Genomic DNA, 72,089 nt, shown 5'->3' on the forward strand with positions numbered 1-72,089 from the left:
TCCCTCTCCATCTTCACAGCCACTGGGGGAGGGCCCATGCCTGCTCCCATGACACGCCTGAGGCAGAGGCAGGAGCTTGTCCCTGGTATCGGAAAGGAGGGGCCAGCTGGAGCTGGGCTGGTGGGTGGCTGCAGGGCCGGGGACACGTCCTCCACACCCTTCCCGGGCCTCTGGGCAGGACCCACCCTGGCCCCGACAGCACCTTCAGTGGAAGCTCACTCTCGTTCATTCTGACATGAAGGTTTTCGATATTAAAACTTGCTGAAGGAAAAGGTCTAGGTGTTGATACCTAATAGTCACCAAAGCCTAACTATGCTAAAGAAAATCTTGAGGTCGTGGAAGCAAACGTCTTTCTAAATAAAGGACACTCTCGTTCGTACACTTAAAAGAATTAAAAAGTAAAAACAAAAAAACACCCCAATTTATTTACAAAACAAGTTCTTTTGTTTTACAAAAATTACCCCAAAAAGTGACAAAAATAGAAACAGCTTCTCAGACTCTTGGGAACTGCTTCTAAGTGACGGAGGAGTCAGACCTGGAGGCTCCCTTCCGGGAGGGCCCTCAGGCCAGGGTCTGGAGCAGCAGGATCTTCTCGTTGACGCAGAACCTGTGCAGCACCAGCATCAGGCTCTCCCCGCAGCGGGACACCTGTCGCTCCATGGCCAGGCGGAAGTCCTCCTTCACGCCCTTGGTGATGCCCCGGGTGACCGTGTGGTGCCTGGCGGGGCGGCGACAGGGAGACAAACGGGCGGTTGGTTAGCACGGCCGCACAGGTCCGTGGTCCCCGGGCAGGAGAACGGCCTGCCTCAAACTAGTGGAGAGCTTTGGAAAGAAAAACGCCCTGACCAAACAGCCCCCCGCCTGGTGCTTCTTGGAAAGACTCAGAACCGGAGTGTCACCTTCCCCACTCGGGACAAGGCTGTTCTACATGCCTGAGCAGTTCCAGCCAGATGCCGGCTGCCTGCCTCTGGCTCCCGCAGCTCTGATGCTGGGCTCCCCCGACTCGCACACAGTTCAGTGACGCGGGGCTCACTGCTCAGGCCACATGGCTCTCGGGCCCAGCCAGGCCGGCCTCGGGGGGCAGGTCGCCCGAGTGGGCAGGACTGTGGCCGTGACCCCTGGCTGGGGTCTCCGCACAGCCTGGGTCACCAATACGACTCTGCTCCCCATGATGCCAGGCCTACGTGTGGGAAGTGGGCACAGCTGGGGTCCTGAGATACTGGTCTGGCATGGACACGGGAGCAGAGTCCCTGGAGGAGAGCCTCCTTGAGGTCTGGGGGGGCCCGGGAGCCCCTGGTCGGGGAAGCAAAGGCGGGTCGCTCAGGGTGCCCTGGAGGGTGTGCCTCAGAGAAGGGGGTCACAGAGGGAACCCCGGACACCAACATGAAGAAAGGAAAAGAAACACCTAGCAAAGTTCAGTGGGTTCAAGTCAGAGGAAAGGAGTTGTAACCAGCTGCTCGGTGATGGGGTGGATTCAGACCAACACAAGGCACCTCCATCCCCAGCCCTCTGCCTAACTCCCCTCAGACAGGCACAGGGATGTAAAACTAGACTGTGAGGGTACTGGCCAAAATTAAAAGGTTTGAGACCACTTGTAAAAATGTTTCTGTTTTTAAAACCTGAATCGTATCAAGTAAGAACAACAGAAGTGGAAAGTTGCAGGGTAACAGAAGGGGAAATAAACCCAGGCGTGGTTAGAGGAGCGCTGTACTACCGGCCACTCCACGTGCCCGTGGGCGGCTTACAGAACTACGCAGCGTTCGCCAGCACAGCCACGGACAAAACTCGGGTCTCCGTGGACACTTCTAGCCGGGTCCGGCTGCTGACCTTGGCAGGGAGGACACAGGGTCAGTGAGCCCCACTGGGGGCACAAGCAGCCCCTCTGTGCTGCCCTGAGATACGGCTCTTGGGGGACCCAGCCTGCAGCCCCACATGAGAGCCCGCCCTCTGACCCAGTGAAAGACACTGGTGTTGGCAGACCCTGAGTGAAGGGCATGGGAGCCTCCAACCAGAGGCTCCCCTTCATGCTGGTAATCACAAAGCGCCGTGTCCTGCTGGGCATGGGCCCAAGGCCAGACCGTTTCCACACATGAGGAGCAGTGCAACTCAATTATGTTTCTATCAGAGTTTCTTTTGCTCTGGTAAGTTTGGATGAAGAAGAGAATGAATTAGCTTCTGTGGTTTAAGACCAGGATAAACCAGTTAATAAACATGGTGTCCTGCCTACCAGTTATTTTCAATTCAGAAAGGTGAGGTCAGTGTCACGAAAATAACTCTGCTAAAGCCAGCTCATTGAGGCCGAACCCTCAACCCTGGGCACGAATTTGGAAATCCCAGGATAAAAATTCACTTCTGAGTTTTGCTATCCTTAAACATTTATCACCAAATGCCTTATGTTTTATGAAAAGAGAATCGTAGTTCAGTGCCTGATCTGATGTGTGCTTAATCTGACACACTTTCATATAATGTTCACTTATTTCCAGATCCATAATGATTTTTAAATTGAACACAAAAACACTGGCAACTTATGGAAAAAAATAAGAAATGTTAACAATATTACAACCAGATGGCTTGCCAAGGAATGCGGAACAAATTAAAAAATTAAATAAAGCATGAAAAAGGGCACCGAGGAACGAAGAGCTGAAAACCATGGGCGGTAAGACATGTCAACGAACAGCACACTATGAGCAGGCGTGTCCGCGCGGTACCTGTCGGCAGTCTGTATGCTGGGCTGAAGCACAGGGAAGAATTCCTGCTGCAGTAGCCCCATGGGAGGGCTAGAAGGCCTTTAAAAAACAGCAAACAGCGGCATTCAAACACCCACACCGACTCAGCCTGCACTTAAAAAACAACACTCCAGAGAAAACGCATGAGACGGGGGCCGGCAGCCCTGGGCCCCGCGTGGCGGCTTCGGGAGGACGGGGCCCCCTGGCTGCACGTGCGCCCAGGCCCCGGCTCAGCCCGCTGAGATCCGGTGTAGAAGGGGCGCCGGGGAAGAGGCTGGTGCGGTGCCCCGGGACGGCCACGGAGGGGCAGGGCCCCACGCCTGTCGTGACCACACCAGTCCCACAGAGCAACCTGGCGACGTTTCTGAACCATCGCTGATGGGACTGAAGCCCCACGTGGAAGAGGCCCTTCTGAGAAGACTGACAGGACTGGCGTGTTTTTGCTAAAGGCTGTTTAAAGTTCACAAGGTAGTGAGAAAAGGAACGGGAAGGGGGACGACGCGAGTCTGGGCCGCGGCTTCGTGGGGTGCTGTGACAATCGCACGTTGGCTGGGGTCACCTCTGAGAGCACGGGCCCGCGCCCAGCTCAGGGCACCCGCAGGGACGGAGCGTCTGGGTCGCTCAGCCGAGCGCCTCCAGGGCACGGCCAGCATCTGCGGGGAAGCATTTCTCTCCTTCAGATACGAGAGGGCAACCCGCAGAGTGCAGACCCAAGCTGGTCCCTCCTGCCATCAGGCCCCGGCTCCCTGGCACTCGCCCCACACCAGGATGGACAGGTGGCCTTGCCCAGGCCTGGGCTGGCCTGGAGGGGCTGGCCTCTGCTCCCCACATCTCCGCACTCAGCTGCGGGTCTGTAACGGCTGTGGGTAATTTGTTTGCGAACCACAAGGAAAAGGAATGGGATAGTTTTACCCAAGATTCTAACTGTACCTCAACTGCTCAGGTGGCCCGCTTCTCTGCAGGAGTTTCTCATCAGAAATTTGTCAGGCAGGTTTCAGGCAAACTCTGAGACTCACACAGTCAGCTCACTAAGCAGGAGCCCCTGTGCCTGCTTCCAGACTGACGGAGGAGCAGGTTTCCTAGGAAGCTGAGTGGTCTTCTACTGGGCATAGGGCGTTAGAAGAGACTAAAGGTTATACTAACCGTGGGTGGGGAGGGGGGGCACAATTAATCCTCAAAAGCCTAGAAATGCCTGCTGTGTCTCTGCCTCGCCCTGAACACCCCACAGTCAGTCACGCTGGCTGTCCAACAGCCCCGGCCTTCACCCTTGTCCGAGAGCTGGTCTGCACATCCCCGTGTCTTGAGCAGCTCAATAAAACTGGCTGAAGAAGGAAGGGTCAGTCTTGATTGTCTGACAACCCCGTCTGTCACCTTCCACAGCTGAGCATCAGCTTAGTGGTGGGAGGATTGTTAAACTTAGGTTTAACCTTAACTAAATGGAGTTGATCCAGCTGAGGCTGTCTCTCTATTATGACAGTTTGTATGGTGTGTGTTCATGGGAATTAAAGGAAAAGTTATTCAAAGTTATGTTTGTGAATCCAGCCTCAAAACCGGGCAGCCACAACACAAAACGGCTTACCTAGATTCCCATGTCAAAAAGCCATCTTTGTTCTCAAACACCGTTAAGAATATTTTGAACCAGGCAGTTATCTTCCCCAGGTTCGAGGGAAGCTAACGGAGCAGGAAGATAAGCGTGCCTGGCACACTTGCCTAAGTCAGCTAATGTGTACAGGTCTTCTGTCTGCATGTTAAATCTTCAGAATATTTAGCAACATCTGCAAGATGAAGGAGAAGCACACCCCCTCGCTGTATATTCCCATTCCTGACAGGACGCCATGTGGGCTGTGCCTGACCCTGAGATTTAGGGAATCCAGAAGGAATGCCTCTCACTTCCCTCTCCTGACATTTCTAACACCCTCCATGGATGGAACAAGATGCAAATTCCTGCTTTCAACCGGAAACTTGTCCCTCTCACGAGGCAGGAAAAGGAGCTGGTCCGAGCCTCAACAGCACTGGGCTCTCCCTCGGGTCTCGGTCTCCTGCAGAGACAGTGACCCTGCCTTGCACACGAGGACCGTGCAGGATGCGGAGGGGACCACACGTCACACCATGCGTGGCCGTCCACAGCAGGGAGGATGCACTGTCCACACCGCGATGAGGACTGGAGGGCAGAAGCGGGGGTCATGAGCTATTTAAAAATCATAAATGGTCACTGACTTCATCCAGATGTAGGGGGGCTTGGCCAGACCAAGCCCCAGCCTCGCTGCAGAGGCTGGGGGGGGCCACCTGATGTGAGCGGGCGGCTCGCTGGGGAGGGCCTGAAAGTGCAGTGTGTAAATCAGGTCTGCAGGTTTTTCCTAATCCAGCACAGCTGTGATGAAGCATGGCTTTTCTTAATGAAAAGTGTTCTAATCAGAAATTATAGGATCAGTCTGTATGTTTTAGAAAGGAAAAAGGTTCTGTGAATGAGACTTTCATCTGGTGAAAAAAGTATCAAAAGTGACAGAACTACCCCAATTTAAACACGCTTCCATCAGAAATGTAGTTAAGGGAAGGCCAAGTTCAAAAGGATCCCTGGAGTCAAACCTTCTTAAAAATACAGTTTGGATTCCTTCCTACTAAATGTCTGAAAGCTACAGATATTTACAAACATTTCCGACACGCACAGAGAGCGGGAGATGGGGGGGCTTACTTGATCAGCATTCCTTGATTGGGCAGCAGTTCCAGATGGATCTTCCCACCTTCCTGAGTTCTCAGGTAGGCGAACTCCTCCAGCATGTCGATATCTGAGGCCAGAGTCAGGGAACCACATGTGGGAGCCAGGAGCCCTGCTCTCTCGGAGGCGGACACGGGCTTGCAGCTCCTGGGTAACACCCGCGGCCACCCTACCAGCAACCCGGGCCTGCCTGAGTCCAAACCAACGATTCCTACGCCAACCAAACTCCTTCCCAAAGAGAATTACGGTTTTCATATGGGTGGTTAAACGGCCTGCATGGTCGTGAAAGCAACACCTTTGGCTTTCCTAATAAGAAATGAAAAAAAAAGGCGGGGGAGGGTGGTAGGGGTATTATTTCCACCCCTCTACCTCTACCCAAAGGTGAAGAAACACTGCTGTAGGCACCTCGCAAATGAAAACTAGCAGGTAAGAGAAGCAAGTGTGAGCACCAGACCTTGGATTCTAAGGTGGCTTCTCCCTGTTCAGCAGTACCAAGTCCAACGCTCCCCGTCATGAAAGCAGGTGTGGGTGGGGCAGCATCTCTGGTGGGTGCTCGGCACACCTGTGACACCTGCTGCTGTGACCACGGACCCGGGGCCCCTCCCCAGACGGAGCCCAGTGAACGACTACGTCCCGCGGCCCATCCGCCACCGGGGCCCTTCAGCATCCCGGGCACCTTCCAACAAGTCGCTCCAAGTGGGAAAGGGACCGGGGCTGCTGACATTCCTGGCCCCTCTCTGAGGTCTCTCCTTTCACAAGACTGACAGCCACGACCCCATCTCAGAGCTCCACTCCTCCTTTCTCCGCACATCACTGACACCACTATCTCTCCCCCAAAGGGTTCACTCATTTTTGTCCCAGCAGTTTCTTCTGCTCAGACAGGGCAAAGGATACTTGTGACGTAATTGAAGAAGTTCTCGTACTGGAAGTTCCCTTGCTGGCAGATCTTGCTGACGGCTTTCAGGAAGAGCGCCTCCCCGCGCGGCCACTCGTGCTGCAGAAGGACGATGGCGTGGCCCAGCGCCATGTCGTCCCTGCTGTCCGTGAAGGCTCTCAGCTGCGGACACGGGGCGGGGCCTGGGTCACAGGGTGACCGAGGCCGGCGGCGAGGGGCCCGGCCAGGGGACCCGGCGCCCGGGCAGCGTCCTGGTGGGAGCGGGTCACGCAGGTGGGGACGGAGGCTCTGAAGGTGGGGTGAGGCGGGAGGAAGCTGAGCACCAGAGGAAGGATCGGGGGCTGCTCTTAAGGAGCTGGGCGGGGGGTGGAGGGCGGGCCAGAGGCGCCCTTGGAGAGAAGTCTGAGGACACCCGAGGACGAGGACGGGGCAGGCGGGGAGGAGGCAGGAACGTGAAGTGAGAAATCGTCACAGGGCTTCCTGGTCAGGATCGGCACCCTGCCTAAAATCACTCCAAGCTGCTGCTGCCGCCCAGTACAGACCAAGAGCAGGGCTGGGGACGGGCGTCCCGAGGCAGAGCCGCCCGCTCAGGGGCCGTGGGGTTCAGCCTGTCCGCCCCCGGCCGCCCCAGCCCTGCGTTCCGTCAACCGTCCTGAGGCGCCGCAGCTCTGGGGGCCTCACTCTAGGATGATAAACTCACAGCCCTCTCTGAGCCCAAGAGCACCTCTGCTCCATTCTGCGGCACCTAGTATATCCTGACTTGCAGGCTAACTCATAAAACACTGGACATCACGACAGGCGAGGCTACATGCGTGTCTGCCTCACTGGTACCTGGACTAATAGGTAACATTGCGTCTCAAGGACGGAGGTTATTGCCTACTCTTCTCTGCCTAATGCAGCTAACATTTAATAAATATTTGTTTATTCCTCCCACTGCTTCCCTTGCTATACCAACATGCTGTCAAAAGACTAAACTAACGTGTGCTCAAGGCTCTCAACTTGAGTCACTCCAGATCTTCAGAACAATCCTCTGAATTAAATTCCTTTCATGCTAATCATGAAACAGTGGAAGCACTGACAGACTTTATTTTCTTGGGCTCCAAAATCACTGCAGATGGTGACTGCAGCCATGAAATTAAAAGATGCTTGCTCCTTAGAAGAAAAACCATGACAAACCTAGATAGTGTATTAAAAAGCAGAGACATCACTTTGCCATCTAAGGTCTGAAGAGTCAAAGCCGTGGTTTTTCTAGCAGTCATGTATGGACATGAGAGTTGGACCATAAAGAAAGCTGAGTGCTGAAGAACTGATGCTTTAGGACTGAGAGTCCCCTGAACTGCAAGGAGATCACAGCAATCAATCCTAGAAATCAACTGTGAATCTTCACTGGAAGGGACTGATGCTGAAGCTCCAATACTTTGGCCACGTGATGCAAAGACCCAAATGACTGGAAAAGACCCTGATGCTGGCAAAAGGAGAAGGGGCGGAGAGAATGAGATGGTTGGATGGCATCAACGACTCAATGGCGTAAGTCTGAGCAAACTTTGGGAGACAGTGGAGGACAGAGGGGCCTAGCTACTGCAGTCCATGGGGTGGCAAAGAGTCAGCCTGAGTGACTGAAGAGTAACAGTAACGAGCTGATCAACGTGAAGCTTACCTTAAAACAAGCCAACATCAAGTGCAGACAGTAGGGCATGATGGCCTTGCTGGTACACGGCAGGAGCTTCAGATCCGAACCTAAGAGAAGCCCGAGGCAGGCAAAGAAGAGAGCTTAGAGGGGCAAATGATTGAGGTGCTTTCCTTAAAACAAAAAGGGTAAGCCCCAGTCACATGGTCTCAAACACAGTTAAACCACAATTACATTTAGTGAAGGTAAAAATTGGTTTTTGAATCGTCTCTGGATTTCATGTCTCAATCTCAATTTCTAAAATTGCTTAAATACCTTTTATTATGAAACCTTTGAAATGTACAGAAAATGACAAGACAATATCACAAACACCAGTGTGCTTTATCACTCAAGTTTTATAAAATGTTGACACTGGGTTTAATTTTTAGATTTTCATACACAGCATCACAAATCCGGTCTGCCTTCTGTGAGCCCCTTCTGATCCCTGCCTCCCTCCCTGGAAAGAAAGCGAAAGTCGTGCAGTCATGTCGGACTCTTTGTGACCCCATGGACTGTGTCCATGGCATTCTCCAGACCAGAATACTTGAGTGGGTAGCCTGTCCCTTCTCCAGGGGATCTTCCCAACCCAGGAATTGAACCGGGGTCTCCTGCACTGCAGGCGGATCCTTTACCAACTGAGCTATGAGGGAAGCCCTGGAGGTAAGGGCCATGCTGAATGAGGGGCTCAGCATTCCTACATACACTGCGCGCTTGTCGGGCAAGAATCTGTATCCGTACACCTGAGAGGAACGTTCCTCGTGTTTCCAGTCTGCGGTGTAAATGGTGTCTCAGCCTGCACATCCCTCCGCTGATCGTTTGCAGTGCGACACCTGTGACTCCAGCTTGCTGGTTTTCCATGTTACATAATGTTCTATTGGTAACACAGACCACCACTGATTTATCTATTCTTTTCCGTTTAACCCTGGGGTTTCCCATTTTTCACCATTACAAACAGTGCTGAAATAAACATTCTGATATATTTCTTCATACTTGTAGAGAGCAGTGGCTGTTTTTCACACCAAGATTTTAGTCCTTTCCTTTATGGTGTGTGCTCCTTATATCCTAAATCCTTCTCTACTCCAAGGGCAAGCAACAGCAAAGAACAGAGACACTGCCTTCGTGTGGCTCCTATGCACACGCACTCACACACGTGCACACCGCTGGCCCTGGACCAGCACAAGTTTGAACTGCACGGGACCACTTGTGTGTGGACTTTTCAGTAGACAGTACCAGCGTTTTCACTTTACAGATCTCTAGATGAACTAACTGCGGGATTACAGATCACAGCATGTGCCATCAAAAGAACTAGGGTTTGAGCCCTGATTCTGCCCAAACTGTTGCAGCTTCCTGCCTGTGGGTAAGTCATTTGTCAATTCTGGGTGCTGAGGCAGAGAGAGAAAAGTACCTGGATTTTTGACTACTGCGGGGGAGAGAGGGGGTTAGAGCCCTTGGGTTAACTCCTGCATTGTTCAAGGGTCAACTGTATACCTAAAACAAAAGGTTAGTGAAATAAAATTTATCCATTTTACTGGAGGTGCATTCATTTTAGTAATATATTTACAGTCTATCTCACTAAAAAAGAAAATTTCTAGTTGAAAATCCACGACCCAGGAGGTGAGGGCCCACGTTTGGAAATCACTGATAGGTCTGCATCCAGAAGGGGCACATAGCCAGGCAGTGAGATGTGACCTGGTCTGCTAAGCTGGTCTCAGACATGGCCAGGCAGTGAGATGTGACCTGGTCTGCTAAGCTGGTCTCAGACATGGCCAGGCAGTGAGATGTGACCTGGTCTGTGAAGCTGGTCTCAGACATAGCCAGGCAGTGAGATGTGACCTGGTCTGTGAAGCTGGTCTCAGACATAGCCAGGCAGTGAGATGTGACCTGGTCTGCTAAGCTGGTCTCAGACATGGCCAGGCAGTGAGATGTGACCTGGTCTGCTAAGCTGGTCTCAGACATGGCCAGGCAGTGAGATGTGACCTGGTCTGCTAAGCTGGTCTCAGACATAGCCAGGCAGTGAGATGTGACCTGGTCTGTGAAGCTGGTCTCAGACATAGCCAGGTAGTGAGATGTGTGACCTGGTCTGCTAAGCTGGTCTACAAACCGACCGCATGAATCTGTGCCTTCAGAAGCACATGGGTGATGTGGATCTTCACGTCCTGATGGTCAGCACAGCCATCCTTTACTCTCCACATCCTGATGTAAAATGACAGCTTATTGTTTTAACCTGAATTTCCTGTACTAATGGTAGTAGTAGTTCTGGGCGATATTTCGTTGAATTTATCTCTAAGTATTTTATGGGTTTTGACGTTATTTGATCTAGAGAGTCCTCAGGCTTTGCTACATGGCCAAATATGTAGCTGTGGATAAAGACGGTTCCTTTCTGACCTTCCTTTTTCTTGCCTATCGTGCTGGCGAGAATCCCAGGATGCTGCACGGAGGAGCTGGGGGCGGACGCCAGCACCGCGGCTAGTCCTGGGGAAAGCACTCAGTATTTCATAGCTAAGAATGATGTTGGGGACGTTTTCCTCCTTTTTCTAGTTTACTGAGTTGTTTATTTGTTTTTAATTGTGAATGATAAATGCAGACATAATTAAATTCTGTCTGCATCTATTAAGACAATCTTATGATTTTTCTCCTTTAATCTGCAAATGTGATGATCTGTGCTGATCGGCTTTCCTGGGTTAAACCGCCTCTGCATTCACTCAGCTGTTATGTCTTATCTTTCTTATAAACGGCTGCATTTGCTCATATTTTGTTAAGAATTTTGGCATCTATGATCGTGACAGACCCTGGCCTTTAATGTTCTTCTCTTGTGATGCTCCTGTTTGGTTGTGCTGTTAGGGTTAATGCTGGTCTTAAAAACTGAAGGGTAAGTGTTCTCTCTTCCTCTATTTTCTCAAAAACTACATACAGGATTGAAGTTATTTCTTCCTAAATGCTTGACAGGATTCACAGTGAAGCCAACTGGACCTGGAATTTTCTTTGTGGTAAAGTTTTTGATGACAAATTTGATAGATATAAAAATGTTCTGATTTTCTATTTCATCTTGTGTCCATTCTGGTAAGCTGTGTTTTTGAAGGACTTTTTCCATTTCATCTAAATTGCTGAATTTATTGGCATAAAGTTATTTACAACCTATGCTCTTACTGCCCTGATTTCAGCAGGATCCGGGGTGATGTTCCTTCCCTCTTCCATCCCTGATACTGGTCATTTGCAATCACTGTCATTCTGGTCAGTCTTGTTAGGGGTTCATCCATTTCATTAACTTTTGGCTTTATTAGTTTCCTTCCATTTGTTTCTATTTCACTGATCTCTGGTCTTGTCTTTATCACTCCCTGTTTTCTACTGGGCTTGGGTTTGACGGTGCATCTTTTTCCACCTCTAAGACAGAACTGAGATCCGGACAGTGGGGCCCTTTTCCTTTCTTGTGAAGCATCACAGCTCAACTTATGTAATTTTTCAACAAATGAGCAATTTGGAGTGAAGCTCAAAGCAGCCTGAGATACGCTGAGCGATCCTTCTCCACTAATCATGACAAAGTTTCCTGGAATTGGTAAAGATTGGAAAAGGAGCTCTCTGATATTCTTTGAAGAGAGCACATTCAGGAAAGGAAGAGAATATCTGAAGGAGGACAGACGCACAGCTGCTTGTGAACCCAGAGCCCAGAGCAGCCTGGAGAGCACTCTGCTTCTTACACATCTTGCCAACTCTGCAGACCTCAGGGTGTCACCTTGTCAGGAACTGTAGGAACTATTTAAAAAAAAAACTCCCAGTGGTGGGTTCTAAAGCTATTTCTAGAAAATAAAACTAGGATTTGCCACTGTACCTTTTCTAAACTTGGGCTTTACTTTGGAGGGCTCCTCCTGGGACTTGCCTCCATCCTGGATGGGAAGGACCATGTAGCACATCAAATCAAGGACCTTCTCACACGTCATCTGAAGAAGATGAGACCAGAAGGAAGTAACTGTGAGTTTCTGATGGAAAGCATGCCTCAGTAACTACAGTCTCTGCAGCACACAGCGGGCCACCTGAGCACAGAGGCTGGGGAGCAGTGGTCACTGCCGCTTGCCTGACAGTGAACACGGAAAAATAACTCAGATTAAATCCATGCACTAGACCTTTCAGGGAACACGGACCCACTGTCTGCTGTTAAACAACAAAAGAACAAAACTTAAAAACTAATTGAGTATTAACTGAACTACTAAAGCGTTTGACAGCACCGTGGAGTCCAAAAGAAGTACAGCCCTGTCTTAAAGACATTTACTAGCTCACTGCGTAGAGAAATGAACAGAACGGGACAGGCGGTAAAGGAGCACAATTTAAAATGAAGCAGAAACACACACAGGGTAATAAACCAGCAGGAGGAGTTTTAGGCTGGACGGTTATCCTGATGTAAGCCTTAAAGCCGGGAGGGTTTGATATGTAGAAAAGAGAAGGAAGGGTTTTCAGAGGAGAGAAAGATGCGGGGAGGGTTATGCACTGGCCTTGGAGAGTCACCTAAGGGCGTGGTTTAGAAGACAGGTGTGAAACTGGACAGATGACGCACTAGTGGAGGAGAGGCGGCCCCCACGCCCCACTGAACACGTGGTCTCGACTCACAGAGAGCGGGGCGTCACCCTCAGTCCCCCCATCAAACTCCAGGAGTGACAGGGTCACAGAGGGAGCATTTCCTGTGTGTCAGGCACAACCCTCCTATTACCTTCATTTTACAGACGAGGACGTGCAATCTTAAATCCCTGCTTCCCAGCCTTTTTTGTATCTTGCCAAGTCCAGAAAATACTTGTAAGGCTGCTCAGAGCTGGAAGCAGATGACCCCGGGGCTCAGCTGCTCAAGCCCTAGCTAACACCTGGGCTGAGGGGCTGGCATTCCAGCACGTCCAGAACCACCCATGGCCACAGGGTCATGAGGCTCCAGCTTCGAGAGGTGGGCATCTGGGCAGTTAAAAACTTAAAACTCTGGAGGTAGACAGAGAGCCAGTTAAGCAGTGGGGCCAAGAGTGAACTCAGAATCAAATGCCACCATTCCTCAATACCCATCTCTTGACTTCAGGTGCGCGATGGAAAGTAGGAAATTAAATAAGATAGAAACGCGATGGAAAGTAGGAAATTAAATAAGACAGAAACGCAATGGAAAGTAGGAAATTAAATAAGACAGAAACGCAATGGAAAGTAGGAAATTAAATAAAATAGAATCACTGTTCTTTTTCCCCAGCAGATCAGGTAATAAAACCTAGGCAGAAAGAGCAAGTTTCAAGTAAATATGCATGGAATTAAAAAGCCACTCCAGGAAAGAGAGGAAGGCCCAGGGTCGCCGAGGGCGCCCAGGAGGGTCCCCACACCCGCCGGGCACCCAGGACTCACTTTGTAGTCCCCTAGAGCGAAGTGGCAGGTGGCCAGTTGGATGAGTGCCCTCTGATGCTCCAAGGTGCCCTGCCCCGAGATCTGTGGCTGAGGAAGTGATCCCTGGAGAGCTGCCAAGTGGTGCAAGCTGGCGATGGCCTTCTTATATTGACCCTGAGAAAGTCACAACAGCAAGAGAAACACAGCCATCAGAAAAACAACTTCCTTTTTGCTCTTAGATTCCATGTGCCTTCATAAGCTGTCCTGAGAAAGTACTCTTTTATGATATGCATCTTCGCAAACGATCTTTACATCCTTTTAAGATCAATACAAAGTAAAATAAATAAATGAATAAGAACAAGTAAATGAATACTACTAATAATAAAACCTTCCAGAGCCACTAGCAAGCGACTCCAAATCAGGTACTTCTGCTGAACCAAGTGAGAAGGGGAAGGAGACTCAGCAACAGGATCAAACCCACTTAGTTAAAGCCAGTGACGATCTGTATGGAGGTACCTTATAAACACAAAGATTTTTCTTTCTGGTCTTAATTCTTGAGAGGAAATAAAATAACACAAGCTCTCTGATTAAAGTACATTTTTGATATGCCGTTTCTTTATAAATTGGAGAAGGAAATGGCAACCCACTCCAGTACCCTAGCCTAGAAAATCCCATGGATAGAGGAGCCTGGTTGGCTACAGTCCAAGGGGTCACAAAGAGTTGGACATGACTAAGAGACTTCACTTCCTTTCTTTCCTTATAAATATTTGACTATTTCTCCTCCATGAAGGCTGGAGGCAGCAACTGGCCCATTTTCACAACGGAGGCCCGAAGCCCCTCTGTCTTGGGACTGAGTCCTCTGTCTCCTCTGGGCAGGTCCTGCTCCAGGACAGCAGAGCCGGGCGGCAGGCTCCACCAGAGCAGAGGGGGCTGAGCAGGGCCCGACTTTCATTGAAAAGTAAACTCTGACGTCTACAGACAGGTGTGACCGGACACGCCACACGTGACAGGAGACGCAGGCCTGTCGCTGGGAGCTGTTCTGAGATGACGGTGGAGCACAGTCCCCGCCAGGGAAGACAGGGTGCTGGTCTTCAGAGCGGGAGGGACACACACTCCTCCACGCTGAAGATGCGCTCAGGGGATCACAGTCTTGTCTGCACACAGGCACTTATAAACCCACGTTACCTGATAGATGACCATATCGTTGAGGAAGATTCTCAGCCAGAGCCAAGTATCCGTCTTCCAAGCCAAACAAATTCTCGTAAATTCTGAGCAAGAATTCAAAGACAAATTTATCAAAGATATGTAACATCATACCCATCAAGAGAACAACAGTCCGAGAGACAAATTATCAAGACATGGATGTAACTTTAGACTTTGATTCCTAAAACACTGGTCTGAACTTATTTTTTTTTAATTTATTTTGGTCTGGAGTTTTAATCAGAGGGTAAAGTTAGGGCAGAATCACAGTGACAGTGCCGGTCGCTCAGCCGTGTCTGACTCTGTGCCCCCATGCACTGCAGCCTGCCAGGCTCCTTTGTCCATGGGATTCTCCAGGTAAGAACAGTGGAGTAGGTAGCCATTCCCTTCTCCAGAAGATCTTCCTGACCCAGGGATGGAACCTGCATCTCCTGCATTGGCAGGTGGATTCTTTAACAACTGAGAAAGAATACTTACCAGTAATACGTAAGAAATATTATTAGGCACTGACACTCACTAAGTACATATCATGTGCTAAGAGCTGTTCAACGTGCTTTTCACACGTTACTTCGTTTATCTTTTAAGCTACTTTGCTTTCACCTAGTTAAAATAATCAACACATGACACTAAGAGTTTTATTCATTTTTTAAAAAGCCTACCTATAACTAAAGAAAAAAATCCCCTCCAAAAGTCACAAACCTGTTCACAGCTCTAGATGTGACAAGGTCACAAACCTGTTCACAACTCTAGATGTGACAAGGTCACAAACCTGTTCACAACTCTAGATGTGACAAGGACAAACTGGGCAACGCGATGTTTTCTAGAAAACACGACGACACACCAGACAAAGCATCGGGAGAGGCGCGTGACAGAAGCAGCCAGGGACCGATGCCCACTGGCCAAAAGGAAGGTCAGGGTCTTGATCCCAAAGCACAGAAAAATATGCTGGTTAGCCAAGTGCCAGTCATTTCTAAGTAACGCTGAAATACAAACTAGTGCAAATATTACACAGAGAAACTCCCTCTTATTTACATCAAAACAGGCTTCCTGCAGGGTTTGCAATTTGAGCTTTTCACGTTCAGGCAATGGAATTAATGCAGACAGAACAGCACTAACTCCTGTAACCTTAGTACGTGTGGCTGGAGGAAGATACAACACAGGGGATAGAACAACTGAAAGCCCAGAACAAACCCTGCAAGCAAAGAGAAAGTCCAGCAATATAAGTTTTAAAAGGCCAAAAACTCTCCTTGCCACTCCACCCCAACTCTGATTAAAATGATCCTAAGACGTGTGAACTACCATAATCAGTTTACTTAGCCATTAGTGACTTGACATTTCGAGTAGAAAAATGAGTCTTTTTTGGTGTGATGATTCCATATAAAAACTGAAATATCCCAACGGGACAAGTACGCCTTACCCTTGTCCAGGAATTCCAGGGAATAGAGCAGCTCCCAGCTCTCTCTGGCCAGCTTGAAGCTCTCCAACACCTCAATCGAGTTAGCAAGTTCTGCCTTGTTGATGACAATGTGACGGTTCCTTCCTTTTGCTGAACAGTCTTCGTCATCTGAACTCTGCTTAGAGAATGTGAAGAACACGATTAAAGTTACAGAAATAGTCACTGCTGCTTCTAAGTCGCGTCAGTCGTGTCCGACTCTGTGTGACCCCATGGACTGCAGCCCATCAGGCTCCACCGTCCCTGGGATTCTCCAGGCAAGAACACTGGGATGGGTTGCCATTTCCTTCTCCAGTGCATGAAAGTGAAAAGTGAAAGTGAAGTCACTCAGTCATGTCCGACTCTTAGCGACCCCATGGACTGCAGCCTACCAGGCTCCTCCGTCCATGGGATTTTCCAGGCAAGAGTACTGGAGTGGGTTGGAAATAGTCACTATTTGAACATTATTATGTTTACTGCTGATGACAACTCTGATTACTGTATGAATTTTATATCAAAGGATATGATCATGAGTATACTAAAATATTTTGAATTTAACAATTTTAAAACACAATATAATATAAAATAACAGTATTAAAAGATAATATAAAAGTTCATCCTTTCATGCATTCAATTTTTATTTTTAAAATTATGGTTTTCTCATATGATTATCTCAATAGATGCAGAGAAAGCCTTTGACAAAATTCAACACCCATTTATGATAAAAACTCTCCAGAAAGCAGGAATAGAAGGAACATACCTCAACATAATAAAAGCTATATATGACAACCCACAGCAAACATTATCCTCAATGGTGAAAAATTGAAAGCATTCCCTCTAAAGTCAGGAACAAGACAAGGGTGCCCACTTTCACCATTACTATTCAACATAGTTTTGGAAGTTCTGGCCACAGCAATCAGAGCAGAAAAAGAAATAAAAGGAATCCAAATTGGAAAAGAAGAAGTAAAACTCTCACTGTCTGCAGATGACATGATCCTCTACATAGAAAACCCTAAAGACTCCACCAGAAAATTACTAGAACTAATCAATGATTATAGTAAAGTTGCAGGATATAAAATCAACACACAGAAATCCCTTGCATTCCTATACACTAATAATGAGAAAACTGAAAGAGAAATTAAGGAAACAATTCCATTCACCATTGCAACGGAAAGAATAAAATACTTAGGAATATATCTACCTAGAGAAACTAAAGACCTATACATAGAAAACTATAAAACACTGGTGAAAGAAATCAAAGAGGACACTAATAGATGGAGAAATATACCATGTTCATGGATTGGAAGAATCAATATAGTGAAAATGAGTATACTACCCAAAGCAATTTATAGATTCAATGCAATCCCTATCAAGCTACCAATGGTATTCTTCACAGAGCTAGAACAAATAATTTCACAATTTGTATGGAAATACAAAAAACCTCGAATAGCCAAAGCTATCTTGACAAAGAAGAATGGAACTGGAGGAATCAACCTACCTGACTTCAGGCTCTACTACAAAGCCACAGTTATCAAGACAGTATGGTACTGGCACAAAGACAGAAATATAGATCAATGGAACAAAATAGAAAGCCCAGAGATAAATCCATGCACATATGGACACCTTATCTTTGACAAAGGAGGCAAGAATATACAATGGATTAAATACAATCTCTTTAACAAGTGGTGCTGGGAAATCTGGTCAACCACTTGTAAAAGAATGAAACTAGAACACTTTCTAATACCATACACAAAAATAAACTCAAAATGGATTAAAGATCTAAACGTAAGACCAGAAACTATAAAACTCCTAGAGGAGAACATAGGCAAAACACTCTCTGACATACATCACAGCAGGATCCTCTATGACCCACCTCCCAGAATATTGGAAATAAAAGCAAAAATAAACAAATGGGACCTAATTAAACTTAAAAGCTTCTGCACATCAAAGGAAACTATTAGCAAGGTGAAAAGACAGCCTTCAGAATGGGAGAAAATAATAGCAAATGAAGCAACTGACAAACAACTAATCTCAAAAATATACAAGCAACTCCTACAGCTCAACTCCAGAAAAATAAATGACCCAATCAAAAAATGGGCCAAAGAACTAAATAGACATTTCTCCAAAGAAGACATACAGATGGCTAACAAACACATGAAAAGATGCTCAACATCACTCATTATCAGAAAAATGCAAATCAAAACCACTATGAGGTACCATTTCACACCAGTCAGAATGGCTGCGATCCAAAAGTCTACAAATAATAAATGCTGGAGAGGGTGTGGAGAAAAGGGAACCCTCTTACACTGTTGGTGGGAATGCAAACTAGTACAGCCACTATGGAGAACAGTGTGGAGATTCCTTAAAAAACTGGAAATAGAACTGCCTTATGATCCAGCAATCCCACTGCTGGGCATACACACTGAGGAAACCAGAAGGGAAAGAGACACGTGTACCCCAGTGTTCATCGCAGCACTGTTTATAATAGCCAGGACATGGAAGCAACCTAGATGTCCATCAGCAGATGAATGGATAAGAAAGCAGTGGTACATATACACAATGGAGTATTACTCAGCCATTAAAAAGAATACATTTGAATCAGTTCTAATGAGGTGGATGAGACTGGAGCCTATTATACAGAGTGAAGTAAGCCAGAAAGAAAAACACCAATACAGTATACTAACGCATATATATGGAATTTAGAAAGATGCTAACAATAACCCTGTGTACGAGACAGCAAAAGAGACACTGATGTATAGAACAGTATTATGGACTCTGTGGGAGAGAGAGAGGGTGGGAAGATTTGGGAGAATGGCATTGAAACATGTATAATATCATATATGAAACGAGTTGCCAGTCTAGGTTCGATACACGGTACTGGATGCTTGGGGCTAGTGCACTGGGACGACCCAGAGGGATGATAGGGGGAAGGAGGAGGGAGGAGGGTTCAGGATGGGGAACACATGTATACCTGTGGTGGATTCATTTTGATATTTGGCAAAACTAATACAATTATGTAAAGTTTAAAAATAAAATAAAATATAAAAAAAATTAAAAAAAATAAAATTATGGTTTTCTGATGATAAAATTGTAAGGATAAAATACTAAGGTTATGGCAGCTTCAGAGTAAAGCTACATACTTATAACTTCTAATAACTTAAAAACATATTAATGCTATAAAAGCCAAAACTTACATTATTATGTTTAGGGATACAGCTTAATTAAGTAGTACCTATTTTATAGTTTACTTTTTTCCAATAGGTGACATTATTTAATTTGCTTCCAAAAAACAGTTTGTTGTGCAGTGGAATAAAAATTAAAGCCTGAGTCTTCTGAGAAATAACTGAGAGAAACTGACTTATTAAAAGTGAGCTTCTGTTCACTGCATATACCTTCTCCAACAGTCACCCAGTGCAAGGCATCTGGCTAGGAGTCCTTTTGTCTGCACTTACTCATTTTATTTAATAGTAAAGATTTGTAACTTGCTTTTCATCTCAAATAATATAATGAATAAAGAAGAGGGCCTCGGGGAAAGGCCACTATTGTAAATACCACTGAGCATGGTCAGACTTTTTGCTGAAAACAAGGTAAAACAACTCCACTTAATTTTCCTGAAAATTTCTTGAATCTTTTATTCCACCAAAGTCATTGTTATTAATTCAATGACCCAAATTAAATTCTCCCTGTAGATTTTTACCCCACTGAGATCATTAAAAAATACATAGAAATAAACATGTCTATGAAACAAAAACAGACTTGGGTTGTCGGGAGAGAGGCTGGGGGAGGGAAGGACCGGAGTGTGGGACTGACAGATGCTTGTCACATACAGGAGACAGATCAACAACAAGGTCCTGCTGTGCAGCACAGGGGACTCTATTCAATATCCTGTGATAAACCATACTGGAAAAGAATCTGAAAAAATATGTGTAACTGAGTCAACGTGCTGTACAGAAGAAATGAATCCAACACTGTAAATCAAATATGCTTCAATAAAAAAAAGTACGTATATTTCAGCTAAATATATCCAATCCTCATTTAAAAAAAAGAACAAAGCTCAGTCAGGCTCACTAAATAGAAAAAAAGAGGACCCAAATAAACAAGAAATGAAGGACGAGAAATATCAACCAGTATAGCAGAAAGACAAAAAACCTTAAGAACATACCATGAAGACATCCTGTTGGCATGAATACACACCAACAAATTGCACAACCTACAGAAATGGGCGCACATCCAGAAACATACAGCCTGTCAAAGCTGAATCAAGAACAAATGCAATTTGAACAGACTGATCACTAGAAGTGAAATAGAATTTGTAAAAAAAAAAAAAAAAAACAAACAAACAAAACCACAAAACTCCCTGAAGACGAAAGTCCAGGACCATATGACTTCACTCTGGAATTCTACCAAACATACAAAAAAGAACTTACACTTATCCTTCTCAAACTCCTCCAAAACACTGAAGAGGAGGGAACACTCCCAAAGTCATTCTAGGAAGCCAGTATCACCCTGATACCAAACCAGAGACACTCCAAAAAAAGACAATTACAAGTCAGTGTCTTTGATGAATACAGATGCAAGATCCTCAACAAAATACAAGCAAACCGAATGCAACAACACATATTAAGGATCATACACCATGACCAAGCTGGATGCATCCCAGGGTCACAGGATGATTCAACATATGCAAATCAATCAACGTAATATACACATAACAAAAGAAAAGACAAAAGCCACATGATCATCTCAACAGATGCAGAAAAAGCATGTGATAAAACTCAATGTCCATTCTTGATGAAAACTCTCACCAAAGTGGGTATAGAGGAAACATATCTCAAATGTAATAAAAGTCATTTACAACAAACCCGCAGCCAATATAATACTCAATGGTGAAAAACTGAGAGCTTTCCCACTTAAATTTGGAACAAGACCATTTGCAACATTCTCACCACACCTATTCAACACTGGAAATCCTAACTATAAAAATTAGACAAGAAAGAGAAATAAAAGGCATCCAAATTGGAATGGAAGAGGTAGAACCGTCATTGTATGCAGATGACATGATACTCAATATATAGAAAACCCTAAGGACTGCACACAAAAACTATTAATTAACAAATTCAGCGAGGTAGCAGGATACAAGATAAATAGACAGAAATCTGTTGCATTTCTTTACACTAACAATGGAATATCAGAAAAGGTAGTTAAAAAAAGAATCTCATTTAAAATCATACCAAAAACAAAAACCCCAGCAACGTAGGAATAAACCTAACAAAGGAGGTGAAATACCTGTATGTTGGGAGCTCTGATAAAGGAAAAGTGAGGATGATTCAAAGAAATGGAAAGATATCCCATGTTCTTGGAATGGAAGAATTACTATTGTTAAAATTGCCACACTACCCAAAGCTATCTACAGATTTAATGTGATCTCTATCAAATTACCTATGATATTTTTCACAGGGCTAAAACAAATGATCTTAAAATTTATATGGAACCACAAAAGACCCAGAATTGCTAAAGCAATTTCGAAGAAAAAGAATAAAGCTGAAGGCATACCCTCCCAGGCTGCAGCCAATATTACAAAGCTGTAGCACAAAACAGCCTGGTACCGGCACAGAAGCAGACATGCGGCTCAGTGAACGCGAGCGGAGAGCCCAGAAATAAACCCACACGCCTCCAGCCAGTTACCTTCAACAAAGGCGGGAAGAATATACAGTGGGGAAGAGACAATCTCCTCAGCGATGGTGTTGGGAAAACTTGACAGGTACGTGTAAATCAATGAAGTTACAACTCTCCCTTGAACCATACACAAAAATAAAGTCTAAACGGCCTAAAGACATATATAAACACATGACGCCATAAAACTCCTATAAGAGAATATAAGCAAAACATTCTCGGACATTAATCACAGTTAATATTTTCTTAGATCAGTCACCCAGGGCAAAAGAAATAAAAGCAAAAATAAACAAATGGCACCGAATCAAACTTATAAACTTTTGTGCAGCAAAGGAAACCATAAACAGAACAGACAGACCGCCAATGGCCTGGGAGAAAGTATCTGTATACAGTGGGACCGATAAGGGATTAATCTCCAAAATATACAGCTAGCTCGTATAATTCATATCAAAGAAACAGACAACCCAATCAAAAAACCGGCAGAAGACCTAAAAAGACATTTTTCCAAAGAAGACATACAGATGGCCCACAGGCACATGAAAAGATGCTCAACAATGCTAATTATTAGAGAAATGCAAACCAAACGACAATGAGGTATCACCTCACATCAGGCAGAATGGCTATCATCAAAAAGTCTACAACAATAAATGCTGGAGAGGGTGTGGAGAGAAGGGAACCCTGCTACACTGCTGGTGGGAATGCAAATCGGTGCACCCACTATGGCAGTCAGTATGGAGGTTCCTTTAAGAGACTAAAAACAGAACTGCCGTATGATCCAGCAATCCCCCTCCTGGGCATGTATCTGGAGAAACCTCCACCTGAAAAGATGCATGCACCCCAACGCTCACTGCAACACTATTCACAACAGCCAAGACACAGAGCAACCTAAGTGTCCGTCCACAGGTGAGCAGATAAAGAAAAAGACGCGGCACACACGCACACTAGAGCGTGTGTGAATGAAGTAACGCCGCACCAACGTGGATGCACCTGCAGATCATCACACCACGTGAAGTCAAGTCAGAGAAAGACAAACACTAGAAGACATCGCCGGTACGTGGAGTCTAAAAAACGACACAAGTTATTTACAAGACAGACTCACAGACACAGAAAACTTATGGTTACCAAGGGGAAAGTGGGGGAGATGCATCAGGAGGTTGGGGTTCACACATGCATACGACTATACATAGAATAACCAACAAGGACCCACTATATTGCACAGGAAACTATATTCAGTACCGTATAAAACCTGGGATGGAACCTCTGGACTAACATAACATTGTAAATCAACTGTAGTTAAAAAGAAAAGTTCTACTCCTTAAGCGAATCTCAGAAAAAAAGGCACTCCCCTCCCACTCCCCACCTTTCTCCGCATTCCTTGACATCCAGGGACCCTCCCCGCCTCATACTCTTTAGCTTCATCTCCTTATCCCCCTCAGTGATGACACGCTCCTCAATCTCTTTCAAAACCAAAACCTATCTCTCAGGCATCCTGGCTCTCCAGGGTCGTCTCCCATTCACAGGTGGGCAATCTAGTGAGACAGAGAAACACGAGCAGTGCATTCATTGCTGTGGCAGCTCATGGAATACGTTCCTGCCTCAAAATGAGACCAGGGGTTTACAGAAGGGACCTCAGATGCAGGGGGTCGGAGCTCATGGAATACGTTCCTGCCTCAAAATGAGATCAGGGGTTTACGGAAGGGACCTCAGATGCAGGGGGTCAGTATGGAGTTCCAGATGGTCTGTAGAATTTACAGGAACACAAAAGCACATTCTGAGAGGAGACTCTGAGGCCGGAGTCCTGACCACGGGGAAAGCACACGAGCGTGTGCAGGCAGGAGGACCCTCCCCCGCCCCCACCTCCAGTCGCCTGGCCGATCACGTGAGCAGGCACTCGGGCTTCGGGCAGAACGTCCACCCCACTCCAGGGGTGGCCGCCCCCAGGGACCAGCGTCACAAGACATCAACCAGTAAAGGGACGTCCATCTGGATTGTGATGAGAAAGCGCCCAAGTTTTAGATGCTGGGTTACTAAAAAACAAACACTGAATAAAACAGACATGTGAGCTGAGCTCACGGGCCTCCAGGGCCCTTAACATATGAACATATAATCTGTGTGTTCCCTGCTGCAACGTGACAGACAGAGCTGGCTGGACCCATATCAGGTGGGGCGCACTGGGGTCTGGAGCGTGTGAGCAGAGCCTGCTGGTTCGCACACGACAGGTGAGGGCCAGGACACTCAACAGCTGTCCCAGGCCTGGACCCACCCACCCCGGGGAGGGCACAGTGGAGCCCCCTGGCACCAAAGGCCCAGGACACGGGGTGGGCAAGACAGATGCTGCTGACAGCCCCAAAGACCTTGTGCTCCGGTAAAGAGACACGGACAGCAAGGCAACCAACCAGGAAAGACTTAAGAACAGACCTCACTAAGGGCCACACAGAATTAAAATACAGGAAGAGAGAGAGAAAACGGAGGGCCATTCCTCCATTCGGAGGCAGCCTCAGCGGGGAGCACATCCAGGCTGAGCGATGAGTGGCGGGACCCAGAGGGGTGGCCGTGAGCTGGGCGGAGGCCGGGAAGGGGCCGCAGGCGGCCGGAGGGTCTGCAGCACGGGGGCCTGCTCATGCCTGCTCTGAAGCCAAAGGAGAGGGTTGGGATTTTATTCTGAGAGTGGAGGGAAGCCGTCAGTGACCGAAGAGACGTCTGGTTCACGTTACAAAAAGGGAAGACGCTGTGGGCGCCGGGGTGGGAGCAGGGAGCAGGCAGTGACCAAGGTGACCTGTTGCTAGCAAACCGTAAACATGTCATCCGCTAATAATTATATCTGAGAGAATTACCATGGGTTTTTCTCTTCCCTCGGCTAGTTTCCTCTTCTTATGTATGTGCTTACTGCGATCGATCTCGACATCACCGTACACGTTCGATACGTCCTCCAGGAGAACCAGCGGGACTTGGCTCGGGGCGTTGGGACCTGCGGATGGAGCGGAAAGATCGACACTTACAATGCGGGAGGAAGAGAGTACTTAATACCAGAGGAAACCTACTCAAGTACCGTGTGAAAATATGATCACTATCGTCTCAATTAGCTAAACAAATAAGCAAACATATACAGAAATAAAAACTGTGCAGGTATACACCCGACTGTTAATAAACGTCTCTCTCGGTGGACAAAGCAAGTTTCTTCTTTGTGTTTGTTCTTACGTTATTTACCAAGTTTTTTACAATGATCACAAAGCACAGAACTACCAACAACAGAAAAACTACAAAGATACACATATATTATTTAAATATATGATAATCTAACATATAAGATAATCTAAATGTACGAAATACTATAGGCAATATGCAAAATTGAGAGTTATGTTAGACTGGAAGCATCTTGGGTATTTCACCCTGTGATATTTCTATTTTTCACATTCTCTAGACTTGATATGCATACATATTATTTTTTAAAAATCTTTGTCTGTTGAGAATTTACTGTGAAACCTAAGTCAACACTCTGCTACATCTGCTGCTTTTTAAAAAGAGGCATTCAATATCTGCATTTAGTTTCGAATACCACGCATCCTTTGATACAGAAGTTTTTAGTGAAAACATACATAAAAACCAACAACTCATAAAAGCACTGGCAGTTACTTGGACCCAAGAACAATGTTAAGGTGAATATTTTCATCGTCTTCACCACCCTCAACGAAGCCAGTGGTCCGGGACACTCTAAAATTCTTAAACCAACCTTGGAAGAGAGACGGCTGTATGCTGTTGACATACTGGAATGCGTTCTTAAAGAAGACCAGCATCGTGGAATAAACCACTTGGTTTTTGTATTTTGCATGAGCTTCATTATCAAAGTTGTTCATGTATCTGCAGAGATCCTTCATTCTATGCAAAATGTCACCATAGCTTCTGAAAGATGAAGGACAACACAAATTATTTAATTACTCTGAGCTTGTCAGCAAAACGTCTACGAGGGAAAAGCGCGCCTAGAACCGTTACAACTACCGGATGTGGCTCTGGGTAGGTAGAATTACTCTCCACTGTCTACAGATGGAGGCAAATTCCCCTTCTGAATCAGAGCAGCATCAGGACAAGAGCTCCTGACACGAATGTGCCAAGTAGGTTCTCCTTCCTCTAAGCACCAAGGAGAGCTCAGACTCAACAGCACCTTAAGAGACCATGCTTCCCCTGGGAATCTTTTAATGAAGTAAAAAACTACACTCCTGCATAAATACTGAGAGTTACAGAACTGCCCCTGACAGAGGTATACCCACATACTATATGCTTCTAGAAAAAAGTATTTTACTTTTTTAGAGATTATGCTATCAAATGATTTGTTGTGCAGTCTTGGAAATGAACGCGTTTTTACCGTCTTCCTTTATCCATCTGCCAGTCACACCTCATTCCAACAACGTTCAAAATCTTAAACAATCTCTCCCAAGGGTCCACAATCTGGGACGATTTTTCCGTCAGCCCTTCTATTATGTACTTCTGAGAGCTACGTTTGCTCGGTGACATTAAATCAGATGTTTCCTGAGCACCTGAGATGTGAAAAAAAAAAAAGTTTACAATTAATTAATGTTACTTACTTAAAAAAAAAAAAAAAGCCTTTATTATTTATTTTTGGCCATGCCCCGCAGCATGTGGGATCTCAGTTCCCCGACCAGGGATCGAACCTTCACCCCCTGCACTGGAAGTGCCGTCTTAACCACTGGACCGCCATGGATGCCTCACTACTTACTCTTTATGTGGCTGGTACTTAATAGAGAAAAAAAAGGTCTGACTTCCCATGCAAGAGGCAAGAACACAGAACCTCAACACGCTTGTGTCCACCCCTGGGGGAGCAGGAAGGGACCTGTGAGCTGGGTCCACGTACGAAGCTAACCTTACAAGTTCAGCAGCTTCACTCTTTCAATCGAGGGGTAAAGCTGGTTCCAGAAAAGTCTTCTCTCTTAAGCGTAGTGTTTGTTTTCTAGGAACCCTCTTTTAAAAAGACTATCAAACTGGTACATATCCAGAGGAGAATAATCAAAACACTGAGGGATTTCTGAGCTGGAAATTTTACAAAATGAAAAAGGACAAAAAAATAAATTGCAAGCTATTCCCACTTACCTTGATGCTGATTCTCTATCTGAGTCGATCTAGTAACATAATTTATGTAAAACTCAGCTGCTTTGTTTAAGTACTTATACAGCAAATTGGCAGGCAGCCGAACGTCGTGGTTGTTAATTATTAGCGGAAGGACATCACACACTGTTGAGAAGGAAAAACGAGGAAAAACTGATTAAGCTGTTTGGCTGCTCTTGGGTTCTGGCAAAAACCAAGTTTAGTTTTTAGTTCACTTGGCCAAGAGTAGATAGGAAGAAAAGAACTCCCTTATGGCACAGTTATTTGAAAACTGCAATGTAGAGGGACGCTAGTGGACGGAGTCAGCAAGGAGACGAAGACGTTACATCATGAGTGACAGGTGTTTATTATTATTTCTTATTATTCACACCCCAATACATGGTTACATGTATTCTTTCAGAGGTATTAACTATCACATAACAAAAATTTAGAAGTTGTTTAAAATGCTTTCTGAACCAAAAAAATTAACAAGGATTTAAATCCCACAATATGAAGAATTCCTTTGCTTTCTACAAATGACCTTATTTCTGAAATGACACCCCCAGCACATTTTACTGAGCATAAGGAATTAATACGAGATGCAATTTTTCTTACCGAATAATTTTCTAAAGCAGTTGACAGGAGATTCTTGTTCCTCAATAGTCTCAGCCTCTAAGAGTGCCTCCCCAAGGCCAACCTGTTTCAAAACACACCTCATCATTTAAACGTGTTAAGTTTCAGATGTCCGAATTACAGGAAGAAACAGTGCATCTGATTTACTGATTTACAACATAGTTTGTATATTCAAACTTCCCTGAGAAACAAGAATTCTCAATTTAAAGGCTAGAAAACAAGAGAATCCATCAGCAACCTTGCCCGGAAGGGAATCCCACGTTCATCTGTCATCTTATTCTCCTCTGAACCAGTAAAATTAAAACACCAATCAAATGTCTAAAAAACTTAATGGAAGCACTGGAGTTAGACAGAATGATAACAGAGATGAAGAGATTTTTCTAAGAAATTCGGAAACTGACTTTATTCCCTACACCAAGATGTATTATGTAGACAAAACTTTGCACTTGCAAGAGTTGCCAGGAGTAGCCAGTCGCACAGCCTGGACTAGGTAGGACAGAGCGGTTTGGGTCTGCAGGCCACCGTCCCATTCTGACACCCTAGCCCAGTGGAGAGCTGGCTTGCACAAACCCACCAAGACCTCCACACTGTCTTCCCTGCAACCTGATGACATGGGGTGAGAGGAGGGGTTACCCTGTGAATGATTACACGAGGCCCGAAGTTAAAGTCAGGGAGGACTCTAGGTTGAACATTGCCCCCTGCAAAATTTATGTCCACTCAGAACGTCAGGATGTGATCTCGCATGTTTATCTTATAAAAAAGGTCTTCATAGAGGTAATCAGTTAAGATGAAGTCATTCGGGATCAGGGTGGGTCGTAATCCAATGACTGGTGTTTTTATAAGGTCGTGCACAGACACAGGGACAACAGGAAAAGATGGCCAGATGACAACAGGGGTGGGAACTGGATGATGAAGCCAAGAGCCAAGGAACAACAAGGATTGCTGGTGCCCCGGGAGCCAGGAAGAGGTGGGCACGAGTCCTCCCCAAGCCTTCACAGGGAGCACGGCCCTGGCCATGCCTTGATTTGGGGCTGTGAGAGAATACATTCCTGTTGTTTTAAGGCACCCAGGTTCTGGTACTTTGTTACAGCAGCCCCTTGAAACTAACACACAGAGATACAGAGAAGGTTAACCGGGGCAGCAGCCAGGAAAGTGGAGCCAGAAAGAATAAGCCAAAGGGTTTGAATTAAGAGTTAATCATCTGAAGCCCAGCTCTCCATTACAGGCGATGGGAAGTGACGAACGCAGCTGCAAAGCAGGATGCTGTCCACCTCCAGGAGCGACCGCACGCTGACTAGTGTCTGCCAACAACACTCAGTAACGACTGGACGTATGAGGAAAGGGCAGAGCAGGGAAAAAAGTGACCACACGGCACAGCCATGTGAAGAATGTGCCCGTTCACACTACCAACTATGGCGCGCCTTTAAATTCAAACACAGAGTTGAAAACTATGAAATAGATTATTTTAAAAAACTCTACTATACTTTACAAATTGAAAATAATTAGCACTTTGGCCACCTGATATGAGAGCGGACTCACTGGAAAAGACCCTGATGCTGGGAAAGATTGAAGGCAGGAGGAGGAGGGGATGATAGAGGATGAGACGGTTGGATGGCGTCACCGAGTCAGTGAACATGAGTTTGAGCGAGCTCCGGGAGATAATGGAGGAGGGAAGCCTGGGGTGTTGCAGTCCATGGGGTTCCAAGAGTCGCGCACGACTGAGCGACTGAACAAGAGCAACAACAATAAAAGCACTGTCATGCTTGGTGCTTATTTCCTTACTCTGCTAAGACAATTTCTACTGGAATTTCAGAGTCCGGTAACAGTGACATCCTTCTAGCTTTACCAACAAGGATTCCTTTGATTTGAGTTCAATCTTTCCTGGCACTCCTCGGAATGAGAATAATCTACTTTAGAATAATATACACACTCTAGCTCTTAAACACACTTGTGACTCCAGTGATCAACTTTATCTTACCCCATGTTGCACCACGGTTTCAGGGAAGCGTCTCAGAAGTAGAAGCAGCATTTCTGAACGTTCCAAAGTGTTGAAGCATTGTTCCGTAACCTTCAGTAACATTTCACACTGGATTCGCCCAGGAAGAGTTTCAAATAAACCTGTACACAATACATTTCACTTTGTGAAGTCTTTCAGAAAGAAAATGCAGAATCGAAAGAGGACAGAAGGCGTCGTCATGCACAGAATGGGATATACTGAGTGAAGAACCGCTTCTTAGTATATAAGTGAAGTATCTTTGGGATTCATTAAGTAAAAGAACTGCTACTGCGGATTTCACCCACAACCCGGAAGGCTTCCAGGTCAGGGTGTTGGGCATAAGATGTTTGTGGAATGACCGCGAAATATCTGGAGGCCGCACTGGATCTAGAAGAGAAGAATGACGTCTGGGAAGGGTCACAACAGTGCTTGCTGCCGGCTGAGATAAAAAGCATGCACATCAGCTGAAATGGCGTGAACCATCTACTTCCTTTTTCGTCCAGAATCTGAAATATTGGATTGGCTATGGCACCCAACACAGAATGAAGGTCAATGAGAAAGGTCATAAATTACTAAAAGATTCTCTCCTGTTCTGTGGAGGTCTGCATAATCTACATATGCTTTCTGATTACTGCAGAATCTGTGAAAATATATTCAGTTCCCAGGCTAATATCCACATCCATTAATAAATTTAAAGGGTTCTAAGCAAATGCTCAAGGGACCAAGTGACATCTGTAGAGGCCAAGAACAAAATACATACATGGGTACCAATACCACAGATGTGGCTTTTTTTGTGTGAAATTACTACAGACAATTTGACATTCTGGAAGTAGTAAGTTATACACTATTACGTTATCACTTTGCTCTTACTTCTTAAGAATTGGGTTTGTTTATCCTGTGAATCGTTTCTTAATGCTGAGGTAATAATGCTGATCTCTCTCCACACCACCGGCTGATCTGGGAAATTCACAAACCTATTTTTAAAAACGAATGCATTAAATTAAAATGTCAGATTCTATATAGCATCCAAAAAAGAAAGTAAAAACAGTAGCATCACAGAAAAACACATTTTTCTTTATCCCAAGTGAATACATAGATAAACCAAACCAAAATAAAGATATAAAAATAAAAACTAAGAAAAATGAGGGTCCTTACAATAGACTTAAGCTTTTATAACAAGCGAAAAGACAAATGACCATAATATGTAAAGCACTCCTGAAAAGCAAACAAGGAAAAAAAAAACCTCCCCAAAGAAAAAATCAGTTCAGTTCAGTTCAGCCGCTCAGTCCGACCCTTTGCGATCCCATGAATCGCAGCACGCCAGGCCTTCCTGTCCATCACCAACTCCCGGATTTCACCCAAACTCATGTGCATCCAGTCAGTGATGCCATTCAGCCATCTCATCCTCTGTCATCCCCTTCTACTTCTGCCCCCAATCCCTCCCAGAATCAGGGTCTTTTCCAATGAGTCAATTCTTAGCATGAGGTGGCCAAAGTATTGGAGTTTCAGCCTCAGCATCAGTCCTTCCAATGAACACCAGGACTGGTCTCCCCTAGGACGGACTGGCTGGATCTCTTTGCAGTCGAAGGGACTCTCAAGAGTCTTCTCCAACATCACAGTTTAAAAGCATCAATTCTTCGGCATTCAGCTTTCTTCACAGTCCAACTCTCACATCCATACATGACCACTGGAAAAACCACAGCCTTGACTAGACAGATCTTTGTTGGCAAAGTAATTTCTCTGCTTTTCAATATGCTATCTAGGTTAGTCATAACTTTCCTTCCAAGGAGTAAGCGTCTTTTAATTTCATGGCTGCAATCACCATCTGCAGTGATTTTGGAGCCCCAAAAAATAAAGTCTGACACTGTTTCCACTGTTTCCCCATCTATTTCCCATGAAGTAATGGGACCAGATGCCATGATCTTAATTTTCTAAATGTTCAAGCTGATTTTAGGAAAGGCAGAGGAACCAGAGACCAAATTGCCGACATCTGCTGGATCATGGAAAAAGCAAGAGAGTTCCAGAAAAACATCTATTTCTGTTTTATTGACTATGCCAAAGCCTTTGACTGTGTGGATCACAATAAACTGTGGAAAATTCTGAAAGAGATGGGAATACCAGACCACCTGACCTGCCTCTTGAGAAACCTATATGCAGGTCAGGAAGCAACAGTTAGAACTGGACATGGAACAACAGACTGGTTCCAAATAGGAAAAGGAGTACGTCAAGGCTGTATATTTTCACCCTGCTTATTTAACTTCTGTGCAGAGTCCATCATGAGAAACGCTGGGCTGGAAGAAGCACAAGCTGGAATCAAGATTGCCGGGAGAAATATCAATAACCTCAGATATGCAGATGACACCACCTTTATGGCACAAAGTGAAGAGGAACTAAAAAGCCTCTTGATGAAAGTAAAAGAGCAGAGTGAAAAAGTTGGCTTAAAGCTCAACATTCAGAAAGAAAAAATGGGCAAAGGCAAATCATAGAAAAAATACAAATAGCCAAATATCATTTGAAAAGATACTCAGTCTTACTAGTAATATACTGAACACACGTTTTTAAAAATAGCAAGATGCTGTTTTCTCCTGCGCATGAGTGCATGGTCACTTCAGTCGTGTCCAACTCTCTTGCGACCCTATAGACTGTAGCCTACCAGGCGCCCCTGTCTATTGGATTCTCCAGGCAAGAATACTGGAGTGAGTTGCCATGCCCTCCTCCAGAGGATCTTCCTAACCCAGGAATCGAGCCCACATCTCCGGCATTGTGGGCAGATTCTTTACTGCTGAGCCACTGGGGAAGCCCTTTCTCCTGTGGCACTGGTGAAAATTAACAGCTGATGGAAAGACTGATAATATCCAAGTGCTGGCAACGCTATGGGAAAGCAACACTTTTACACACTGGCCATGGAGATGTAAACAGGAATGGCACTTTTTGGAAAGCAGTCTGATAGTACATCAAAATTTAAAATCCACGCACCCTTTGACTATGCAAACCTATGTTGAAGAATCTAAAGAAAAACACCAAAACCTGAGTACAAAATTACTTTCTGACACTCTTGAATATAATCTCAACAAGCTGGAAGCTCCCTAAATGTCCCCCAATAAAAGAGGGGTGAAATGCTCTGCAGACGTGAAAAAGAACTAAACAGATCTTTACATGTTGACCTGGAAAAGGGTCCATCGCGGTGGGTGAGCAGTAGCGCTCACTGCGGCCACCGCTCCCCCAGAACCTACTCATGTGTGCTGTGTGTGCTGAGGCCAGGAGGGACTTCCACTCATTATTCTCTATGCTTCAGTACTGTCTAAACTTCTGAGAAGAGCGTGTATTATTTCCAAAATAAATGACTGAATAGAAGAGTTTTAACAAGAACAAGACCTAGTTAGACTTCTCTGCAGCTAACGGAAGGCCTAGACCCATGAAAAAGTACGCTTTAGGTACCGGACCCGCAGAACTTCAGACCTCCCCGCAACTCCCTCTTCGACAGACAGAAATCAACTCCCCACCCCAGGAGGTCGGGGCAGCTCCCCACTCACATGTCGTAGAGCAGCCTGCCGGCGGTGGCCGTCCGCTCCGCATTCCGCTCGATGGTGTACATCTCATACTGCAACACAGCCGGGGCGGGGTCAGGCCCTCTGCCCCGCTCCCGGCCTGCTCCTCCACCGTCCCCACCCCTGGAGGGCCTAGGATCTGGCACCACCTGCTGACACTGACCATCAGAGGCCCCCACCCCCTCATTCCGCCCCGTCCCTGGAGGTCCTAAGGTCGAGCATCACCTGGCGACACAGACCCTCAGAGCCCGCCCCGTCCGGCCCCTGGAGGTCCTAGGGTCGGGCAACACCCGGTCAATGAAGCCTCAGGGCTCGGTCGCTCACAACCCGGGCCCAGGTTAGTGCAGGCACGGGATCCGAGGTCGCCGGCGCCCAATAGGCCGCCGCCTTCATCATCGGGTTCCCGGGAACGGTGTGTAGGTTTCTGCGGTTCATGCTACTCTGATACCTTTACGCACAGCGGCGGTGACTGCAGACCCGCGGCATTCCCCCCCTCACACAGCCACCGCCCAGGTGAGCTCCTGTGGTCAGCACCCCGCGCCCCAGCTCGCCCGCGCAGGCACCCAGGACACCCCCATCCCGCCTCCGCCCCCGCGGGCAGCCCTTCCCCCGCGGCACCCGGCGCGGGCCCGGCTGCAGGGCAGCTGAGGCTCCCGTGGCCCCAGCCCGGCCAGCCGGACCCGGAGTCCCCAGGCTGGCTTCTCGGGGAGGATGGGAGGCTGGGGGGCGCAAGTCAGTGGGAGCCGCGCCCCCCGCACGCCCGCCCGGCCTCACCTGGATGTTGAAGTCGGCCGGATAGAGGCTGCGCGCCGTGATGAGCCAAGCCTTGGCGGCCCACAGGTCCTGCGGCACCAGCTCGCGGGCTCGCTGCACCAGAAACTCGCAGTCGCCCTGGGCGGACATGACGCGGCCCGAGCCCGCCGGACCTCGGGGCGGGGGATGCCGCGGGCCTGGCCGCCGCCGGGGCCGCTACTACGCCGGCGCGGGACGCACCGAGCGCTTCCGGGTTTGCGGGCGGCCTCCGCGCCTGCGCCTGGCGGGGCCTCGGGCGGGCAGCTCCCCGGGAGCGTCCCGATCTCCGAGGCCGCGGAGCAGCGGGAGCCTGTCCGCAGGTTCGGGGCGCAACCCCCGTGCCCCCGAGGAGCCTGCGCGCTCGCAGCCCGGGCGGCCACAAGACGCCGGAAAGACGGGGGTGGGCCCAGGGCGGTGCCAGGAGCCCCTCGGCCGGGGGTCACCGGCGGAGTGGACGCTCCCAAAGGTCTGCGCGGGTTGTGGTCCCGCGGTCCCGGCGGCGATCGGGCTGCTTGTTAGGACCTTCCGCTCGGCCACGTGTCACTGCCGCCGCGCCTTTATTCTCTGGTTTCTCCCGCGAGCGTTTCTTGAGCTATTGCAGCGTGACCGCTTTGCCAGTGCTTGGCTGCGGGCTGGGAGCTACTGAGTCGTTTATACCTGTTGGCGCCCCGGGTTTACAGTGTTAGGGACCTATGACCTGCAGAAAGTAGCTGTTTTAATTATCCATTCCAGCCGGGATCGATGTCATTTTCGCCAGATCAAAACTAAACAGTCTCCCGTGCTCTCGGGAAGGGAAGCCGCACTTAGGAACCGGGGGAAGCAGTATTTATTTGCCGAACAGGAAGAATGTGCCAAAATTTGGGTTGTGAACCTTCCTTTGGTTTTCAATCCAGGGTCTATATACGAAAGTTTAAGCAAGTTCTAGTACCACTGATATTTTGGGTTTAAAACCAAGGTTAGGGATTCAAAACTGATCTGTTTGAAAAAAAAAAATTACTATACACTTCATACATGGAAAAGTTATAGATATGTTAAATAAATATGAATATATACATCACTATTGTGGACAGGGGATGTCGCCTGCCATTCCGATAAACAATGCATATTGTCTGCCAGTACCCCCAGCCGGACTTATATTCGTGCCCCAGGAGGGGCATTTAGGATGGAGAAAAAAAAGCATACTGTCCCTACTAAAGATGTGTATCTGAAGAGTAATTTCAATGAGCCCAGAGTCTTGGGTCTAACAATGTGTTTTGTTTTTTTGTTTTGTTTTGTTTTGTTTTCAGCAAAAACTCCTGTATATCCTGACGCCTGCCTTAGCTCTTTGGAGCAGTTCTGCAGAGCTGGAGGCCATCTCCTGGGCTGTGGTCCCCAATAAGGTCCCTGAATACAATTTAACTAGCAACTTCAGGTTGTGTATTTTTCTCAGGCAATGCTATGGTTATGTGTGAAGCCTAATATAGGTACTTCCTAATTATAATAACTGAAAAACAATTGTAAAGTTAGTGGTGAATTATCAAGTTAGTTTTAGAGGAAAGCCCCAAGAGGACCAGGCCTTGCAACACCATGTAAAGCGCCAACCTTACCGAATCTGTCAAGGTTGGGATTCTTTTGTTTTGCTATGTTGCTCACAGGTACCATTCTACAAACGGCAACTTTAGTATCTCCCCACTTACCCCTAATTTTAAAAAATTATTTATTCTTGGTTGCGCTGGGTCTTCGTTGCTGCGCTGGGCTTTCTCTAGTTGCCAGGAGCCGGGGTACTCTCTCCTTGTGGAGCACTGGCTCTAGGCTTGCAGACTCAGGAGTTACAGTGCGTATAGGCTTGGTTACTTCCTGGCGTGTGGAATCTTTCTGGACCAGGGATTGAACCTTAGTGCCCTGCATTTTTTTTTTTCAATCAGTGGGCCACCACGGAAGTCCTACCCCAAATTTTAAAAACTTGGTTTTGTTTCATTAGCATCCTCAGTGATATCTTTAGGTAAGAGCCACTGCTTTCCCCTCAGCTCCTCCATACCTGAACTGTACTAGCGCTTTAGAAAGCATTATGGTTCCTAAAGCTGTTTCATGTCCTGTGATTATACACAGAAACAGCCTGCTTTTCTGTTCACTCTGTAGGCCGGGATGGATTGCTTGATGATAGAATTCTGTTGGCTTTGTAGAAAAGAAGAAGGTATGAAATTGATAATTTTTATGGAATAAAGTGAAGATCAAAAAAAATTGAGGGCTTGAACATTTTTTCATTATTTCATAGATTTGCATGTATAAATTGTGTAAGGTTTTCAAATGGCAAAGTGAAGTGAAAGCCGCTCAGTCGTGTCCAACTCTTTGTAACCCCATGGACTATACAGTCCATGGAATTCTCCAGGCCAGAATACTGGCGTGGGTAGCCGTTCCCTTCTCCAGGGGATCTTCCCAACCCAGGGATGGAACCCAGGTCTCCTGCATTGCATTGCAGGCAGATTCTTTACCAGCTGAACCACAAGGGAAGCATATGGCAAAAATGACTGATTAATCATTAAACACTATGTTTTGGGTCTAGGATTACAAAACAGAAACCAAAACAAAGCTGTGTACCTGTTCTTGAGTCTTCAGTTCTCTAGTGAAAGCTAGGGGCTAAATAAGGGAACTAGGGCAGGCTATAATTTAGATGCCAATTAATTTAGAATGCCTCTGACTTTTTGCCAGTTTAACATAAGACTTCTAGCTATTTTCTAGCAAACTTACTAATTTTGAAAGGTCTCCAACTAAATACTGGGTTAACCAATAAGTTCGTTCAGGTTTTCCCAAAAGATGTAACAGAAAAACCTGAACAAATTTCTTGGCCAATCCAGTATTTGTCTTCAGTTCAGTTCAGTTCAGTTCTGTTGCTCAGTCGTGTATGACTCTTTGCAACCCGATGGACTGCAGCACGCCAGGCCTCCCTGTCTATCACCAACTCCTGGAGTTCACTCAAACTCATGTCCATTGAGTCGGTGATGCCATCCAACCATCTCATCCTCTGTCATCCCCTTCTCCTCCCACCTTCAATCTTTCCCAGCATCAAGGTCTTTTCAAATGAGTCAGTTCTTCACGTCAGGTGCCAAAGTATTGGAGTTTCAGCTTCAGCATCAGTCCTTCCAATGAACACCCAGGACTGGTCTCCTTTAGGATGGACTGGTTGGATCTCTTTGCAGTCCAAGGGACTCTCAAGAGTCTTCTCCAACACCACAGTTCTAAAGCATCAATTCTTTAGCACTCACCTTTCTTTATAGTCCAGTTCTCACATCCATACATGTCTACTAGAAAAGCCATAGCTTTGACTAGACAGACCTTTGTTGGTAAAGTAATGTCTTCACTTTTTAATATGCTGTCTAGGTTGGTCGTAACTTTTCCTTCAAGGAGCAAGCGTCTTTTTCTTGGCTGCAGTCACCATCTGCAGTGATTTTGGAGCCCCCCAAAATAAAGTCTGTCCCTGTTTCCACTGTTTCCCCATCTATTTGCCATGAAGTGATGGGACCAGATGCCATGATCTTACTTTTCTGAATGTTGAGTTTTAAGCCAACTTTTTCACTTTCCTCTTTCACTTTCATCAACAGGCTCCTTAGTTCTTCTTCACTTTTTGCCATGAGGGTGGTGTCATGTTATTCATATTTCTCCCAACAATCTTGATTCCAGCTTGTGCTTCATCCAGCCCAGTGTTTCTCATGATGTACTCTGTGTGTAAGTTAAATAAGCAGGGTGACAGTACTCCTTGATGTACTCCTTTCCCTATTTGGAACCAGTCTGTTGTTCCATGTCCAATCCTAACTGTTGCTTCCTGATCTCCATACAGATTTCTCAAGAGTCAGGTCAGGTGGTCTGGTAGTCCCTTCTCTTTCAGAATATTCCACAGTTTATTGTGATCCACACAGTCAAAGGCTTTGGCATAGTCAATAAAGCAGAAGTAGATATTTTTCTGGAATTCTCTTGCTTTTTCAAAGATCCAATGAATGTTGGCAATCTGATCTCTGGTTCTGCTGCCTTTTCTAAATCCAGCTTAAACATCTGGAAGTTCACGGTTCACATACTGTTGAAGCCTGGCTTGGAGGATTTTGATCATTACTTTTCTAGCGTATGAGGTGAGTGCAATTGTGCGGTAGTTTGAACAGTCTTTGGCATTGCCTTTCTTTGGGATTAGAATGAAAACTGACCTTTTCTATTCCTGTGGCCACTGCTACGTTTTCCAACTTTGCTGACATACTGAGTGCAGCACTTTCACAGCATCATCTTTTCCAGCTCAACTGGAATTCCATCACCTCCACTAGCTTTGTTCGTAGAAATGCTTCCTAAGGCCCACTTGACCTCGAATTCCAGGATGTCTGGCTCTAGGTGAGTGATCACACCACTGTGATTATCTAGGTCGTGAAGATCTTTTTTGTGTAGTTCTTCCATGTATTCTTGTCACCTCTTCTTAATATCTTCTACTTCTGTTAGGTCCATATCATTTCTGTCCTTTATTGAGCCCATGTGCATGAAATGTTCCCTTGGTATCTCTAATTTTTTGGCAGAGATCTCTAGTCTTTCCCATTCTATTGTTTTCCTCTATTTCTTTGCATTGATCGCTAAGGAAGGCTTTCTTAATCTCTCCTTGCTATTCTTTGGAACTCTGCATTCAAATGGGTGTATCTTTCCTTTTCTCCTTTGTCTTTAGCTTCTCTTCTAATCATAGCTATTTTTAAGGCCTCCTCAGACAACCATTTTGCCTTTTTGCATTTCTTTTTCTTGGGGATGGTCTTGATCCCTGTCTCCTGTACGATGTCATGAACCTCCATCCATAGTTGTTCCAGCATTCTATGTCTGTTTTGGGGGGACACAATTCTACTTCTAACAGGTATTGAGATAATTTTAATTTTTATTCTTGTAGTTTTTCTGTAAGTTTGAAACTATTTCCAAATAAAACATTTTTAAAAATAAATTTCTACATGGCCTAGAGTGAATCACAAAACCTACTCCAGGAAGAGAAAAAGTATATCCCAAAAGAATGCAGGATTCTCCCAACTCACGTACACAAGATGCTTGGAATGGATAACAAGGGCATTGACCAAACAGGACAAATTACAAAACTCGATGGGACCAGACTTATCAATGTGGATGCACTCACCAAGAATTCTAGATTCAACATGTCCAGTAAGTCTAGGAGCTCACTCATGTCTGACTCTTTCTGATCCCCTGGACTATAGCCCTCCAGGCTCCTCTGTCCGTGGGATTCTCCAGGCAAGAATTCAAGAGTGGGTTGCCTTGCCCTCCTCCAGGGGGTCTTCTCAACCCAGGGATTGAACCCGGGTCTCCTGCGTTGCAGGCAGATTCTTTACTGTCTGAATCACTAGGGAAGCCTAAAGTGAAAGTGAAAGTGAAGTCGCTCAGTCCTGTCTGACTCTTTGTGACCCCATGGACAGTAGCCTATGAGGCTCCTCAGTCCATGGGATTTTCTAGGCAAGTGTGCTGGAGTGGATTGCCATTTCCTTCTCCAGGGGATCTTCCCAACCCAGGAATCAAACCCAGGTCTCCCACATTACAGGCAGACGCTTTACCGTCTGAGCCACCAGGGAAGCCTAGATCAGATCAGATCAGATCAGTCACTCAGTCGTGTCCGACTCTTTGCGACCCCATGAATCGCAGCACGCCAGGCCTCCCTGTCCATCACCAACTCCCGGAGTTCACTCAGACTCACGTCCATCGAGTCAGTGATGCCATCCAGCCATCTCATCCTCTGTCGTCCCCTTCTCCTCCTGCCCCCAATCCCTCCCAGCATCAGAGTCTTTTCCAATGAGTCAACTCTTCGAATGAGGTGGCCAAAGTACTGGAGTTTCAGCTTTAGCATCATTCCTTCCAAAGAAATCCCAGGGCTGATCTCCTTCAGAATGGACTGGTTGGATCTCCTTGCAGTCCAAGGGACTCTCAAGAGTCTTCTCCAACACCACAGTTCAAAAGCATCAATTCTTCGGCGCTCAGCCTTCTTCACAGTCCAACTCTCACATCCATACATGACCACTGGAAAAACCATAGCCTTGACTAGACGAACCTTTGTTGGCAAAGTAATGTCTCTGCTTTTGAATATGCTATCTAGGTTGGTCATAACTTTCCTTCCAAGGAGTAAGCGTCTTTTAATTTCATGGCTGCAGTCACCATCTGCAGTGATTTTGGAGCCCAGAAAAATAAAGTCTGACACTGTTTCCACTGTTTCCCCATCTATTTGCCATGAAGTGGTGGGACCAGATGCCATGATCTTCGTTTTCTGAATGTTGAGCTTTAAGCCAACTTTTTCACTCTCCTCTTTCACTTTCATCAAGAGGTTTTTTTAGTTCCTCTTCACTTTCTGCCATAAGGGTGGTGTCATCTGCATATCTGAGGTTATTGATATTTCTCCCGGCAATCTTGATTCCAGCTTGTGTTTCTTCCAGTCCAGCATTTCTCATGATGTACTCTGCATGTAAGTTAAATAAACAGGGTGACAATATACAGCTTTGACGAACTCCTTTTCCAATTTGGAACCAGTCTGTTGTTCCATGTCCAGTTCTAACTGTTGCTTCCTGACCTGCATACACATTTCTCAAGAGGCAGATCAGGTGTTCTGGTATTCCCATCTCTTTCAGAATTTTCCACAGTTTGTTGTGATCCACACAGTCAAAGGCTTTGGTATAGTCAATAAAGCAGAAATAGATGTTCTTCTGGAACTCTCTTGCATTTTCCATGATCCAGTGGATGTTGGCAATTTGATCTCTGGTTCCTCTGCCTTTTCTAAAACCAGCTTGAACATCTGGAAGTTCACGGTTCACATATTGCTGAAGCCTGGCTTGGAGAATTTTGAGCATTACTAGCGTGTGAGATGAGTGCAATTGTGCAGTAGTTTGAGCATTTTTTGGCATTGCCTTTCTTTGGGATTGGAAGGAAAACTGACCTTTTCCAGTCCTGTGGCCACTGCTGAGTTTTCCAAATTTGCTGGCATATTGAGTGCAGCACTTTCACAGCATCATCTTTCAGGATATGAAATAGCTCAACTGGAATCCCATCACCTCCACTAGTTTTGTTCATAGTGAGGCTTTCTAAGGCCCACTTGACTTCACATTCCAGGATGTCTGGTTCTAGGTCAGTGATCACACCATTGTGATTATCTGGGTCGTGAAGATCTTTTTTGTACAGTTCTTCTGTGTATTCTTGCCATCTCTTCTTAATATCTTCTGCTTCTGTTAGGTCCATACCATTTCTGCCCTTTATTGAGCCCATCTTTGCATGAAATGTTCCCTTGGTATCTCTAATTTTCTTGAAGAGATCTCTAGTCTTTCCCATTCTGTTGTTTTCCTCTATTTCTTTGCATTGATTGCTGAGGAAGGCTTTCTTATCTCTTCTTGCTATTCTTTGGAACTCTGCATTCAGATGCTTATATATTTCCTTTTCTCCTTTGCTTTTCGCTTCTCTTCTTTTCACAGCTATTTGTAAGGCCTCCCCAGACAGCCATTTTGCTTTTTTGCATTTCTTTTCTATGGGAATGGTCTTGATCCCTGTCTCCTGTACAATGTCATGAACCTCATTCCATAGTTCATCAGGCACTCTATCAGATCTAGGCCCTTAAATCTATTTCTCACTTCCACTGTATAATCATAAGGGATTTGATTTAGGTCATACCTGAATGGTCTAGTGGTTTTCCCTACTTTCTTCAATTTAAATCTGAATTTGGCAATAAGGAGTTCATGGTCTGAGCCACAGTCAGCTCCTTAACCAGGGATGAAATCCACATCCCCTGCTTTGGAAGGCAGATTCCTAAGCATTGGACCACCAGAGAAGTCCCATTTTAACATTTTTTAAGTGTAGAGTTCATTAGTGTTAAGTATTTTCTACATTATATAGCCAGGCTCCAAAAGTTTCTCATCTTGCAAAACAAAGTCTACATCCATGAAACAATTCCCTTTTCCCATTCTCCCAGCCCCTGCAGCCAACCTTCTACTTGCTGTTTTTGAGTTTCACTACTCTAGGTTCCTCCCTTAAGTGAAATCACACCACATTTATCTTTTTGTGATTGGCTTATTTCAATTAGATTAATGTCCTGAAAATGTATTCATGTTGTATCATGTCTTATGATTTCCCTTGCTTTTTAAGGCTGAGTAATAATCCCTCACCACATTTTGCTTTTTTTACTCTCTCGCTGATGGATACAATACTAATAGGAATCTGTATCTCTCAAGACCCAGCACCTATAAGATCTTATCTTTGTCTTTGGTTTTCAGCAGTTTGACTATGATGTGTGTAGGTGTGATTTTCTTTGTAGGTGTATTTTCTTTTCTGGTTGGGATTTCCTGTCTGTGGGTTTCTTTTTTGATCAAATTTGGAATTTTGATTAAAATTTCTTCAAATATTATTCCAACTTTGTTTTCTGTCTCCCTTTTTCTGGAATCCTGACCACACATGTGTTAAACTCACAGGCCCATTGAGGTGTTCTTTGTTTCCCTCCTAATATTTTACTCTTTGTGTTTCAGTTTAAATGATTTATTTTGAGCTATCTTCAAGTTTACTAATCCTTTCTCTTCTGTTGTGTCCAATCTTCCCCTTCTATACATAGGATCATTTTCCTTATACATTCATACTTTGACAGACACTGATATTGTTTTCATGTTTCAGCCTTTGTAAATAATGCTGTCACGAACCCGGAGTTGTCGATATCTTTTTGAGTTAGTGTTTTTGCTTCCTTAGGATAAATACCCAGAAGTAGGATTGCTGGATCACATGGTAATTCTACTTTTAATTTTTTGAGGAAACTCCACACTGTTTTCCCTAGTAGCTGTACCAATCTACATTCCCACCAACAATGCACAGTGATTCGCTCACCCCCACCAACACTCGTTAGCCCTTGTCTTTTTGAGAGTAGCCAGTCTAACAGATGTGAGATGATGACTTATTGTGGTATTGGTTTGTATTTCCCTGATGGTTAGTGATGTCGAGCAACTTTTCATGTACCTACTGCTCATCTACATGTCTTCTTTGGAGAAATGTCTATACACTTCCTCTGCCCATTTTTAATCCCATTGAGTTGCTTGAGTTTCTTTATTTTGAATATTAACCCTTCATCAGGCACATGTTTGTAAATATTTTCTTCCTCTCAGTATGCCGCCTTTTCACTGCATTGGTGATTTCTTTTTTGTTGTTGTTGTTTGCTGTGTAGAAGCTTTTTAGTTTGATATAGTCCCACTTTTGTTGCCTTTGATTTGGTGTCAAATCCAAAAAGTCATCACCGAGACCAAGGTCAAGGCGCTTACTGCCTATTTCTTCTAGGATTTTTATGGTTTCAAGTCTTTAATCTATTTTGAGTAAGTTTTGTGTAACTGTTTGGTATAAGATCATGGTTCAGTTTTCTTCTGCACGTGGCTTGTTTCTCCAGCATCATTTACTGAAGACAGACTGTCCTTTCCTAATAGTAAACTTGTTGTAAATTAATTGAACATATATGCATGGGTTTATTTCTGAGCTCACTACTCTGTTCCATTGAGCTATATGTCTGTTTCTATGCCAATATCATAGTGTTTTGATTACTAGTGCTTTGTAATATTGGAGAAGGCACTGGCACCCCACTCCAGTACTCTTGCCTGGAAAATCCCATGGATGGAGGAGCCTGGTAGGCTGCAGTCCATGGGGTCCTGAAGAGTCAGACACGACTGAGCGACTTCACTTCACTTTTCACTTTCATGCATTGGAGAAGGAAATGGCAACCCACTCCAGTGTTCTTGCCTGGAGAATCCCAGGGACGGGGGAGCCTAGTGGGCTGCCGTCTTTGGGGTCGCACAGAGTTGGACACAACTGAAGCGACTTAGCAGCAGCAGCAGCTTTGTAATACAGTTTGAAATCAGAACGTGTGATGCCTCCAGCTTTGTTCCTCTTCTCAAAATTGCTCGGGCTATTCAAAGTCCTTTGCAGTTCCATACAAATTTTAGAATTTCTTGTTCTTTTTTTTTTTTTTTAAATTTTTTTGTGTGTAGTTGTCTCTGTGTTAGGGATCAGCTTGAAGCATATAAACTAAAGTTTTCTCAGATCTAAGGAAAGCCTGCACACTGGGCATAAGTGGTAACTTTCTAAATCTCCCCGTATGTGTAACTAATCCTTAAATAACCCAAAAGGGGGAAAATGGAAAAATAAAGGGCATAAAATAGCGATTGTCTCTTTAAATCCCCTGGAAGGTGCTTCAGGTAGAGGGGCATGAAACAATGATGGTGGAAAATGCAGCTGCCTGCCCGCCTGTGTCTGCCCCTCCGCGACCAGAGGCAGCTGTCGGTGATCAGAACCCAGACCCATTACTTGAAGGACGAAGTCCTTATCATCACTCTGGCTCCAGCAAGCCCCTCTAAGAGCGCTGGTCCAGCTGGCGGCCGTGGGCTGGGGCGCGGGAGGATGCAGATCGCCTGTTGCCCGAGGCTTAAACTGACCAAAATTAAGCACAATTTACCAGGCTCGTCTTCCCCCACGAAGCTGCAAGCCTTTGAATAGACTCTGAAATTCTAAAATAATTACAGAAGACAGACTTGGCCACTTCCACGTCGTGCAGGTTGGGAGACAAATTCCTAGCGCTTCCTACACTGCCATCTTCCCGGCCCTCCCAGGCTTATTTCGTCTTACATTCTGTACAGTGCATTTTAAATTCCCAGTGTCAACTCACTCATGTAACAGTTAGAAGAACTGACTTCAGGGACTTCCCTGGTAGTCCAGTGGCTGAGACTTCATGCTCCCAATGCAGGGAACCCGGGTTCCAACCCTGGTCAGGGAACTAGATCCCATATGCCACAAATAAGAGTTTGCATGCTGCAATGAGGAGAAGGCAATGGTGCCCCACTCCAGTACTCTTGCCTAGAAAATCCCATGGGCAGAGGAGCCTGGTAGGCTGCAGTCCATGGGGTCGTGAAGAGTCGGACACGACTGAGCGACTTCACTTTCACTTTTCACTTTCACACATTGGAGAAGGAAATGGCAACCCACTCCAGTGTTCTTGCCTGGAGAATCCCAGGGACGGGGGAGCCTGGTGGGCTGCCGTCTGTGGGTTCGCACAGAGTCGGACACGACTGAAGCGACTTGGTAGTAGTAGTAGTATGCTGCAATGAAGGCCTGGGGCAGCCAACCAAAAAAAAAGAAAAATATATATATAAAACCGACTTCAGGTTGCCAAGTAGAATTTAAAATTACTGACAATGATAGCTGGAAATTAATTTATACACAGATTTTAAGGTCTTCTTCACGATATACTCCAGATTATGCAAAGGCATACTCGGAACTTTGTTCAAAAGAAAGCACGTTTGTGTGTATGAGAAAGATGTAGAGCATAGCAAAGCAGTAGGGAAAGGACTGGGATCCCGGGCTTAGGGACTATCCTAAAACCATCTTATCTTCCATTATGAAAACAGTAAGAAGGTAGCATAAATTTAGAGTAAAAAATCTCATACTGCTGTGCGTTAACATCTTTTGTGGGCTTCCCGGGTGGCTCCGTGGTAAAGAATCCACCTGCCAATGCAGGAGACATGTGTTCGTTCCCTGGGTCAGGAAAATCCCCTGGAGAAGGAAATGGCAGCCCATTCCAATATTCTTCCTGGGAAATCCCACAGACAGAGGAGCCTGGTGGGCTACAGTCCATGGGGTCACAAAAGAGTCAGACATGACTTAGCGACTAAACAACAACATCTTTTGCAGGCCTCAGGCAGAGTCCCAGTGATGAAATGATTCTTCCCCATGGTCATGTTCCTCTCATATTAGGCATTCTCTTAAGGCTTCATCCTACTTTTAAATGTTTTCCTTGACTCACTACATCATTTATACATCATCATGCATTTTGTTATTTTCATAAGGGTTTGATTTATTTCTCCAATTAGATGGCAGGGTTTTTGAGGTCAGGCATTATGCTTTAATTCTTTTTAATGCTACGCAGTACTGGGAACAGTTGTTATTCAATTACTATTTTATAATTAATTTTTCAGAGCATGAGCCATCTAAGGCCTTTTCATGTGTGATTTTGGGATGCAAATAATTGTATCTTGGAAGTTGCTACATTAATAGGAGTTCTGATGGGAGTGAAAGCAGAAATTCTTCTTGATAGAGGACTGTGACTTCCTAATTTTCACTTCAACTTCTCTCATAACTTTTTTTTTCTGCTGAATCCTACTTGGAGTATTAATAATTCATTGATGTGTATATAGATGGATAGCTTGATATATTAAATTTGGTTGTAGGCATTAAACAAAATAAATGAAACCATGGCAAATTGGAAGAGAACGCAATTATTCAAGTTTAGCTGTAGAACACCTTGGAATGGTTAAGAATCACTACCATAAATCACCCAAATATCCCATAAATTTAACAGTTAGCATTCAAAATGTATTCCCTAGATAATATCTTTTGCAAAAGTCATTGTTTTTATTCATTAGAATTGTGAAACACTAAGTGTCCTGAAAATAATGTATAATTGTTATAGGAAATTATAAAAGGGCAGAAAAGCATGAGGAAGAAAACATAAACCACTTGTGATTCCAACGCTCAGAAATAACTGATATTACCAAGATCTATGCAGTCATTAACTTTTTCCACTTGCGTTTTATTATTTTAAAGAAAAAGATAAATAATCCAATAGAAAAAAACGGGCAAGTGGTTAGAACAGACCCATCATAACAAGACTATGTGTAAATGGCCAATAAATCCATGAGAAACAAGAAAAATGCAAAGTACAATCATGAGATACTGCTCTGTAACCATATAGCTATGCAAATGAGGAAAGACTGGCGATATCCAGTGTTACTAAGGATGTGAAACAATGGAAGCTTTTCACCACTGATGTATCAACTGGTTGCAGGAAATTAGGAAAACTGACATTATCTACTAAAGTTTCATGGCAAATAGATGGGGAAACAATGGAAACAGTGACAGACTCTATTTTGAGGGGCTCTAAAATCACTGCATATGGTGACTGCAGCCATGAAATTAAAAGATGCTTGCTCCTTGGAAGAAAAACTATAACCAACCTAGACAGCATATTAAAAAGCAGAGACATTGCTTTGCCAACAAAGGTCTGCCTAGTCAAAGCTATGGTTTTTTCCAGTAGTCATGTATGGATGTGAGAGTTGGACTATAAAGAAAGCTGAGCACCAAAGAATTGATGCTTTTGAACTGTGGTGTTGAAGAAGATTTTTGCGAGTCCCTTGGGCTGCAAAAAGATCCAACCAGTCCATCCTAAAGGAAATCAGTCCTGAATATTCACTGGAAGGACTGATGCTGATGCTGAAGCTGAAACTCCAATACTTTGGCCACCTAATGCGAAAAACTGACTCATTGGAAAAGACCCTGATGCTGGGAAAGATTGAAGGCTGGAGGAGAAGGGGACGGCAGAGGATGAGATGGTTGGATGGCATCACTGACTTGATGGAGATGAGTTTGAGTAAACTCCAGGAGTTGGTGATGGACAGGGAAGCCTGGCGTACTGCAGTCCATGAGGTCGCAAAGAGTCAGACACAACTGAGTTGAACTGAACTAAAACCGAAGATTCATGTATCATTGACTTAGCAATCCCACTCCTAAATATTTGCTCAACAGAATGTGTGCTCCTATGGAATAAAAGGCTTGAAGAAGCATGTTCATAGGAGTATTATCCAAAATAGCCCCAAATGTCCTTCAAGAGCAGAATGAATAAAAATGTCATGGTCTATTCACGCAGAAACTTAGAAAGGCTTTCTCCATCCGATACACAGCAATAAAAAACAGTTATTTCATGCAATGTGGGAAGTGGAAAAGGCCAGATGTAAAGTGTAATTCCATTTATGTAAATTTGAAAACAGATAAAAGTAAAACAAAATGTTTATAGATATACAACAAGCGGTAAATCTACAAAGGAAAGTAAGGGAGTAATTACACTCATGTGTTCATTCAGGGAGAAGGGAGAGGTGAAAGCTGGGAGGTGGCGGGAGGACTCTGGGATGCTCGAACCTTTCTATATATTGGGTTGGCCAAAAAGTTTGTTCAGATTTTTCTGCAAGATGTTACAGAAAAACACAAAATAAATTTTAGGCCAACTCAACATTTCTGGTTATGATTATACAGTGGAAGTGAGAAATAGATTTAAGGGACTAGATTTGATAGATAGAGCACCTGAAGAACTATGGATGGAGGTTCGTGACATTGTACAGGAGACAGGGATCAAGAGCATCCCCAAGGAAAAGAAATGCAAAAAAGCAAAATGGCTGTCTGGGGAGGCCTTACAAATAGCTGTGAAAAGAAGAGAAGCGAAAAGCAAAGGAGAAAAGGAAATATATAAGCATCTGAATGCAGAGTTCCAAAGAATAGCAAGGAGAGATAAGAAAACCTTCTTCAGCAATCAATGCAAAGAAATAGAGGAAAACAACAGAATGGGAAAGACTAGAGATCTCTTCAAGAAAATTAGAGATACCAAGGGAACATTTCATGCAAAGATGGGCTCGATAAAGGACAGAAATGGTATGGACCTAACAGAAGCAGAAGATATTAAGAAGAGATGGCAAGAATACACAGAAGAACTGTGCAGAAAAGATCTTCACGACCCAGATAATCACGATGGTGTGGTCACTGACCTAGAGCCAGACATCCTGAAATGTGAAGTCAAGTGGGCCTTAGAAAGCCTCACTACGAACAAAGCTAGTGGAGGTGACGGAATTCCAGTTGAGCTCTTTCAAATCCTGAAAGATGATGCTGTGAAAGTGCTGCACTCAATATGCCAGCAAAGTTGGAAAACTCAGCAGTGGCCACAGGACTGGAAAAGGTCAGTTTTCATTCCAATCCCAAAGAAAGGCAATGCCAAAAAATGCTCAAACTACTGCACAATTGCACTCATCTCACACACTAGTAAAGTAATGCTCAAAATTCTCTACGCCAGGCTTCAGCAGTACATGAACTGTGAACTTCCAGATGTTCAAGCTGGTTTTAGAAAAGGCAGATGAACCAGAGATCAAATTGCCAACATCCACTGGATCATGGAAAAAAAAAAAAAGTCCCAGAAAAACATCTATTTCTGCTTTATTGACTATGCCAAAGCCTTTGACTGTGTGGATCACAACAAACTGTGGAAAATTCTGAAAGAGATGGGAATACCAGACCACCTTATCTGCCTCCTGAGAAACCTATATGCAGGTCAGGAAGCAACAGTTAGAACTGGACATGGAACAACAGACTGGTTCCAAATAGGAAAAGGAGTATGTCAAGGCTGTATATTGTCACCCTGCTTATTTAACTTATATGCAGAGTCCATCATGAGAAACGCTAGGCTGGAAGAAGCACAAGCTGGAATCAAGATTGCCAGGAGAAATATCAATAACCTCAGATATGTAGATGACACCACCCTTATGGCAGAAAGTGAAGAGGAACTAAAAAGCCTCTTGATGAAAGTGAAAGAGGAGAGTTAAAAAGTTGGCTTAAAGCTCAACATTCAGAAAACTAAGATCATGGCATCTGGTCCTATGACTTCATGGCAAATAGATGGGGAAGCAGTAGAAACAGTGTCAGACTTTATTTTTGGGAGCTCCAAAATCACTGCAGATGGTGACTGCAGCCATGAAATTAAAAGATGCTTACTCCTTGGAAGGAAAGTTATGACCAACCTAGATAGCATATTCAAAAGCAGAGACATTACTTTGCCAACAAAGATCCATCTAGTCAAGGCTATGGTTTTTCCAGTGGTCATGTATGGATGTGAGTTGGACTGTGAAGAAAGCTGAGCGCCAAAGAATTGATGCTTTTGAACTGTGGTGTTGGAGAAGACTCTTGAGAGTCCCTTGGACTGCAAGGAGATCCAACCAGTCCATTCTAAAGGAGATCAGTCCTGGGTGTTCTTTGGAAGGACTGATGCTGAAGCTGAAACTCCAATACTTTGGCCACCTCATTCGAAGAGTTGACTCATTTGAGAAGACTCTGATGCTGGGAGGGATTGGGGGCAGGAGAAGGGGACGACAGAGGATGAGATGGCTGGATGACATCCCCAGTCGATGCACATGAGTCTGAGTGAATTCCGGGAGTTGGTAATGGACAGGGAGGCCTGGCATGCTGTAATTCATGAGGTCACAAATAATCGGACACGACTCAGCAACTGAACTGAACTGAACTGAACATTTCTGGACCCAGGTGGTGGTTACAAGATACTCATTTTGTGACAAGTCAAATGTACCTGTTTCTTATGTGCATGCTCAGTCATGTCTGACTGTTTGCAACTCCATGGACTGTAGCCCGCCAAGCTTCTCTGTCCATGGGGATTCTCTAAGCAAGAACACAGGAGTGGGTTGCCATTTTCTTTTCCAGGGGATCTTCTCCACCTGGGGATTGAACCGAGTCTCCTGCATTACAGGTGGATTCTTTACACCTCCCTGAGCCATCAGGGAGCTTTCTTATGTTATAGTGAACAATAAAAATGTTTAAAACAACACAAAAGTATTGTTAATATTTTCTCTTTATTTATGTTCCCAGGTTGGGTGCACAAGTTTTATAAATATTACAATATCTTGTTGGAGTGATCCCTTTATTAATACCCAATAACCTTCTGTATCTCTTAGTATATACAGTCTTTGGTTTAAAATCTATTTTGTCTGATACAAGTATAGCTATTCAGCTTTTAATGGTTTTCTTTTGCCTGGAATATTATTTTTCATCCCTACACTTTCAGTCTGTGTGTGTGTGCTTAAAGCTGAAGTGAGTCTCTTCCGAGAGCATGTAGTTGGGTCTTATTTTGTTTATCCATTTAGCCACTCTGTGTCTTTTGTGGAGAATTTGGCCTATTTAAATTTAAAGTAAATATTGACAGGTGCGCACGTTCTATTGCCATTTTAAAATTGTCTTCTGGTGCTTTGTCATTCCTGTGTTTCTTTTTTCCTCTCTTGCTCTCTTTGTGTTTGGTGATTTTTATGTAGTGGTATACTTAGATTCTCTTTATTTTTTTTTTGAATCTACTTAAGGTTTTGCTTTGTGGTTAGCATGAGGCTTACACAAAACATCTTATTTATAACAGTCTATTTTAAACTGATAACAGCTTAACTTTGGATGTATACTAAATCTCTACATTTGTACTCTTTTTGTAAAAACATTTTATGTTTTTGATGCCAAAGTTTATATCTTTTTATCTTGCTCATCCATTTACAAATCACTGTGTGTGAAAGTGTGTGTTAGTCGTTCAGTCGTGTCCCACTCTTTGCACCCCCATGGACTGTGGTCTCCCGGGCTCCTCTAGTCCATGGGATTTTCCAGGCAAGGATACTGGAGTGGGTTGCCATTCCCTTCTCCAGGGATCTTCCCAACCCAGGGATTGAACCCGGGTCTCCTGTATTATGGGCAGATTCACAGATTCCTTACCATCTGAGTCACCAGGAAAATCCCTGCAGTTATAGTTATTTTTGCTAATTTTGCCTTTTAAGCTTTAGACTAAGTTTAAAAGTGATTTACACATTCCATTACATGAGTATTCTGCACTTAATATATATTTACTTTTATCAGCAAAATTTATACTCTCCTATGTTTTCCTGTGACTAATTGGTGTCCTTTGTTTCACCTTGAAGAAGTCACTTTAACATTTCATGTAAGGTTGTCTAGTGGTGATGGACTCTCACATTTTGCTTGTTTGGAAAACTCTTTATCTCTACTTCAATTCTGAAGAACAACTTTTCCAAGCAGAGTATTCTTGGTACAGGTTTTTTTTTTTTTTTTTTTTTTCTCTTTTAGCATTTCAATATATCTTACCATTTCATTATAGCCTGCACAGTTCCTCTGAAAAATCTGGTTATAGTCTACAGAGTTTTCCTTGTATGTTGCAAGTTGTTTTTCTCTTGCTACTTTTAAAATTCTCTGTCTTTAACTTTTGGCAATTAAATTATATTGTGTCTTAGAATGGGCCCCTTTGGAATCATCTTATTTAGAACTCTCTAGATTTCCCGAATCTAGATATCTATTTCCCCAGGTTAAGGAAGTTCTTAGCCATTATTTCTTTGAATAGCTTTCTGCCTCCTTCTCTCTCTTCTCCTTCTGAGACCTCAGTAATGCGATTTTTGTCCTCCTGACAGTGTCCCATAGGTTCCTTAAGCTCTCCTCACACTTTTTCATTCTTTTCTCTCTTTGCTCTTTTTGTTGAATGACTTCCACTGCTGTCTTCAAATTCACTGATTCTTTCTTTGCTACACCTAGTTTGCTGTTGAATCTTTCAGTTCAGCTATTGTATTCTTCAACTCTGTGATTTCTGTTTGGTGCTCTGTTTTCTTGGGTTCCATCACTGGGTTGGGAAGGTCCCTTGGAGAAGGGGAACAGCTACCCATTCCAGTATTCTGGCCTGGAGAATTCCAAGGACTATATAGTCCACAGGGTTGCACAAAGAGTCGGACACGACTGAGTGACTTTCACTTTCACTCTATTTTCTATCTCTTTATTGAAATCCTCACTTTCTTCATGCTTTGTTTTCTTGATCTTGGTTAGCATCTTTAGGACCATTACTTTGAACTCCTTATAGGGTAAATAAACTATTTTAGTTTCATTAAGACCTATTTCTGGGGTTTTATCCTGTTGTTTCATTGGAACACAGTCTTCTATTTTTAAAAAGTTTTCTTGACTCTCTTTGTTGGTTTCTATGCATTAGACGAAACAGCCAACTTGCCCAGTTTTGGAGGAGTGGCCTCCTGTAGGAAATGAAACATTCCTCAACCCCGTCCTCACTCTTGGTTGTCTTGCAAATCTTTGTGATTGTCTAAGCAGACTACTTTGTTCTTAGTGGCTTCCAGTAGTTGAAGGCGTGCCAAGACCTGTCAGTGTCCCAAAGGAGAGGATCTCAGTCAACGCCTAGATTCAGGCTGAGCGAAAGCTGGATCAGGCCTCCCTGGGGGCTCAGTGGTAAAGAGTCTGCCCGTCAGTGCAGGAGACGTGGATTCGATCCCTGGGTTGGGAAGATCCCACATGCCTTGGAGCAGCTAAGCCCATGCACTATAACTACAGAACCCGTGCTCTAGAGCCCGGAATTCTCAGCTACTGAGCTCATGGGCCACGACTACTGAAGCTCACGAGCCCTAGAGCCTGTGTTCCCCGACGAGAGAAGCCGTCACAGTGAGAAGCCCCCCACACCACAGCTAGAGAAAAGCTCCCGCAACAGTGAAGACCCAGCATAGCCAACAATAAATAAATAATTAATTTAAAAATTTTTAAAGGACCCCCCCCCCCCACCAAAAAAAAGCTAGATCTTCAGGCAGCAGCTTGTAACATATGGAAATAGACATCTTACGGGAAAAAGACGGGGAAGAATTTTCTGTGCTCCTTCTGCACTGACCTCTAAGAGCATAGCCACTGAAGAACTGTTTCTTTGCTGCAGTCCCACTGAACCTGGGGACACAAGCCTCCCTAGCCATCAGAGCCAGGCTATCAGGGGAGGTGCCCTCTTGATGGCACCGCAAAACCCAGGGTGCCAGATGTGTGCACCAGTTCTCCTCTGCCGCGTCACAGGCACTGCTGACGTCAATGGGGCACAGACAGTGTGGAAACTGTTCCTGCTGTGCTCCCCCGTCTCCGCGGAGCGTCGTCCTTGGTCTGTAGATGTGTGCTGGATTAGAAGCCTGACTCTCAGACCGCAGCTTTTAGGATAAGCATACAGGCCTTTTTCAGAGAAAGCCTGGAGGTTGGGCGTTTCTGATTGGCATCTCTGCACTGAGCCTTGGGGGGATCGTCTCGTAAGAATTCTTTCTCTGTCTCATCCAGTCCTGTGGGATCTGAATGTACAAGTCCTGCTGGCAACCAGAGACAGGCAATGAAGGAGCGTGTCCCCTGGGTGGCGGCACACCAGCTGGGGCACCAGACGTGTGCACAAGCTCCTTCTAGGGAGATGCTCATGATGTAGATCCGGGCACAGGGAGGCACAAAGGTGGGACCCGCTGGCCTCCCTGGTCTCTGGGGGTGGCGGTGGCAGCTAGCCCCTCTCTTGTGTTAAATTAGAGGCCTGAGACAGGCTACAGCTTTCAAAACACGCAGAGAGGCCTTTTTCAGGGAAAGCCTGGGCATTGCCGTGTGCTGTCTCTGCTCTGAGGCCTGGGGGGAAAGCTGGGAACCCTCACAAGCCCTTTTGAAATGGGTTCTTTAAAGAGAATTGTGAAGCACTGTGCAGAACAGTATGGGGGTTCCTTAAAAAACTAGAAGCAGAGCTACCATGTGATCCAGCAATCCCACTCCTGGGCATATACCCTGAGAAATCCTTAATTCAAACAGACACACATTCCCCAGTGTTCACTGCAGCACTATTTGCAATAGCGAGGACGTGGAAGCCACTGAAATATCCATCAGCAGATGAACAGATAAGGAAGATGCGGTCCATATACACAGTGGAATATTACTCAGCCATGCAGAGGAATGAAACTGGGTCTTTTGTAGTGATGTGGATGGACTGAGAGTCCGTCATACAGAGTGAAGCAAGTCAGAAAGAGGAAAAGAAATCTCACATATGAATGCATTTTTGCAGAATCTAGAAAGATGGTGCGGATGAGCCTATTTGCAGGGCAGGAAAAGAGACATAGACGTGGAGAGTGGATGTGTGCACACAGCTGAGTGGGAAGGGGAGGGTGAGATGAACCCGGAGGTTAGGACTGACGTAAATACACTACCACGTGTGAAACAGACAGCTAGGGAGAAGCTGCTGCTGAGAAGGCCCTTCAGGAGGACACCCCAATAAATAAATAAATGCATACATAATTTTAAAAGAGGGAGAGAGCTGGGAGTTTCTCCTGATTGCAGGCTATTAGGCCGGAGACAGGGTCTAAGGTGGGATTGCATCTTACCCTCTCCGACCCGTTTGGATGTGAGTCCATCCTCGTTCACTCAGGGTGTATCAGTGGCTCACTCAGCGTCCTGATTTCTTTCAGAGGAAACCGCAGCACACAGAGCTGTGTCCCAGGAGCAGGTGTGCTCAGGGGCCTCCTGTGTCACCGCCTGGGACTGGAAACAAGGTCCAATCTTTTTAATGCTGTGACAGCTTCCTTTTCACCTGGAGCGTCAAGATATTCCAGCTTTATCTTCTACATCATCAGCCCTTACTTCAAGAGGCCTTGGGGTTTTCATTTGTTTTGCTTCATCTTGTGATTTAGTGGGAAATGGTGCTTTGAGATCACAATCTGGGTTTGATGGATTCCCAGGGCCACTGGGATGGTTATTGTTTATAAGCCTTTTCAATGGACAGATCTAGGAATTACACCTATTTATTTATCTGTTTGTAAACTATGTTCCACTTAAAACTATTGGCAAAATTAAAATTTTTACTTGGTCTCATCTATATGGCTATGTTTTCTTTCTTCTGCATTGAATATCCCAATTTTTGCCTTGTTAGTATAGCCTTCAAACACTAAACTTTGGCTTTTTACCCCCATTTAGACTTAGTTTAAAAGTAGCCATGCATTTAATGCTCATGACTAATTATTTTTATTTATTTATTTTTCTAATTAATTAATTTATTTTAATGGAAGGATAATTACTGTACAATATTGTGTTGGTTTCTGCCACACATCAACATGAGCTAGAAACAGGCATACATATGTCCCCTCTCTCTTGAAGATCCCTCTCACCTTCCCCCCGTCCCACCCCTCTAGGTTTCAGGCATATGTGTGTGCAAATTGCTTCAGTTTGTCCTAGGCTGCATGACCAATTCTTATGTCTAAGACTCTTAAGTATTTATTTGAAGCTTATTTTCTAGTAGATATTTCTGGAGAAACTCACGAGAAAAACATTCCCCAAGTTCTTGTATGTTTTGAGAATAATCTAACTTTTTGTACTTAAAAGTTTATCAGATTTAAAATTTTTGGTTCACATTTTCCTTCCTTGAGGATCTTAAATTTACTTCTAGCATGAAGTGTTGCTTTCAAAAAGTGTGATAATAAAAAAGAAGAGTCATGATAAAAATGTAACTTTCTTACCCTTGTTATTTAGTCAGCGGCTCCATTGCCTAGATTTCCAAAGAGCTTTGACATTTTTCACTTATTATGAAGCAACGGGCAAGAGTCTTGGTGTGTTTTGTGGGCAAGTCTTTCTGGAATGCTTTCATTGGTGTTATTCTGTCCCTTATTTTCCTTTGAGATTTTATATGGAATTTAACCTTAATCATTGTCAGCTGCTCATTTTCTTGTGCAATTAGTTTTCCTGAACTTTTTGAAGGAGAAGTGATTTAGTCAAGGTTTTCTAACTTTACAGGGCTCCCTCTTCCGTGTTTTTTTGTGTCGTATTGACAAAGTATGATAGTTCACCTTTGGAAATTGCCTGGCTTTGTTCTCCCTCCCAGTTTTATTTATGCTTTGATTTTCCTTCGCCTATGTTGTCCTTATCCTACTCAATTTTGATTCTATTTCCAATCATTTCTTTTTAGCGTGTCGTCCAGTTTGTGTTTTCCCTGGTGGCCCAGCTGGTAAAGAGTCTTCCTGCAATGCAGGAGACCCGGATTCAGTCCCTGGATTGGGAAGATCCCCTGGAGCAGGAAATGGCAACCCGCTCCAGTATTCTTGCCTGGAAAATCCCATGCATGGAGGAGCCTGGCCAGCTACAGTCCATGGGGTTGCACTTTCAGTTATCACTCTCCAGTTCTGGAAGGGAGTACCAGCTGGTCAGTTTTGAGAGTACAAAGGGTCTGGAAAGATCTAGCCCTTTCAGACCTAAACATGGATTCTTGCTCTCACCTACATTGGATTGTATGAAATCCCTTCAGTTTCAGCTTTGGTTCTCATGGAGATCTGCTGGAGTTTACAGGGAATATCTATTGGCTGTTTTATGATGTTGCTGTTCTCAGATCGGTGAGATGCCTCATGACTTCCCTCTGCTTCCTCCTGCAAAGATGCTAGCGAGTGCATGCTGAACTGTTTCAGTTGTGTCTGACTCTGTGTGACCCCTTGGACTGTAGCCCGCCATGCTCCTCTGTCCGATTCTGCAGGCAGGAATACTAGAGTAGCATGCCCTCCTCCAGGTAATCTTCCCAACCCGGGGATCGAACCCACCCATATCCTTCATGTCTTTCTCCATGGGCAGGCAGGTTCCTTAGAGCCCCCTGGGAAGCCTGCTTGTGGTTGTTGGGGGTTTGTCTTCCTCTGCTTGTATCTGCATCATCGACTAAAAAAAGTCACCACGTGAGGGTTGCGAGTTACGCTTTCTTTGGGAGAATGAGGGCTATAGCCTGGGAGACAGCTGCTCAGACAGCTCTAAGGAACTGTCCTGAAGAGGTAGGGGGGCAACTCAGTATACACATGATTTTGGTGAAGGGGGTATAAATGCAATCAAGTACACATTTTGGCAGAGGGTTGATACTAGTCACAAGGAGCAGATACTTCTGTTAATGATTCTCTAGATATGAGAAGATGCAAGAAATTGGGCTCATAAAACCTTCTCCTGAAAATATCTATCTGAAGGCTTGTTTTGCCAGATTTCTCAGAGCACAGAGGACCTTATTCCTGGTTCCATCCTGAACTTGTTTCAAGGTGTGTTGAAGGTCAGCAACTGCAGGGCCTAGTGACTTCATCCCTGTAAAGGCAGACTGGGTCCATGGCAACTTTTGGCCATGCGGGGGTCTGTGGAATACCCCCTCTCCTGGATTTGTTGTAAATGTTAGCCATGACTTTGGCTTTACTATCTAGTTTCTCTTTCTATTATTACATCGAGATTCAGAAAGTTCCCCAAATTATGTCATCTCTACTACCGTGATCTTTCCAGAATCTATTATGGTGTTTTCTGACTTGCAGAGGTCTTTAATTTTAATGGTGTAAAAGTTATGACTTCATTGCTATGGTTTATGTTTATGCTTGTGTTTCTAGAAGGGATTCCTCCATTCTAAACTCAAATAAATAGCCTCATATATGTATGTGTGTATATATATATCATATATATGTGTATGTATATCCATATATATGGGCTTCCCTGGAAGCTGGTAAAGAATCCACTTGCAATGCAGGAGACCCTGGTTCAATTCCTGGGTTGGGAAGATCTAATGGAAAAGGGATAGGCTACCCTCTCTAGTATTCATGGGCTTCTCTGGTGGCTCAGATGGTAAAGAATCCACCTGCAATGTGGGAGACCTGGATTCAATCACTAGGTTGGGAAGATCCCCTGGAGGAGGGCATGGCAACCCACTCCAGTATTCTTGCCTGGAGAATCCCCAAGGACAGAGGAGCCTGGCAGGCTATCACCCATGGGGTCTCAAAGAATTGGACACAACTTAATGACTAAACAACAACAACAACAACATATATATACACATATATATATAACTATTGTATATGTAATGTATATTACTATTGTATAAAGTATATATTATATACTATTGTGATTATACAGTGGAAGTGACAAATAGATTCAAGGTATTAGATCTGATAGAGTGCCTAAAGAACTATGGACAGAGGTTTGTGACATTGTACAGGAGGCAGGGATCAAGACCATCCCTAAGGAAAAGACATACAAAAAGGCAAAATGGTTGTCTGAGACGGGCTTAGAAATAGCTAAGAAAAGAAGAGACACTAAAGGCAAAGGAGAAAAGGAAAGATATACCAATTTGAATGCAGAGTTCCAAAGAATAGCAAGGAGAGATAAGAAAGCCTTCCTCAGTGATCAGTGCAAAGAAATAGAGGAAAACAATAGAATGGGAAAGACTAGAGATCTCTGCCAGAAAATTAGATATACCAAGGGAACATTTCATGTAAAGACGGCTCAGTAAAGGACACAAATGATATGGACCTAACAGAAGCAGAAGATATTAAGAAGAGGTGGCAAAAATACACAGAAGAACTACACAAAAAAGATCTTCATGACCCAGACAACCATGATGACGTGATCACTCACCTAGAGCCAGATATCCTGGAATGCAAAGTCAAGTGGGCCTTAGACGCATCATTACAAACAAAGCTAGTGGAGGTGATGGAATTCCAGTTGAGCTACTTCAAATCCTGGAAGATGATGCCGTGAAAGTGCTGCACTCAATATGCCAGCAAATTTGGAAAATTCAGCAGTGGCCGCAGGACTGGAAAAGGTCAGTTTTCATTCCAATCTCCAAGAAAGGCAACACCAAAGAATGCTCAAACTACTGCACAATTGCACTCATCTCACACACTAGTAAAGTAATGCTCAAAATTCTCCAAGCCAGGCTTCAATAGTACATGAACGGTCAACTTCCAGATGTTCAAGCTGGTTTTAGAAAAGGCAGAGGAACCAGAGATCAAATTGCCAACCTCTGCTGGATCATCAAAAAAGCAAGAGAGTTCCAGAAAAACATCAACTTCTGCTTTGTTTACTATGCCAAAACCTTTGTGTGGATCACAACAAACTGTGGAAAATTCTGAAAAAGATGGGAATACCAGATCACCTTACCTGCCTCCTGTTAGAACTGGACATGCAACAACAGACTGGTTCCAAATTGGGAAGGGAGTACGTCAAGGCTGTATATTGTCACCCTGCTTATTTAACTTACATGCAGAGTACATCATGAGAAACACTGGGCTGGAAGAAGCACAAGGAAAAATATCAATAACTTCAGATATGCAGATGACACCACCCTTATGGCACAAAGTGAAGAGGAACTAAAATGCCTCTTGATGAAAGTGAAAGAGGAGAGTGAAAAAGTTGGCTTAAAGCTCAACATTCAGAAAACAAAGATCATGGCATCTGGTCCCATCACTTCATGGCAAGTAGATGGGGAAACAATGGAAACAGTGACAGGCTTTATATTTTTGGGTTCCAAAATCACTTCAGATGCTGAATGCAGCCATGAAATTAAAAGACGCTTGCTTCTTAGAAGAAAAGTCATGACCAACCTAGACAGCATATTAAAAAGCAGAAACATTACTTTATCAACAAAGGTTTGTCTAGTCAAAGCTTTGGTTTTTCCAGTACTCATGTATGGATGTGAGAGTTGGAGTATAAAGAAAGCTGAGCATCGAAGAATTGATGCTTTTGAAATGTGGTATTGGAGAAGACTCTTGAGAGTCCCTTGAACTGCAAGGAGATCCAACCAGTCCATCCTAAAGGAAATCAGTCCTGAATATTCATTAGAAGGACTGATGCTGAAGCTGAAACTCCAATACTTTGGCCTCCTGATGCGAAAAACTGGCTCATTTGAAAAGACCCTGATGCTGGGAAAGATTGAAGGTGGGAGGAGAAGGGGACGCCAGAGGATGAGATATTTGGATGACATCACAGACCCAATGGACTTGAGTTTGAGTAAACTCTGGGAGCTGGTGATGCACAGGGAGGCCTGGTGTGCTGCAGTCCATGCGGTCACAGAGAGTCAGACTGAACTGAACTGAATATTATTGTAGTACATATATATACACACACACAGTATATATGTACTGTATATGTATTACTATTATTGTTTTTTACCTCCTACTTCATTCTCAGGACATCAAGTGCTCCAGTACTGTGAAAGTTTAAATTATAATGGGAATCCAGACAATGCTGTATGGACCCCTGTCTGGGTAGCGTAAAAAGCTCCCATATTTTTTAGTACTTTATTTCTTTTCCTTTTGTACATTAACAAAAAACATTCCTCTGTAATTCTTTTGGTGTTTCATGAAAGTTAGGGACCTGGTTTTATTTTTACAAATAGTCATTTCAAAACCATTTACTCACTTATCTCTGTGCAGATTTAAAAGGCTTTGTTCATCACAGACTAAATATTCTTTGTACTTAGGTCTGTTGCTAAGCCCTCTAATAATTTCCATGTGTCGATTTCTGTGACCACATCACGGTATCTTCATGACCAAACGTTATAGTTTTCTGTATCTGTTAAGTGCAAAAACCTTCCTTGTTATTTATCCTTTTCAACATTTCTTAACTACTCCTTCCCGTGTATTCATTAAGATGATATTATGATTTCATCAATTTCATGGGTGTTGTGAATTGTTTTTTCCAATAATTTGAAATAAATTATATTTTTATAATCCAAAACTGTTTCATTCAGGAGAAGAGTCTATTTTTTTTCTTTATTCCAATCTTCTCTTGTAGTCCTTTTGAAGTTCTGTCAATATTTTCCCATAGATCCTCCAAACTTCTTTTTTCAGATGATGTAAAGATTTCTTTTTATTGTTCTCTGAAAAGACTGTAATCATATGCCCGAGTCACAGCACAGAGCCCACCCAGTGGGCCCATAAGCCCTGGTCCCTGGCCATTCTGGTCCATCTTATGACGCAGTGACCCACGCTTTCACTGACAGAGAGAGGTCCTCTGGCAGTCACAGGGCGGACTTGAGTCCGGAGCAGATGCTAAGCAATGGGGTCATCATACAAGCGTGAGTGAACACTTGGCCCTTTACCTTTAAGAAATCTAAAGACAAGCATGCGTGTTAAATTGCTTCAGTTGTGTCCGACTCTTTGCAACCATATGGACTGTAGCCTGCCAGGCTCCTCTGTCCGAGGGATTCTTCAGGCAAGAATACCGGAGTGGGGTGCCAGTGTCCTCCCTCAGGGGATCTTCCTGACCCAGGGATCTAACCTGCCCCTTTTATGTCTCCTGCATTGGCAGGTGAGTTCTTTACCACTAGTGCCGCCTGGGAAGCCCAGAAAACAGGCATAAATGCAAACAAATATGACTTTAAATGTTGTAATTTTTATGGAAGACAATAATCATTTGCCCATCTAAGGCCAATAGTCTTTGTGTGTGGGGGGGGGCGGGGGAGTGTAAGGAATTTATTTATTTTCATTGGGGATATAGTTGCTTGCCCCTTTAAAGGAAAGATAAGACAAATCTAGCAGAGTATTAAAAGCAGAGACATCACTTTGCCAACAAAGGTCATATAATCCAAGCTATGATTTTTTCATTAGCCACGCACAGATATGAGAGTTGGACCATAAAGAAGGCTGAGTGTCAAAGAACTCATGCTTTGGAATTGTGGTGCTGGAGAAGACTCTTAAGAGTCCTTTGGACTGCAAGGAGATCAAACCAGTCAATCCTAGAGGAAATCAACCTTAATTATTCGTTGGAAGGACTGTTGCTGAAACTGAAGCTCCAATACATTGGCCACCTGAACTGACTCACGGGGAAAGACCCTGATGCTGGGAAGGACTGAGGGCAGGAGGAGAAAGGGGCAGCAGAGGATGAAAAGGTTAAATAGCATCACTGACTCAATGGATATGAATTTGAACAAATTCTGGGGGATAGTGGACAGCAGAGGAGCCTGGTTGCTGTAGTCCATGGGGTTGCAAAGAGTTGGACATGACTTAGCAGCTAAACAAAAAATAGCTGCTTTATAATATGTTAGTTTCTGTTGTACAATGAAGTGAATCAGGCATATGTATACATATATCCCCTCTTTTTGATTATAAAAATGTAATCATTTCTCTCCTTTCCTCAAGAGGCAAGATTGGTTCCAAAGTATGGATTGCTGACTCCCCAAATGAGGTTTGTGTTGTTGCTCAGTCGATTAACCATATCTGACTGAACAGTGGTGATCATTTTACTAATAGTGATTCTGTGTTTGTGGGTGGCAAGGGAATTTGGCGTTTCAGAAGGCAGTTTGGCAATTTACATGTACAAAAGTATCAAATGAATGCCTTTGACCCAGAAACTCCACATTTACATATTTGTCTTAAAAAAATAATTAAGAGTATATTCGAATAGATCATTATTATAATACTCAATGATCATAGTTTGGAATAATGCAAAGTTGGAAAGAATAAATGTCTGATAATGGAAGATTTGGTTAAATATGCAATGTTATTGTTGTCCAAATCTTTTTCGAGCTTATGAACTATAGCCTGCCAGACTCCTCTGTCCATGGGATTTCTCAGGCAAGAATACTGGAGTGGGTTGCCATTTCCTTCTCCAGGGCATCTTCCCAACCCAGAGATTGAACCCGGGTCTTCTGCTTGGCAGGCGGATTCTTTACCACTGAGCCACCTGAGAGCCACCAGGGAAGCCGATTCAATACTTGCAGTATATGAAACTGTTTACAGTGATGTTACAGAAAAGCATCGGTGAATGTGAAGAGTACTTAAATATACTTTTTTAAAAGCTGCACTTTTGAGTTAAAATTTTCTTTTCATTTTGAAATAATCCCAAACGTGCGGCAAAGAATAGTCAGTCTTTATCTTTACAGGAGATGTGGGAGACAAGGGTTCTATCCTTGGGTCGGGAAGATCCCCTGGAGGAGGAAACGGCAACCCATTCCAGTATTCTTGCCTGGGAAATCCTATGGACAGAGGAGCCTGGCGGGCTACAGTCCGTGGGGTCGTGAAGAGTCAGACATGACTAGTACCACCACTGCCATCTGCATTTTTGGCAAGAAGGTCTCAGAAGTGATGATTCTTGCTGCCTTCCATATCAGTTGGGGAAAGTATACAGCTTCCTTTGTCTCATTCCTGGGACACTTGATTAATCTGCTCAGTCTTCTCCCTGATTAATCTTCTCAGTCTTCTCCACTGTAAAGTTACTCTTTTTTTCACTTTGTAATTGATAAGTATTGTGTGGAGAGGTCCATTGAGAGTGTGTAAACTTTCATTCTTTATCAAACTCCCAATTTGTTCATTTATGTCTACATGGATTCAGGCATTCTTATTTCATTCCCTGCTTTGCAATCGGTCTCTCATTGTTTATTTGGTGTGCAATTTGTCCCATATTTGAGCAGGGGGAACATTTTCAAATCATCTGTGCTCTTTCGACACATCACCATCAATCTTTGGGTTCTTTATTACTTTCTGGCACAATAGATATTCCAGGATCATTGTGTTTAGAGCAAGTTGAGTGGTAACCCCCTCCAAAGATCTATCTGTGTCCAAATCCCCAGATTCAGTGAGTTAAAAAGTTGACACTTTTTGGAAAAATGATTTTTTGTAGATGTGATTAAATTAAAGATCTTGAGATAAGGAGAGCATCCTGGATTATCTGGTGGGCCCTAAATCTAATCTCAAGTGTCCTTACTGGAGATAGAAAGGAGAAAACAGAGACAGAGAAGGTCGTGTGAGACAGAGGCAGGAGCTCGAATGGTGCAGCCGCAAGGGACGCCTGGAGCCAGGAGAGGGCAGAGGTGAGGACGGGTTCTCCCCTGGAGCCTCCCATGGACGAACAGCCCTGCCCACATCTTGGTGTTGGACTTCCGGCTCCAGATCTTGGTGGAGAGATCTGACAAAGCACGGTCCACTGGAGAAGGGAATGGCAAACCACTTCAGTATTCTTGCCTCGAGAACCCCATGGACAGTATGAAAAGGCAAAAACATATGGCACTGAAAGATGAACTCCAGAGTCACAGGAGGAAACATTTCTGTTGTTTGAAGCCACAAGGTCTGTGGTCATTGGTTAGAGCGGCCTCAGAAATGACCACAATGTCCTCACCTTGCACTAGAAATGGCCCAGAATCAGCCACTTCTGCAGGAGCCCTGGCTCCTTCTACTGTGGAACGGTACTTAGAAACCAACATCTGAGTGCCCGGTGTGCTCATGGTTATCTGGAGTCCCCTGTTCCCAGAGCTAAGGAAGACATACATTCACACACATTCATAAACATGTATTTTTAAAATCAGAAATCTACACTGATATCCCCATTCCAGTCTACTCTTCTCCATTTCCACAGTAGGATCTTGCCTCCCTGACAGCGAGACGCCTGGTTCCCGACACCCTTAGCACACTGGAGTCTGTTGCTGGAATCCCCGTCTGTGTGCAGACATGCTCCCCTCTGGGTCAGTCACCCCTGGCGGCTGCCCTTGCCGCTCCGCCAGGACCTCTGTGATCAGGCTGCTCCCCTGCTGCAGCGCCCTCGCCCCCGTGGGTTCCGATGACTTCCAGGGCTGCCCCCTCCTCCCCAGTCAGACCTGCTCCCTGCCCCCTGCCTTCACCCCAACCACCACCGTGTGCCCCACGTCATGATGTGATGAGCCATGGCCCAGCCTGTCAAACAGGGGAAAGGAAAAGGGGAAGAGGAAACACAACATACATTTGTAATTGCAAAAAATTGTGAATTAATGTCATTTGAGGGAAAATTTGTATACATGAGGCAAAGAATCTGGGCATGCCCACGGCAGGAGGGTTCCAGGTGATTGCTGCTGGGACACCCCTCCCAGATTTGTTTTCTTTTCTCTTTTTTCTTTTTCTTGTCTCACTTTTCTTTTGCCCTCCTCTTCCTCCTCATTTTGCTCCTTTTTTTCTTTAGGAAGGGAGGCCAATGAGCATACTTTTTTTTGTAACAAGAAAAATGATTGGAAACTTTATTTTTAAAAACTGATTTATTTTTGAGATATAGTTAGTTTCAGGTGTACAACATAAAACTTTGATATTTGTATATATTGCAAAGTGATCACTACAATAAATCTAATCAACAGCCTCTGGAGACTTAATTTTTTTAAAAAGCTTATAATTAAACTCAAAGTTTTTTCTTCGTGGGTAGAGAGTAACTCAAAAAGTATGGTTCTCAGGATGACCTGAGGTTTCTTTTAACTTAAAAAATTGTTTTGAAGCTAACTTTTCCAGATGATTGTGCAACTGATTTAATCTGCTCTCTGCTTGAGTCTGAGGACTCAAGATTGCTCTGTCTCTAAGATTGCTGACATTTTCCCAGCTGGTTTGTGGATGCAGTAAAAGAGAGATCATCCATCTGTGCTGGGCAAAGTGGAGAGCAAAAAAAAAAAAAAGTGGAAAATAAGGTCCCTGATCTTTTTTTAACACTCTCAAAGTCTAGTAAAAACTTGTTACCATTTCCAATTGCATCAAGTTCAGCTGACTTGAAAGTAGCCAAAAATCAAGCCCAACTAAGAGCAATCCATCTCTGTGTGAATTTCGACTTCACAGACCTCGGTGGAATCTATGTGGCCGATTATAATTGATCTGTTTTAGGACAGTGTGTACAGGTACGTGGGCTTCCTTTACCTGGCGGTGAAGAATCTGCCAGCCTATGCAGGAGATGTGGGTTTGCTCCCTGGATCAGGAAAATCCCCTGGAGGAGGAAATGGCAACCCACTCCAGTATTCTTGCCTGGAAAATCCCATGGACAGAGGAGCCTGGCCGGATACAGTCTACGGGGTTGCAAAGCGTTGGACATGACTGAGTGACTGAGCCCGCACGCACAGGCACATGTCTTGTGATGCATCCTCGTTCCGATAATACAGCCCGGGAATGTTAGTTGCATACAGATGTCCCAGGGTTGTTTTCGTAATTGAGGTACTTCTGGTAGAATTAATTTCTCAGTTTACTTGTGGCTGTTGAAAACAGACTCTGTTTAGATGGACTTATCCCATGAAGTCATCCTCTCTCCGCTTTGGCGCTTTCACCAGTGCGCGTTTTATCCCTTTGTATTAGTGACTTTGGCCCCAGGATGCTTTTTCCCACTCTGCCTGGTTTCTGAGCGAGCTTGCCTGGGCCTCCTTAGATTCCAGCTGTAGAGATTTTGGCCAGTTGCAAACTCTTTCATATTACAGTATAAAGGGAACTAAATGTGTGACACTCCGTGGCTTTAGGCTTTCATTTTTCTGGTTCTTTTGTTTAGATTCATTTTTATCCTTATGTCCACGGACGTTATTTTAATGGGCCATTTTCAGGGAGATTAATTATACCCTTGGCACATCTGCTTTCCCATTTGAAAATTTTCTCTCTGTGACAGGATTGGAAAATAATAGGAAACAGTTCATACAGCTGCCTTAGTTACCAAGACAACAAACCGGAGAAATAACTGGCTTCTATCTGTTTCTCTGAACTACCTTCCAAATACAGTAATCTTCATCCTAAAAGCTGTGTATCTGTTTGAGATTACTACTTGAGTAGTTACTGAATTAATGTTTTAGCAAGAATATTACTTGCCCTGATTATTAGAGAACAAAGCAGTTTTTATCATCAAGTTTTATTTTATGTTATTTTAGAACTTACACAGGTAATTTGTACACACTAAGTTTAGGAACATAAAACTTTTTGGAAGGATCTGGGGGTAAAAAGGGCTTCCCAGGTGGCACTAGTCATAAGGTAATCTGCCTGCCAATGCAGGAAATGCATGAGATGTTGGTTCAATCCCTGGGTTGGGCAGCTCCCCTGGAGAAGGAAATGGCAACCCACTCCAGTATTTTTCCCTGCAGAATCCCATGCACAGAGGATCCTGGAGAGCTACAGTCCATGGGTCATAAAGAATCAGACACGACATGGCAACTGAGCACAAATGCACACACACGGGTAAAAAGTCTAAGTCTCAATATCCAAGATACTTATCTTGATCGTTATCAACATATCAAAGTGAATGTGATTCAGTAAATTGTCTTAGAATGAATTTTAGAACAATATATCAGATTAATAAAAACCACATATTAAATGTGTCAAAAATAAAAAAGTTTTAAAGCTCTTTAAAATTTATATAAACAATATGTACTTCTTTGAAATTCAGAAAAAACAGGCAAGCAAAAAAGAATAAATTGCCCACAATTCCACTACCCTGAAATCACCACCAATAATATTAATTTTTAATGCTTTTCAAAATAATTAATTTTTATTTTAAAGTGACACATATTCATTAAGTTAAAAAAGTGCTTAGTCTCATTAATAATGATAATAAGAACAGTAATAACAGCTGGTCTTTATTGAATGTTCCCTATACACCAGCCTGTGGTCTTAGCTTACACGCAGGAAAACACAACCGTTTTTTGAGTAATTGTTAATTTCTGATCCTTTCTTTCCTTCTGTATATAGACATTTAAAAAATTATGTAGTTATAATTGTACCATATGAACAGTTTTGAATTCTGTTTTTTAATAACAATTCTTTTCTGTGATGCTCCATTTTCTTTGATGTCACTTTCGTAGTATGTTATCAGACAGTGTTATAAAAATGCCCTTTTACTGGTTGTTCACTATTTCACAGAAGGCATGTAAACAATTCATTTAACCATTTCCATGTTGTTGGACACAGTATTTCAACTTTTTCGTATAATGCTCTTTTTACGTTATTTCTTAGAATAGATGATTTTCTTAAAATGGGTCTATCCGAAATGAAATTATTGGCTCAACTTAAGGAATAGTTTTAGATCTCTGAAATGTGTTTTCATATTGCTTTGCCAAAAGGTTGTGCTTACTCATGTTGGCATCATCATTATATAACAATACCAGGATGCTTCTTGTTCTTTTCTAGTTTGAGAGAAGCGAAATAATAGACTGTATTTAATTAGTTTCTCTTTGATTATGACTGAGTTTGATGATTTAACAGTATCATTCCCTTTTTTAATGAATTACCTGTCGTGATGTTGCATTTTATCCTCAAAACTGTAATGTCTTTTTAAATCACGAGTCCTATATACTGATTGTAAAATTAAAACAATATAGAATGCAGTTAGGAGCAGATGCTCCTTCCCATCTGCTCCATCTCACTCCCGCAGGACCGTTGGCCAGGTGCATCCTCAGACCTTTCTCGAAGATTCAGGAGTTAAGCTCTTTTCGTTTGCAGTGTTGGGTGGGAGGGAGATGAATTTGATACGCGTTCTTTGTGAAGCAAAGATATTCCCCTTCGTCTTTTATACTTGCTAGCAATACATTCTGTTCATTAGCTTCTCTTTCTTTTTTAAAATAGCTTTATTTATTTTTGGCTGTGCTGGGTCTTTATTGCTGTGTGGGCTTTTCTCTAGGGAGCAGGGGCTACTGTCTAGGTGACGTGAGCGGGCCTCTCATTGTGGCGGCTTCTCTTGTCGTGGGGCGTGGGGTCCTGGGCGCATGGGGCTCAGTAGTTGTGGCACATGGGCTCAGTGGGTGTGGTGCCCAGGCTCTAGAGCACAGGCTCAGTAATTGTGGCGCATGAGCTTAATCGCTCCATGACACGTGGGATCCTTCCGGCCCAGAGGTCGAACCCGTGTCTCCTGTGTTGGCAGGCAAATTCCCAACACTGGACCATCAGGGTAATCCTCAATGCCTCTTTTAAAAAGAGCTAGGTTCTCTTATTTCCTAATGAAAAATCACATCTTTTTCTTTTAAAGATTAGTAAATGCCTAAATTTTGCCATCTAAAGGTTTTAAAAGAACATGGGGTGATGGATCATGGCTAGATCATGTAAGACCAGGGTTTAACTACAGTCTGCTGAACTACTGGTGAGTAGATTTTCAAATTTTGGTTTATCAATTAAAACGATTTTATTGTTTCACCGTGATTTCGATTTCGATTTTGCTTAATTGGGCAGCTGACTTCTTAAACTATCTGTTCATTCTTTTTTTTTTTTCCTACTGTGTCAAGGGTTGCCATTTCCTTCTCCAGGGGATCTTCCTGACCCAGGGATCGAACCCAGGTCTCCTGCATTAGAGGCAGATGCTTTAACCTCTGAGCAACCAGGGAAGCCCTTAGAATTTGTTAATATCATTTTAATCATTTTAAGTGTTCACTTCAGTGGCATTATATTCATGATGTGTAACCATTACCATATGTCCATTTCCAGAACTTTTTCATCACCTTGAGCAGAGACTCTGTACCCATTGAACTGTAATGGGTACCTCCCTCCCCCTTCTCTTACCCGTGGTAACTTCTATACTGCGTTCTGTCTCTGAATTTTCCTTGTCTGTGAGTTTCACATAAGTGGAATCATAAAATATCTGCCCCTTGGTGCCTGACTTATTTTACTTAGCATAATGTTTTCCAGGTTCATCCAGGCAATAAAATTTTGTTTATCTATTTACCTGTTGATGAACACAAAGATGTTTCTGCCTCTGGCTATTCTGAATAATGCTGCAGTGAACATTGGTGTACAGATATCTGTATCTGTTTGAGTTTCTGCTTTCAAAGGTATATGCTTAGAAGTAGATTTGCTCAGTCATATGATAATTCTGTGTTTAACTTTTTGAGAAACTGCTAAAATGCTTTCCACCACATCCTCACCATTTAAAATTCCCACTACAATGAACAAGTGTTCCAATTTTTCATATCCTGGCCACTGCTTGCTATTTTTCTTTTTCTTTTTTTAAAAATAATAGTCATCCTGTTGTGTGAGGAGTAACAGCACACTGTGATTTTGGTTTGCATTTCTCTAATGATTCATGATGTTGAGCATCTTTTCATGTGTTTATTGGCTGTTGCAGCTCTTTCTTGGAGAAAAGTCTATTTAAGTCCTTTGCCCATTTGGGAATCAAGTTGTTTGTTTTTTGTTGTTGACTTGGAATTCTTTATGTATTCTGGATACTAATCTCTTATCAGATTTGCAAATATAAATATTTTCTCCCATTATGAAAGTGAAAGTCACTCAGTTGGGTCCTACTCTTTGCAACCCCATGGACTATACGGTCCATGGAATTCTCCAGGCCAGAATACTGGAGTGGGTAGCCTTTCCCTTCTCCAGGGGATCTTCCCAACCCAGAGATCAAACCCAGGTCTCCCACATTGCAGGTGAATCCTTTACCAGCTGAGCTTCTCTTTTTACTCGCGGTGTCCTTTGATGTACAAAAGATGTAAATTTTGATGAAGTCTATATTATTTATTTTTCTGTTGCCTCTGCTTTTGGTGTCATATCCAAGAAATCATCATCAGATTCAAGGTTATGAAGGTATTCGCTTATGTTTTGTTCTAAAAGTTTTACGGTTTTATCTCTTAAGTTTAGTTCTTTCATCTTTTTGGTTAACTTTTAAGTTTTGTGTGTGGTGTGAGGATATCCATTTTCCCAGCACCGTCTGTTAAATAGATCATTCTTTCCTCATTGTATTGTCTTGGCATCTTTGTTTAAAATCCAACTGACCATATATGTGAGAGTTTGTTTTTGGGGGGCTTTGTGTTCTAACCTATTGGTTTATACACCCATCCTTATGCCGATACATCACTGTTTTGATTACTGATGTTTTGTGGTAAGTTTCCAAATTGGAAAGTATGAGAACTCCACTTTGTTCTTCAAGTTTTGTCTGTTTGGGGTCCATTGAGAGTCCATACAGATTTTAAGTTGGATTATTTTTATTTTTGCAAAACATATTACAGGGAGTTTGGGAGTTTGGTAGGGATTACACTGAATCTGTGGATCACCCTAGACACAACTGTCAACTTTAAAATATTAAATTTTCCATTCCAGTAACACAGGCTGCCTTTCTGTTTATTTACATCTTCTTTAATTTCTTTCAGGAATGTTTTAGTTTCAGCATACAATTTTTTGCCTCCTTAGTCAGACTTATTTTTAAGTGTTTATTCTTTTTGAAGCTATGGTAATTGAAAAAAATTTTTTTTCTATATTTCCTTTTCAAATTGTTCATTGCTGGTGTATAGACACTGAATTGATGTTCATGTGTTGATTTTGTATTCTACAACTTTGTTGAATTCACTTATTTGCTCTAATAAATTTTTAAAAAATTTATTCAATTTGATTTGGAGGGTGGCACATACCCCTTCCATTCTCCAGCTAGTATAATGTGTGGCAGGACTTTCTTTTATTTTTTTTAATTAAGAATTTATTTAATTATTTATTATGGCTATGCTGGGTCTTAAAACGTGCGCGTTTTCTCTTGCTGCAGAGCACAGGCTCTAGGGCGCACAGGCTTCAGTGGTTGTGCTGCACGGACTCAATTGCCCCTCGGCACGTGAAATTTCCTGGATCAAGGATCAAATCCGTGTCCCTTGCATTAGTAGGTGGATTCTTAACCACTGGACCACCAGGAAAGTCTCTAACCTGTTTTCTTGCATGTGGAATCTTCAAAAAAAATCTTTTTTCATGTGGCATAGATGATCATGCCATGTGCTAACAGATAGTTTCACTTCTGTGAAATTTTTATTTCTTTTTCTTGCCAACTGCTTTGGTGAGGCCTTCTAGTACTACATTAAATAGATGTAGCAAAAGTAGGCATGCTTGTTTTCTTCCTTATTAGGGAACAAGCTTTCACTCTTTCATTACTGAATGTGATGCGTCCTGTGGGTTTTTGTGTATTGCCTTCATCATGCTGAAGAAATTTCTGTCTAGAAATTAGGCTTCTAGAATTAAGCTTCTAGAAATTGGAAACCATTTCAAAGAATTGAAGCCAAAATCCTCAAGAGGGATGGAAAAAGTCTTATCGTCTTAGTAGGGTTCTCCAGTCAATGGTATTGTTTAAAACCAGACATGATGGTACAAAATGGTACAGTCCTTTGTTATTACATTCAAGAGCTCTAAAGCTATTCATAATCTTGAGCCAGTAATTTTATTTGAAGAATGATTTATCCATTCCAAGGAATGGACTTATTTTAAATATATAAAGAGTTTTATGAAGAAGCAGAAAAGTTTCTGCATTGTATTTTACATTCTGTGCCATGATCGGGAAAGTTTAAGTCAGAGAATGGATTTGTCTTACTTTGCCAACAAAGGTTCCTCTAGTCAAGGCTATGGTTTTTCCTGTGGTCATGTATGGATATGAGAGTTGGACTGTGAAGAAGGCTGAGCGCTGAAGAATTGATGCTTTTGAACTGTGGTGTTGGAGAAGACTCTTGACAGTCCCTTGGACTGCAAGGAGATCCAACCAGT

At 43.9% G+C, this 72,089-nt stretch overlaps 1 protein-coding gene across 8 annotated transcripts; it reads right to left on the reverse strand.

Annotated features, from left to right (window-relative positions):
- Positions 1-399: 399 nt before the first annotated feature.
- Positions 400-33,896, reverse strand: INTS10 (integrator complex subunit 10). 8 transcript variants are annotated; one of them, XM_005226121.4, is made up of 18 exons: positions 33,697-33,896; positions 32,908-32,975; positions 30,245-30,348; positions 29,357-29,496; positions 27,361-27,442; positions 26,752-26,892; positions 26,009-26,180; positions 25,379-25,548; positions 24,483-24,616; positions 15,961-16,114; positions 14,529-14,611; positions 13,365-13,517; positions 11,830-11,938; positions 7,995-8,074; positions 6,337-6,499; positions 5,419-5,512; positions 2,709-2,786; positions 400-718 (listed from the first exon to the last, which is right to left on the reverse strand). In XM_005226121.4, the coding sequence occupies exons 1-18, from the start codon at positions 33,823-33,825 to the stop codon at positions 562-564; spliced, it is 2,211 nt and encodes a 736-aa protein (XP_005226178.1). In that variant the 5' UTR covers positions 33,826-33,896; the 3' UTR covers positions 400-561. The 8 variants fall into 8 exon arrangements, with proteins under 8 accessions (XP_005226178.1, XP_005226177.1, XP_005226179.1 ...); XM_005226120.5 differs by having other exon boundaries at positions 15,961-16,117; XM_005226122.4 differs by lacking the exon at positions 2,709-2,786.
- Between the last annotated feature and the right edge of the window lie 38,193 nt (positions 33,897-72,089).

Source organism: Bos taurus, chromosome 27 (assembly GCF_002263795.3).
Source record: "Bos taurus isolate L1 Dominette 01449 registration number 42190680 breed Hereford chromosome 27, ARS-UCD2.0, whole genome shotgun sequence".
NCBI lineage: Eukaryota > Metazoa > Chordata > Mammalia > Artiodactyla > Bovidae > Bos > Bos taurus.

Bases quoted from the DNA above. Each gene is read 5' to 3' on its own strand.
- INTS10 (XM_024986294.2), bottom strand. From the start codon at position 33,825: ATGTCCGCCCAGGGCGACTGCGAGTTTCTGGTGCAGCGAGCCCGCGAG. The intron at 32,976-33,696 runs GTGAGGCCGGGC...GCTGTGTTGCAG, and splicing joins CGGCCGACTTCAACATCCAG to TATGAGATGTACACCATCGA. The intron at 16,118-24,482 runs GTAATTCTCTCA...ACATTCTCTAAG, and splicing joins AGGGAAGAGAAAAACCCATG to CAGAGTTCAGATGACGAAGA.